General features: G+C 40.6%; 1 long non-coding RNA gene across 1 annotated transcript; it reads left to right on the top strand.

The window, feature by feature from the left end:
• Nucleotides 1-33,634: 33,634 nt before the first annotated feature.
• LOC309666971 lies at nt 33,635-70,278 on the top strand. The gene is made up of 3 exons (XR_014267435.1): nt 33,635-34,153; nt 40,491-40,556; nt 61,758-70,278. It is a non-coding gene; the product is annotated as an uncharacterized lncRNA (long non-coding RNA).
• The last annotated feature ends 1,811 nt before the right edge of the window (nt 70,279-72,089 follow it).

Below are 72,089 nucleotides of genomic sequence, written 5' to 3'. Positions count from 1 at the left end.
ATACAACATCCTAAGTATGTTAACCTATACCATCTCTTTCCTCTTGCTACTCTCCATGTGTTATGTGTTAGGTTGATTCAATAATCTGCATGATTTGAGTATCTTAATTTGGCCTGTGTGCCTTTCTGTTCCATAACAGAAGAGCTTGCCTGGTTCTTGGATGTTCGTACTGCATCAAGGTCATTTCCCACAACAACCCCTTTCAAGTCTTTGTTTAAATGCCACCTTCTCAATGAGGCCTACCCTGAACACTCTACTGAAAATTGCAATCCCCATTGCCAGCCCCCTAACTCCACTCTATCGGTTTTTTTCCTTAACAGATATCATTTTCAAACACATATAATCTACTTATTTATTCTGTTCGTTGCTTACTGTCTGTCTCTGCCACTAGAATAGAAATCCTCTTGCTCTTTGTCTGTTAGTGATACTCCACATTCATTAACACAGTGCCTGGAACATAGTGAAAATATTAGTTGCTGGGTTGAGTTGTCACAGACCAGGCACAAGTAGAAGAAGTGGCATCAGTGCTGGGGCACACAGGTTGGTGCTCACAGTTTACGAAGATGTGAAAGTCCACATCAGCTCCAGCACTGAGCAGCAGCAACGGTGGAAGGTTTATAGGGCACAGCTCCTGGAGAAAGCTACACAACTAGGGCTGATCACAGTGGGGAAGACGGGAAGGAAAGGACACTCTAATAATAGTTTTTAGATATATGGAAAGGTGTCGAATGGAGGATTAGCTCTTGTCTCCCATTTCTACTGGACTGTTAGAAGAAAAAGTCAATTTTAATTGGTTTTATCAGATTAAATTTTGAGAACACCCTTTTCTAAATTTAGGTGCAAATTCCACTGCTTATAGGGGCTAAGCAGATAATTAAGTGAAGCAAGAGGAGGGTAATAGATTAGGGCGGGGTGTGGATTTTGCTGAACTGGAGAGCCCAGAGCCCATTAAAGACAGCAACCCCTCCTTGGCTTCAGCCAAGTGTTGAGATACAGGAATGTAGACTCAATGTCACCACATTCAAGAATGTTAGAAATCCAGCTTTTCCCAAATTTCTCAATTTTCAGAACTCTGAACTGAACAAAAGTTATTATCTTGGCCTGCCAGTTTATTATTTCTGGATTACACTCAAGGCCCTCTGTCACTTTTTGCCAGTCACCCTTTCCAACCTGTATTACCTCTCCTTCTCAGCACAGACCTTCCACCCCATCTAGCCATCTGTACCCTATGCTCTCAACACCCTTACACAGTTTTACCGCTTCTCAGAAGATTGCCCTTTTATAGAATGGAAGCTACACTTGCCCATCTTTCTAATCTATCTCTGTAATCTTCTATTCTTTAAGGACACACAGATCAAGACCCATCACACTCTATTTCTCAGATCACTCTAGTCTATAGCAATGTGTCCTGTAATTTTTCTTGGAATAGATATGACATTAGACATTATGACATTAGACACCTTTCCTGTGTACATGCATTGTCCCCCTAACCAGACTGTAATCTCCTCAAGGGTTAGTGTTTGGGACTAGAGCATACACAGTCCTTGGTGTTAGGAAGACTGGCCTTTGTCACCTACCATTAATGTGGCATTGAGCTAGTGACTGAACTTTTCTCAACCTCAGTTTCTTCACCTATAAAATGCAAATAATATTTCTTCATAGAGAGCTTGCAAAGTTGAACGGAGATGAATAGAAAATGGATATTCACAATGGACAGAAAAAGTGTCTGGCACGTAGTAAGGATTCGACCAGCATTAATTGTTTTCATTTCTATAAAAATTCTTTTACTGTTTTGTATGCCCTACAGTGCCTGGCATAGGTCTTTGCTCAACAGAATATTCATAATAAATATTTGTTGATTTGTTTCATATAGAGAACATTATTCTGACTCTAACAAAGGCATTTATGTCCAATTTCATACTTGGAAAACAGATATTTGAAGAACACACATTTCTCTGTGGACTCAATATGAGTTTTGCCCATGAACAGGACAGCAAGATAAAACTTTCAGGATTTTCTTCAGTTAGTTAGAGTTTATCTAAAGCAGTGGTTCTCAAATGGGGAGGTGGAGATAAGTTTGTTCCCTAGGAGACCCTTGGCAATGTCTGGAGACAATTTGGATGTCACAGCTTGGGGTGGAGGTGTTCCAGGCATTTGGCGGTATGTGCCAAAGATTCTGCTAAATATCCTACCATGGGAAGGACAGCCCTTCACCACCCCCGCACCAGAAAAAGAATTGTCTGGCCCCAAATGTCATTAGCGCCAAGGTTAAAAAACCTCAATCTCAAGATGAAGCAATCACCATTCTTAAGATCTCTCCCTTTCTTGAACTTTCTGCTATTCCAAATTCATGAGACAGGGGACAGAGCAAGTAGCCAGAAGAGATCAACAACAGTAGGTCAAGTAAGTGGTGGGTGGTCAATGGAGAATCAAAGAGCCAACGCTGAAAGAATTCTTCTCAGCTCAGGGGCTTCCAGGACCACTGAACTGGTGGCACCCTTTCTATTTCCAACATATCAAGGCATTGCTGCCAATGTGTGTCTAATTATTCTCTTCTTGAATAATGTATCCTATTTCCCCACACAATTAACATGGAAACCAACATGAAAGACCTCTATGAAGGGTACCAGATAAAATAAGTCTTGAATCCAAGCTGATCATTATGCTAATGTAAGACTGACTTAACTGGACCAGAACACTTTGTAAATGTAAATTCATTCTCATAGTTTCCCAAAGTCACAACTGCTTTTATAAGAAGGTCAAATGTCTATCTTCTACTCACACATCGAGGCTGTGAGTAAATGTGGTTATAACACTGGTTTCCTCTCTCGGAAATTTCCTACATTGGTGGCTTGGTTCTTTTCTTTCGTTAAATATAATCTAGCTGAATGTTTGTGAAATGTTTTTTCTACGTTCTTTTACTTTGCTTTTTCATTGTCGCCTCTCCCTCCTGCACCCCACTTTCTTTTCTTTTTACCTATGTTACTTCCTTCCATATTTCTTTCTTCCTTTCTTTCCAGCCATAGGAACAAGAAGAAGAGTTCTCAGTTATGGTTTCTTTTCTAAGTCCTCTTTCTATGCGAGCGCTAGAAAGTCACCTACTTTTAAAAATTAACTTCGTGCTGCCATCTTGTGGTGAATTGAGATATTCAGCCAGTCAAATGCAGAGTACTGAATTATTGAAATACCTGAAAATGCACAACCCTAGTTAACTAAGAATCAATGTCATCTCACCTTATGATTTAAGATCCAGGGCCCAAAGCTAAGACCCCCTCAAGCTCTACAATCCTCCCTCTTCCCAAAACCTGTGATTTCTCCCAGGAAAGGAGGCAAACTTATTGTTACCAAATTGAGTCTTGAAAACGCTTGAGATAGAAAAAACCTTTTACATAGGCCTGTAGCACATTTTAGCACTTTAGAAGGAACTTCTCAGGTTTTGAGCATTCAGAATTCTTTTGTCTCAAGTCATCCATGTAGATTCAAGATCTACAATATTAACATAGGGGAATTGCCCGAAGTCATAACATTGATGTTAACCTAGATAAGTAACCAAAAGTCAAATACTTTGGGACAGGCAGAAAACAACACAAAAAAGTCAGTGAGAGATTTTTAAATGTCAAAATAGAATTTGTTCAATGAAACAATACAAATGTTTGTTGCCTTGTTGTAGCAATAGACAAAGTTGCTACCCAAAATACAAAGTTGATATTTAATGAAAGCTCTAAAGAGTCTGGGTCCCTCAGGTCATGCTAGGACCTCAAACTGAGCAGATCCAAAATGAAATTCACTCATCTCTTTCCCCAGCCTTCCCACAGCCATCACACACATGGTGAAATTCACTCATCTCTTTCCCCAGCCTTCCCACAGCCTTCCCACACCCATCACACACACACACACACACACACACACACAGTCTCCATACTACAGCCATACTGTATCTCTTTAAAATTCTTATCTGATCATATAACTATCCTTAATGTCCTTCGTTCGTCCCCCTTGTCCTCAGATTAAAGTCTGAAATCCCCAATGCAGATCCGATTCCCTGCCCACTTCCCTAGTCCCCTGTGTTCCATCTGTATTTGCCTTCTTCTGATTCAAGCACTGTGCGTTCTCTCACTAGGTGGGTTTCCCTGTCTACATGCACCTGTACTTCTCCTTTTGTAACAAACCTCCTGCTGATAATTCATTTTTTCATCTCTATTTTTCCTGTTACAAGAGGGTAGGGGCGCTGGTGCATTTTCCTTGCTACATAGTGAATGCTCAGAAATATTGATTTAACCTGCCTCTGAACATGCTTCTCAGCAACAGTGAGATAAGATAAGATTTTAGAGTGAAGAAGACTCTAGGGCCCCTGCCATGGTTTCCAGATAAGAAACAGGCCCGGCAAGCCGGGGTGACCCTCTGGCTTGTCTAAAGGCAGCCCTGGAATCAGAATCCTGTTAATCCGACAAACAATTCCAAGGATTCTCTGGGAGGAGAGATGAAAGGATGGATGCTTCCTTTGGCATAAACATTGGATGCGATAAGGGTTTGGGGGATGAGTGTGAGTCTGGTCCCTGATGCTTCCCTTAGTGAAAACATCTGCTTTCTCCCTGTGCTTTGGGAGTTTACCCTGAGTTCTGTGGTTCTCTTTGTTCAGAAGCTTTAAATGCTCAACTCTATGACTTTGTGGTTTGGGGAAGGCCATTCAGAGGGATCTTGGTGTGCTCTGAAGAAAGGAAAAGGGAAAGAAAACTAACCTTTATGTTGCCAGCTTTTACGCCCACTCTATAAATCATCTTTTACTCTCCCCAGTTCAAAATGAGGAAGTTTAGGTTCAGAGAGGTTAAGCAAGGGGGCCTGTGGGGAAATGAGCTCTGATCACTGAGGTCCTCAGCAATGCCAGTCTCGGTCTCCAGGGAGGGGGTGCGCCCGCCCTCAGAGTTGGAAGGAGGGGCTCTTAGGAGATACCGGGGAGGCGGAAGACATTCCTGTTGTTGATGGGGAATTCAGCCTTGGGAACTAGCTAAATGCAGAAGTTTCCACCCCGCAGCTGTGATATTGTGATTTATTATATAATAAGAAATACATATTTGGGCTTCGTCCTGGTTCCTGACACAGAGCTCCCGAAACCCCCGTAAATCCCTAAGTGCTAGGGGTACTGGGAGCATCTTTTGTTCTAATGAGGCAACTCTGGTGGGGCTCCTGGACGGGGCCTGGTCACCAGAAAGACCAAATCATGATTAGATGCTTGGAACTTTCAGCCTCACTCCCCCAACCACCACCACTCTAGAGAGAGGAGAGGGGCTGGAAATGGACTTAAGGACCCATCACGCCTACGTGCTGAAGCCTCCATAAAATCCCAACAGTAGGGGGTTCAGAGAACTTCCAGGTTGGTGAACCCATCCCTGTACCAGGCTGGTGATGCATCCTAACTCCACAGGGACAGAAGCTCCTGCATCCAGGACCCTTCCAGAACTCACCTTAGGTATCTCTTTATCGGGCTGTTCATCTGTATCCTTTAATAAACTAGTAAACATAAGTTACGTGTTTCTCTGAGTGTTCTGAGCTGCTGATTATTAGCAAATAATCGAATCCAAGGGGGAGAAGATCATGTATGTAGCCATGTCTGACAGAGGTTGTAGGTAAGCTGGGGACCTTCTTTCTACTTGCATTTGGCATCTGATGTAGGAGAGGGGCAGGCTCCTGGGACCGCGCCCTTACCCTGTGGGATCTGATGCTGACTCCAGGTAGATAGTGGCAGAATTGAGTTACGTTGTAGGACACCCAGCCGGTGTCACAGAAAATCACTCAGTGTGGGAAAACCCCACAAACATTTGACGAAGAAAAGCATCAGAAGTGCTGTGAGCATGGTAGTCATGTGAGAGTAAAGGAGAGCCAAAGGAGGGAAGACTTGATGGTTTTCTAAGTCACTCTCCCAGACCAGAGCCCACACCATAAATTGAACCATAGTTATACCAACTGTGTTGGGATTCTAGAAACTCTGTGTTATGCCAATTTTAGTTATCTGTGATCTGTTTGTTGTCTTATATATTGGTGATATGCAAGAAATCTTTTAAAATCAAAAGGGCCTGGGACTTATCTTCAGAGATGACTAGGCAGGGAGGGAGCAGGGGAGGGGGTAGCAGGCCTGGCCCTCAGGGGACAGGAAGGGTCCGGAAAGCAGGCTGAGTCACCGCAGCCTGCAGTAAAGGAAGGAAGAACAAATCGAAAGACCCCAGAGGTGTGTGCTTGACAAGAGGCCATAAGCTGACTAAGAAGTAGAGAACCAGACAAAGTCCTCTGACAGGTTCAGGGCTGGAGAGGGAGGAACTGGGCCTCACACCTGGGTGGGAACAACCAATCAACCTGTTGAAACCTGTTTCCCATAAAGGGGGGACTGGTGCTTCCGGGCTGGCTCTATGAATGGTGTGTACTGACTGTAAAGGGTGACGGTCAGGCTCATAGAGAGCGTGCTTGTTTCAAGGCCCCCAGGGACAGTGACATCTGAGAAAGTTATAGCCACCTGTCACTGGTTCTAGGTGGATTAGTGATTACCAACCTGGGCAACTAGTTCGAAGGTGAGTCACAGTCAACAAAAGCACTAGACTTTATTTCAGAGATTAGTCTTGCACTCTTTGTGTGTTTATTGCACCATACACTGTACCTTTAAGGGAAATGACTTTGGAGGCCCTCCGGTCCCAACCTGCAGGAAAGAGTGAGGATTGGGTCCCACAGCACTCTGCCTCCGTCTGTAGATAAACTCCCCTGCATCCACCATCCATGCCCACACCGCTTCTGCCCTTCCTTACACTTGCCTGGCCGAACCCCATCCTGGTTAAGTCCAACCCTCTATCACTCTGTGCCTGAAACCCTACCACTGCGCATGGCTGGAAAACCCACCCCACCATGGCAGCTGGTCTTATTTTAAACTCATGGCAGCAAATATCTAAGATTCTCCTAGGCCCATAGTAGCCAAAGCAGTTCTGCCATACTTCCCCAGGCAGCTCACTCCTGTGACCTTGTAGATGACTGTCATGCAACTCCTCCTCTCCAACTTCCCATCACATCCCCCCGCTTCCTGACTCTCAGCTAAACATTTGCTTCCCATTTCATGATGAAAGTTGAAGCAACCAGAAGAAAAATTCTACACCCTGCCACCTCCACGTTCACCCACCCACCCCACCTGCCTCTGTAAAAATAATTTGCCTTCCCTCCTGTAACTCTGGATAAACAGCCCATGATCTAATCTAAGACCAACTTGTACACTGTGTCCCATCCGTTTTCATCTACTCAAAGAAACCATTATCCCCTTGATCTCATGCATCATTCGTTGCCCTCCTCTACTGGACCAGTCTCATCATGCTGTAATAGCTCCCATGTTACACACCACATCTTTTGAAATCCACTTTCCTCTATAGCTATTTTCCCATTTGTCCTCTTTCTTTTATAGCAAAATGCCTTAAAGAGTTTTTAATCCTTTGTGATCTCCACTTCCTCTCTTCCCGTGCTCTCTGGAACCCACTCCAACTGGGCTTCTGCCTGACATTCCACTGCAACGGTTCTGGTCAAAGCCAGCAACCTGCATGTGGTCAAGTTCAATGGTCACTCCACACTCTTTTTGTCTGGTCTATTAGCAGTATCTGTTGTTCCTCTCTGCCTTCTTGAAACACTAACTTCATTTGGCTCGTAGGGCATGACTTCCTCATGGTTTTCCTCTGAATTCATTGGCCTCTTCTAAATGTCCACTGAACTTCATCCTCACCTGACCTCTGGATGTTGGAGTGCCCCAGGGTACAGTCCTCTGACCTTTTTGATGCTCAAACTACATTCCCCTCCTAAGTGAACTTAGTTTTCAATGTCACTACAGGCCAGCAACTCCCATAACGACATCTCTAACCAGACCTCTCCCCTGAACTCTAGGATCCTGAATCTATCTGCTGAACATCTCTGATAACTCATAGATCACAGTGGTTCAGCATTTGGCCTCCAGAATCTATTTGTGATGGAAGCATAGCTCTTCTACTTAGCAGATGCATGTGCAGAAAAGTATTGACATATCAAGTGTGACTGCTGGTCTTAAAAAGGCCTCCTTGCAAGGTTGGTCTTTGGTTGGCATCCGGGAACTTGGTTTTCAAGAGCATTCACTCCATTTCCCAAATTGATAAGAGTAACTCCCTGTGTCTGAACTGGGCAAACAATACGATTCATGCTGAATACCTGCTTTCCTTCTGGGAGTCTGGAATTTTGATACATGCTGGGCAGAGGTTGCCTACGTGGCCAACCTCCAATAAAAACCCCAGGCATTGAGACACTAATAAGCTTCCCTGGGAATCACTTTTCACATGTGTTGTCACCACTCATTTCTGGGGAAATTAAGTGCATCCTGGGTGACTGTACCGGGAGAGGACTCTTGGAAGCTTGTGCCTGGTTTCCCCTCAACTTTGTCCCATGTGCCTTTTCCCTTCGCTCGTTTTGCTTTGTATCTTTTCACTGTAATAAATCACAACCATGAAGATGACTGCATGCTGAGTCCTGTAAGTCGTCCTAGCAAATCACTCAACCTGGGGGGTCTCAGGGATGCACGACACACATATATCTCTGAACAAGTCACTTCAGCTTTCTGTGCTTTGGTTTCCTCATCTGTAAAGTGGGAATAATAATGGCATCCAACTCATAGGGCTGTTGTGAGGATTAAATGGGTTAATAAATGTGAAAAACTTAGAACAGTGCCTGGCTCATGGTAAATACCCAATAAATATTATGTTATCTCAAACATAAGTGACTAAGAATGTACAGTTAGATAATAAAGGAGCCAGGGTAAGAACCTGAATATCCCTGATTTTTTGGTTTTACTGTGAACATTATACTCTTGTCACGTCTCAAACATTTAAGTTACTTGGGACTCTATATTTAAATACCTATCTGGGGCTTCCCTGGTGGTGCAGTGGTTGAGAGTCTGCCTGCCAATGCAGGGGACACGGGTTCAAGCCCTGGTCTGGGAAGATCCCACATGCCGCGGAGCAACTGGGCCCGTGAGCCACAATTACTGAGCCTGCGCGTCTGGAGCCTGTGCTCCGCAACAAGAGAGGCCGCGATAGTGAGAGGCCCGCGCACCGCGATGAAGAGTGGCCCCCACTCGCTGCAACTAGAGAAAGCCCTCACACAGAAACGAAGACCCAACACAGCCATAAATAAATAAATAAATAAATAAATAAATAAAATTTAAAAAAAAAAAAAAATACCTATCTGGAATAATTCAATTCTGTAAGCCATGTATTAGTTTACCTGTAGAGAAAAAGTGATTAGAAGTTCATCAGTCAGTTTGTTTCCTTGAATAGTCACATAAATACATATGACAAATTCAATCTGTTAGAATATAATTGCAAGACATTTGACTAAGATTTATTGAACATTTTTATCCTGGAGGGCCTTGTGCTATGGACAAAGCTCAGAGATAGCTGTTTAAAAGGTTACACGTTCACAACGGAGCCTTCAGTTTCTCTCACTAAGCATTGTGAAGCTTCTCTGCAGAGCTCTATAAAGGTACAATGTTGCTAAGAAACATCATTTAGTATTTCAGACAATGACCATCACTGACCTTGCCACTTAGCAATGGGAGCAACAGAGGGGCTGCCCATCAGACACCACACAGCTTCCTCCAGACTGCAGGAAATTCTAGACGGAGCTCATTTCACACACCCACATACCCCCCACACACACACAAGTCAGGGCAGTGGGGCTCATTAATCCTGATTAAGTGTGCACTTGGCACTCCTCGCATTATCTCTCCCAAGTCTTTCTCCAGGGCTCTCTCACCTTCTCGGCCAGGACCAGGCATGTCACAATCTACATGGCCCCTCGGCTTACTTCTCTGAGACTGTTCACTCTGTGACTTCTCTCTCCTTGACACGCTTCTGTGATTGGGAAACCTACTAGTACAGCCCAACCAGACTCAAAAAGGGAATTCACCATGGAAGCCCTGTGAATATGGTCATTTGTTCATGCCTCTAAAATAAGGATCCCAGCCTATGACACTCCTTTTACTCTCGCTTCCCTCTTTCTCCTCCTCATGTAAGACAGGTGGCTTGGTGCAGGGAACCTGGGCTCTGAAATCAGCGTGCCGGAGCCCTTCAGTTCTGATTGCGGCCAGTAGGGGACGCCTGCGAGGTGAGGAGAGGAGGGTAGGCACCACCCAACCAGCGGACCACCTGTTTACAGAACAGGACAGTTATCTTGAGAAGCAAGACGCCACTGAGGTTTGAGTTTAGAATACAGTGTTGTTTTTTGTTTGTTTTTTTTGTTTGTTTTTTAAATGCATAAAATTTATTTTATTTTTTTAAATTTTTTTTTGAATTTTATTTTTTTCATACAGCAGGTTCTTATTAGTTATCTATTTTATATATATTACTGTGTATATGTCAATCCCAATCTCCCAATTCATACCACCACCACCAGCACAGCGCCCCCCCCCCCCCCGCTTTCCCCCCTTGGTGTCCATACGCTTGTTCTCTACATCTGTGTCTCTATTTCTGCCTTGCAAACCGGTTCATCTGTACCATTTTTCTAGATTACACACATATGCGTTAATATACGATATTTATTTTTCTCTTTCTGAATTACTTCACTCTGTATTACAGTCTCTAGGTCCATCCATGTCCCTACAAATGACCCAATTTTGTTCCTTTTTATGGCTGAGTAATATTCCAGTGTATATATGTACCACATCTTCTTTATCCATTTGTCTGTCGATGGACATTTACGTTGCTTCCATGACCTGGCTACTGAATTATGTTTTTCTCTGGGAATATGCCCACTACTGGGAAGGCTGGGTCATATGGTAATTCTATTTTTAGTTTTTTAACAAACCTCCATATTGTTCTCCATAGTGGTTGTAACAATTTACATTCCCACCAACAGTGCAAGAGGGTTTGCTTTTCTCCACACCCTCTCTAGCATTTGTTGTTTGTAGATTTTCTGATGATGCCCATTCTAACCAGTGTGGGGTGACACTTCATTGTAGTTTTGACTTGCATTTCTCTAATTAGTGATGTCAAGCAGCTTTTCATGTGCCTCTTGGCCATCTGTATGTCTTCTTTGGAGAAATGTCTATTTAGATCTTCTGCCCATTTTTTGATTGGGTTGTTTGTTTTTTTAATATTGAGCTACATAAGGCATTTATATATTTTGGAGATTAATCCTTTGTCTGTTGATTCATTTGTAAATATTTTCTCCCATTTGGAGGGTTGTCTTTTCATCTTGTTTATAGTTTCCTTTGCTGTGCAAAAAAGCTTTTAAGTTTCATTAGGTCCCATTTGTTTATTTTTGTTTTTATTTCCATTACTCTAGGAGGTAGGTCAAAAAAGATCTTGCTGTGATTTATGTCAAAGAGTGTTCTTCCTATGTTTTCCTCTAAGAGTTTTATAGTGTCCAGTCTTCCATTTAGGTCTCTAATCCATTTTGAGTTTATTTTTGTGTATGGTGTTAAGGAGTGTTCTAATTTCATTCTTTTACATGTAACTGTCCAGTTTTCCCAGCACCACTTATTGAAGAGACTGTCTTTTCTCCATTGTATATCCTTGCCTCCTTTGTCATAGATTAGTTGATTAGTTGACCATAGGTGCTTGGGTTTATCTCTGAGCTCTCTATCCTGTTCCATTGATCTATATTTCTGTTTTTGTGCCAGTACCATATTGGCTTCATTACTGTAGCTTTCTAGTATAATCTGAAGTCAGGGAGTCTGATTCCTCCAGTTCCGTTTTTTTCTCTCAAGACTGCTTTGGCTATTCAGGGTCTTTTGTGTCTCCATACAAATTTTAAGATTTTTTATTCTAGTTCTGTAAAAAATGCCATTGGTAATTTGATAGGGATTTCATTGAATCTGTAGATTGCTTTGGGTATTATAGTCATTTCACAATGTTGATTCTTCCAATCCAAGAAGATGGTATATCTCTCCATCTGTTTGTGTCATCTTTGATTTCTTTCATCAGTGTCATAGTTTTCTGAGTACAGGTCTTTGACCTCCTTAGGTAGGTTTATTCCTAGGTATTTTACTCTTTTTGTTGCAATGGTGAATGGGATTGTTTCCTTAATTTCTCTTTCTGATCTTTCATTCTTAGTGTATAGGAATGCAAGAGATTTCTGTGCATTAATTTTGTATCCTGCAACTTTACCAAATTCATTGATTAGCTCTAGTAGTTTTCTGGTGGCATCTTTAGGATTCTCTATGTATAGTATCATGTCATCTGCAAACAGTGACAGTTTTACTTCTTCTTTTCCAATTTGTATTCCTTTTATTTCCTTTTCTTCTCTGATTGCCGTGGCTAGGACTTCCAAATCTATGTTGAATAAGAGTGGTGATAGTGGACATCCTTGTCTTGTTCCTGATCTTAGAGGAAATGGTTTCAGTTTTTCACCACTGAGAATGATGTTTCCTGTGGGTTTGTCGTATATGGCCTTTATTATGTTGAGGTAGATTCCCTTTATGCCCACTTTCTGGAGAGTTATTATCATAAATAGGTGTTGAATTTTGTCAAAAGCTTTTTCTGCATCTATTGAGATGATCATACGGTTTTTCTTCTTCAGTTTGTTAATATAGTGTACCACATTGATTGATTTGCATATATTGAAGAATCCTTGAATCCCTGGGATAAATCCCACTTGATCATGGTGTTATGATCCTTTTAATGTGTTGTTGGATTCTGTTTGCTAGTATTTTGTTGAGGATTTTTGCATTTATATTCATCTGTGATATTGGTCTGTAATTTTCTTTTTTTGTAGTATCTTTTTCTGGTTTTGGCATCAGGGTGATGGTGGCCTCATAGAATGAGTTTGGGAGTGTTCCTTCCTCTACAATTTTTTGGAAGAGTTTGAGAAGGATGGGTGTTAGCTCTTCTCTAAATGTTTGATAGAATTCACCTGTAATCCATCTGGTCCTGGACTTTTGTTTGTTGGAAGATTTTTAATCACAGTTTCAATTTCATTACTTGTGATTAGTCTGTTCATATTTTCTGTTTCTTCCTGGTTCAGTCTTGGAAGTTTATACCTTTCTAAGAATTTGTCCATTTCTTCCAGGTTGTCCATTTTATTGGCATAGAGTTGCTTGTAGTAATCTCTTCTGTTGTGTTGTATTTCTGTGGTGTCTGTTGTAACTTCTCCTTTTTCATTTCTAATTTTATTGATTTGAGTCCTCTCCCTGTCCTTCTTGATGAGTCTGGCTAGAGGTTTATCAATTTTGTTTATCTTCTCAACGAAACAGCTTTTATTTTTTTTATTATTATTTTTTTTAAGATTAGACATCATTTATTTATTTATTTATTTTTGACCACAACAAAAGCAACAATGATTGCAATTACCAAACATGAAACACACTCATACTATGTCATAATATTGACATTCAGTCCAGTAATCCTCCACTGTAACAGCTCCTTTACTTTGCAGTGAAAATTGATTTGTATATTCTTTGCCTCTGAGTCCTTGTGGGATTTTTTTTTTTTAATTCAGACAGAAAGTCACAAAAATTATACTCATCCTCATCAGTTCACTCAGTCCCATGTAATTAATTTTTTTTTCATCTTGATCTTTTGTTAGCACTTTTATGAGTTCATCAGTTTTTCATTAGAGTTCTGAAAATGCTTATTCATTCAGTTCAGCAGTACAGTCAGTTACCAGAAACCTGTACTTGTCAGAGTCTTTACCATGAATTTCTTGAAGATGAAACCCTTTTATAGGAACATATTTGCAAAAGCATCAGAGTACACCCAGAACTGTCTGTAAAAGACAAAAGACTTAAAAATGACCACAGTTAAAGATTTGATGAAAGTTCATAATAATGCAGTTGACAAGAAAATTAGTTATTTCTGAGATATACATTTTAAAGTAATAACTAGGATTATTACTTATAACATTATACCAGAATATATAAGATTTTTAGGAATTTCATGTAATGTCTGAAACATTTATATTAACATATTTCCATACATATTTCCATACAAATACAAATATAAGATGTTTAGAAATTTCATGTAATGTCTGAAACATTTATATTAACATATTTCCATACAAATAACCCAATGAAAGTTTAGTATTAGTTGTTTTGTTTGTTTGTTTTTTTATACTGCAGGTTCTTATTAGGCATCAATTTTATACACATCAGTGTATACATGTCAATCCCAATCGCCCAATTCAGCACACCACCATCCCCACCCCACCGCAGTTTTCCCCCCTTGGTGTCCATATGTCCGTTTTCTACATCAGTGTCTCAACTTCTGCCCTGCAAACCGGCTCATCTGTACCATTTTTCTAGGTTCCACATACATGCATTAATATACGATATTTGTTTTTCTCTTTCTGACTTACTTCACTCTGTATGACAGTCTCTAGATCCATCCACGTCTCAACAAATGACTCAATTTCGTTCCTTTTTATGGCTGAGTAATATTCCATTGTATATATGTACCACAACTTCTTTATCCATTCATCTGTTGATGGGCATTTAGGTTGCTTCCATGACCTGGCTATTGTAAATAGTGCTGCAATGAACATTCGGGTGCATGTGTCTTTTTGAATTATGGTTTTCTCTGGGTATATGTCCAGTAGTGGGATTGCTGGATCATATGGTAATTCTATTTTTAGTTTTCTAAGGAACCTCCATATTGTTCTCCATAATGGCTGTATCAATTTACATTCCCACCAACAGTGCAAGAGGGTTCCCTTTTCTCCACACCCTCTCCAGCATTTGTTGTTTGTAGATTTTCTGATGATGCCCATTCTAACAGGAGTGAGGTGATACCTCATTGTAGTTTTGATTTGCATTTCCCTAATAATTAGTGATGTTGAGCATCTTTTCATGTGCTTCGTGGCCGTCTGTATGTCTTCTTTGGAGAAATGTCTATTTAGGTCTTCTGCCCATTTTTGGATTGGGTTGTTTGTTTCTTTAATATTGAGGTGAATGACCTGTTTATATATTTTGGAGATTAATCCTTTGTCTGTTGATTCGTTTGCAAATATTTTCTCCCATTCTGAGGGTTGTCTTTTCATCTTGTTTATGGTTTCCTTTGCTATGCAAAAGCTTTGAAGTTTCATTAGGTCCCATTTGTTTATTTTTGTTTTTATTTCCATTACTCTAGGAGGTGGATCAAAAAAGATCTTGCTGTGATTTATGTCAAAGAGTGTTCTTCTTATGTTTTCCTCTAAGAGTTTTATAGTGTCCAGTCTTATATTTAGGTCTCTAATCCATTTTGAGTTTATTTTTGTGTATGGTGTTAGGGAGTATTCTAATTTCATTCTTTTACATGTAACTGTCCAGTTTTCCCAGCACCACTTATTGAAGAGACTGTCTTTTCTCCATTGTATATCTTTGCCTCCTTTGTCATAGATTAGTTGACAATAGGTGCGTGGGTTAATCTCTGGGCTTTCTATCTTGTTCCATTGATCTATGTTTCTGTTTTTGTGCCAGTACCATATTGTCTTGATTACTGTAGCTTTTTAGTATAGTCTGAAGTCAGGGAGTCTGATTCCTCCAGCTCCGTTTTTTTCCCTCAAGACTGCTTTGGCTATTCGGGGTCTTTTGTGTCTCCATACAAATTTTAAGATGATTAGTTCTAGCTCCGTAAAAAATGCCATTGGTAATTTGATAGGGATTGCATTGAATCTGTAGATTGCTTTGGGTAGTACAGTCATTTTCACAATATTGATTCCTCTAATCCAAGAACATGGTATATCTCTCCATCTGTTGGTATCATCTTTAATTTCTTTCATCAGTGTCTTATAGTTTTCTGCATACAAGTCTTTTGTCTCCCTAGGTAGGTTTATTCCTAGATATTTGATTCTTTTTGTTGCAATGGTAAATGGGAGTGTTTCCATAATTTCTCTTTCAGATTTTTCATCATTAGTGTATAGGAATGCAAGAGATTTCTGTGCATTAATTTTGTATCCTGACACTTTACCATATTCATTAATTAGCTCTAGCAGTTTTCTGGTGGCAGTTTTAGGATTCTCTATGTATAGTATCATGTCATCCGCAAACAGTGACAGTTTTACTTCTTCTTTTCCAATTTGTATTCCTTTTATTTCTTTTTCTTCTCTGATTGCCGTGGCTAGGACTTCCAGAACTATGTTGAATAATAGTGGTGAGAGTGGACATCCTTGTCTCGTTCCTGATCTTAGAGGAAATGCTTTCAGTTTTTCACCATTGAGAATGATGTTTGCTGTGGGTTTGTCATATATGGCCTTTATTATGTTGAGGTAGGTTCCCTCTATGCCCACTTTCTGGAGAGTTTTTGTCATAAATGGGTGTTGAATTTTGTCAAAAGCTTTTTCTGCATCTATTGAGATGATCATATGGTTTTTATTCTTCAGTTTGTTAATATGGTGTATCACATTGATTGATTTGTGTATATTGAAGAATCCTTGCATCCCTGGAATAAATCCCACTTGATCGTGGTGTATGATACTTTTAATGTGTTGTTGGATTCTGTTTGCTAGTATTTTGTTGAGGATTTTTGCATCTATATTCATCAGTGATATTGGTCTGTAATTTTCTTTTTTTGTAGTGTATTTGTCTGGTTTTGGTATCAGGGTGATGGTGGCCTCATAGAATGAGTTTGGGAGTGTTCCTTCCTCTGCAATTTTTTGGAAGAGTTTGGGAAGGATGGGTGTTAGCTCTTCTCTAAATGTTTGATAGAATTCACCTGTGAAGCCATCTGGTCCTGGACTTTTGTTTGTTGGAAGATTTTTAATCACAGTTTCAATTTCATTACTTGTGATTGGTCTGTTCATATGTTCTATTTCTTCCTGGTTCAGTCTTGGAAGGTTATGCCTTTTTAAGAATTTGTCCATTTTTTCCAGGTTGTCCATTTTATTGGCATAAAGTTGCTTGTAGTAGTCTCTTAGGATGCTTTGTATTTCTGCAGTGTCTGTTGTAACTTCTCCTTCTTCATTTTAGATTTTATTGATTTGAGTCCTCTCCCTCTTTTTCTTGATGAGTCTGGCTAAAGGCTTATCAATTTTGTTTATCTTCTCAAAGAACCAATTTTTAGTTTTATTGATCTTTGCTATTGTTTTCTTTGTTTCTATTTCATTTATTTCTGCTCTGATCTTTATGATTTCTTTCATTCTGCTAACTTTGGGTTTTGTTTGTTCTTTCTCTAGTTTCTTTAGGTGTAAGGTTAGATTGTTTACTTGAGATTTTTCTTGTTTCTTTAGGTAGGCTTGTATAGCTATAAACTTCCCTCTTAGAACTGCTTTTGCTGCATCCCATAGGTTTTGGGTCGTCGTGTTTTCATTGTCATTTGTCTCTAGGTATTTTTTGATTTCCTCTTTGATTTCTTCAGTCATCTCTTGGTTATTTAGTAATGTATTGTTTAGCCTCCATGTGTTTGCCTTTTTTACGTTTTTTTTCCCTGTAATTCATTTCTAATCTCATAGCCTTGTGGTCAGAAAAGATGCTTGATATGATTTCAATTTTCTTTAATTTACTGAGGCTTGATTTGTGACCCAAGATGTGATCTATCCTGAAGAATGTTCCGTGCGCACTTGAGAAGAACGTGTAATCTGCTGTTTTTGGATGGCATGTCCTATATATATCAATTAAATCTATCTGGTCAATTGTGTCATTTAAAGCTTCTGTGTCCTTATTTATTTTCATTTTGGATGATCTGTCCATTGGTGTAAGTGAGGTGTTAAAGTCCCCCACTGTTATTGTGTTACTGTCAATTTCCTCTTTTATAGCTGTTAGCAGTTGCCTTATGTATTGAGGTGCTCCTATGGTGGGTGCATATATATTTATAATTGTTATATCTTCTTCTTGGATTGATCCCTTGATCATTATGTACTGTCCTTCCTTGTCTCTTGTAACATTCTTTATTTTAAAGTCTATTTTATCTGATATGAGTATAGCTACTCCAGCTTTCTTTTGATTTCCATTTGCATGGAATATCTTTTTCCATCCCCTCACTTTCAGTCTGTATGTGTCCCTAGGTCTAAAGTGGGTCTCTTGTAGACAGCATATATATGGGTCTTGTTTTTGTACCCATTCAGCCAGTCTATGTCTTTTGGTTGGGGCATTTAATCCATTCACGTTTAAGGTAATTATCGATATGTATGTTCCTATGACCATTTTCTTAATTGTTTTGGGTTTGTTTCTGTAGGTCCTTTTCTTCTCTTGTGTTTCCCACTTAGAGAAGTTCCTTTAGCATTTGTTGTAGAGCTGGTTTGGTGGTGCTGAATTCTCTTAGCTTTTGCTTGTCTGTAAAGCTTTTGATTTCTCCATCAAATCTAAATGAGATCCTTGCCGGGTAGAGTAATCTTGGTTGTAGGTTCTTCACTTTAAGTATATCATGCCACTCCCTTCTGGCTTGCAGAGTTTCTGCTGAGAAATCAGCTGTTAACCTTATGGGAGTTCCCTTATATGTTACTTGTCCTTTTTCCCTTGCTGCTTTCAATAATTTTTCTTTGTCTTTAATTTTTACCACTTTGATTCTATGTGTCTCGGTGTGTTTGTCCTTGGGTTTATCCTGTATGGGACTCTCTGCGCTTCCTGGACTTCAGTGGCTATTTCCTTTCCCATGTTAGGGAAGTTTTCGACTATAATCTCTTCAAATATTTTCTCTGGTCCTTTCTCTCTCTCTTCTCCTTCTGGGACCCCTATAATGCGAATGTTTTTACGTTTAATGTTGTCCCAGAGGTCTCTCAGGCTGTCTTCATTTCTTTTCATTCTTTTTTCTTTAGTCTGTTCCGCAGCAGTGAATTCCACCATTCTGTCTTCCAGGTCACTTATCCGTTCTTCTGCCTCAGTTATTCTGCTATTGATTCCTTCTAGTGTAGTTTTCATTTCAGTTATTGTATTGGTCATCTGTGTTTGTTTGTTCTTTAATTCTTCTAGGTCTTTGTTAATCATTTCTTACATCTTCTCAATTTTTGCCTCCATTCTTATTCCGAGGTCCTGGATCATCTTCACTATCATTATTCTGAATTCTTTTTCTGGAAGGTTGCCTATCTTCACTTCATTTAGTTGTTTTTCTGGTGTTTTTTCTTGTTCCTTCATCTGGTACATAGCCCTCTGCCTTTTCATCTTGTCTATCTTTCTGTAACTGTGGTTTTTGGTCCACAGGCTGCAGGATTATAGTTTTTCTTGCTTCTGCTGTCTGCCCTCTGGTGGTTGAGGCTATCTAAGAGGCTTGATGGGAGGCTCTGGTGGTAGGTAGAGCTGACTGTTGCTGTGGCGGTCAGAGCTCAGTAAAACTTTAATCCACTTGACTGTTGATGGGTGGGGCTGGGTTCCCTCCCTGTTGGTTGTTTTGCCTGAGGCAACCCAACACTGGAGCCTACCTGGGCTCTTTGGTGGGGTTAATGGCAGACTCTGGGAGGGCTCACGCCAAGGAGCACTTCCCAGAACCTCTGCTGCCAGTGTCCTTGTCCCCACGGTGAAACAGAGCCACCCCCCGCCTCTGCAGGAGACCCCCCAACACCAGCAGGTAGGTCTGGTTCTGTCTCCCCCAGGGTCACTGCTCCTTCCCCTGGGTCCCGATGCGCACACTACTTTGTGTGTGCCCTCCAAGAGTGGGGTCTCTGTTTCCGCCAGTCCTGTCGAAGTCCTGCAATCAATTCCCACTAGGCTTCAAAGTCTGATTCTCTAGGAATTCATCCTCCTGTTGCCGGACCCCCAGGTTGAGAAGCCTGACGTGGGGCTCAGAACCTTCACTCCAGTGGGTGGACTTCTGTGGTATAAGTGTTCGCCAGTCTGTGAGTCACCCACCCAGCAATTATGGGATTTGATTTTACTCTGATTGCACCCCTCCTACCGTCTCACTGTGGCTTCTCCTCTGTCCTTGGACGTGGGGTATCCTCCTTGGTGAAATCCAGGGTCTTCCTGTCAATGATTGTCCAGCAGCCAGTTGTGATTCTGGTGCTCTTGCAAGAGTGAGTGAGAGCACGTCCTTCTATTCCGCCATCTTGGTTAATCCTAGAATACAGTGTTTTGAGTAATGAATCAAAGGCAACTTCACCTGGTCCTAGCAGATCCTGTTTCTTGTCCTCCCCCATCTCTTCTCAGCATAAGAAGATGATCCTTTAATGATCCTTTAAAAACATAAGTCCCAACGCGTCACATCTATGTTCAAAGACTTGCAGTGGCTCCCATATTATTCTGAGTAAAAGCCAAAGGCTTTGGGTGGCCTATAGCCCCTGCATGACCTCTCCCTACTTTACTCTCTGACCTCATCTCCTCTTGTTCACTCTGCTGCAGCCCGTGCTGTTCCTCAAACACACCAAGCACATTCCTGCCTCTGTTTTCGTTCTGGCTGCTCACTCCTCCAGAGTCTCCTTCCTCAAAACAAACGTAGAGGATCCCTCACCTCTTAAGATCTGTGCTCAGCCCCTGACACTTCTGATTCACTTCCTCCTGCTTTATTTTTCTACACAGCACTTATCACCATCAGACATACTATATACTTGATTATTTTCTTATGGTCACTCTTCTCCACTAGAAAGTCAGACCTAGACGGGGAGGTACTTGAGCTGCTTTATTCATTGTTTAGTCCCCAGTACCTGGAACTCTGCAGGGTCCATGATGGTGCTCAGGAAATTTTTACTATCTGAATGAATAAATGAACGAGTGTTCAAACACTTACACAATTTAATTCCTGTGCCCAAGTGTCTTCTTAGTTGCAAGTTGATTTCCAAGCATTGAGTATCCAAAACAAGAGAAGAAACAAGTCAATGAAAAGACTGGAGGAAAATAGACATTCCTTGAGAATGACTTTGCACACAGAATTTTAAATAGCTTTCAAAACGGAGCTGGTAACTGAGAGTGTTAAAGGATCCAGAAATGACTGCAATGGGTAAGTTGCCAATCTAGGGAGATCCGGCTTTACGTAGGTAGCAGGTGCTGATGCTAGAAATTCTGCATGCTCATTTTTTTCAGTTAGGGTAGTCTGTCCTGGAAAAATCCACCTTACATTTTAGTTCAGGTCAAGGATCCATATAAGTAGCACAGATTTCAAATATGTTCTCCCATTGTTCCCATATCTGTCAGATAAAGTACACCAATTTTTGTTTCACAAATTATGTGGTCATAATTGCAACGTGAACATGACTTTGAGGATAGGTTTTGTTGGGACTTGATGTTGTTCATTTTATGGGTTTTGACAAGTGTATAATGACATGTATCCATCATTATGGTATCAAATAGAGTAACTTTACTGCCCTAAAAGTCCTCTGTGCTCTGCCTGTTCATCCCTCTGCCCATTCCTCCCTCCCCCGCCCGCTTTGGGGGACTTTTTTTTTTTTTTTTACTCTTTCCTTAGTTTTGTTATTTACAGAATGTCATACAGTTGGAATCATACAGCATGTAGCCCTTTCAGATTGGCTTCTTTCACTTAGTAATATACATTTAAGGTTCCTCCATATCTTTTCATTGCTTGATAGCTCATTTCTTTTTAGCACTGAAGAATAGTCCATTGCTTGATATACCACAGTTTATTTATTCATTCACCTATTGAAGGACATCTTGGTTGCTTCCAAATTTTGGCAATCATGAACAAAGCGACTATAGACGCCAGGTGCAGGTTTTTGAGTGGACATAAACTTACAACTCATTTGGGTAAATACTAAGATGTGCCATTGCTGGGTTGTATGGAATGTCCTTCTTTTTAAAGAAAAAAAAAAAATGTTGCCCTCCATCTTCCCAGGGCTGGGCATTTAACATCGAATTTAGATACATCTTCAAACTAACATATACATAATTACATTAGGGAGGAGTGAGAAATATCTTTCTCATTTATCTTTCTCATTTTAAATATTTCTTCAGTTTAGACTTCTAGTAAAAATTATAGTTAATATAATAATAATTCTTATAAATATCCTTATTGACACGCTTCCTTTTCTATAATAGTTCAATTGCTAAATCTCAAACTATCACTACCAGCTGAGCCTTCAGTACATCTTCTAGACTTGTATTTTAATGTTCACAGTGATTACCAAGGCAGTAACAATGCAAAGGTGACTTCTAGTCATCAGGAAAAGATTCCATTACACTGAATATACCATCAATTATATTTGCTGTATCCTGATTCTTTGAAAATTGGTATACCATATGTGTTTGACATGATAAATTTTTATTAATCGGTATATTTAGTAACCAAAATACTGATTTTTCTATCATATTGGAAAATCATGTTTAATGTCTCTAATGCATAATAAAGTAGAATATGATGACATTATAATGTCATAGATAGTGGTGAGTCCCACTTTCTGTCAATAAAGGAGGATCAAGAATTTCCTAGAGATTGGCCCGGAACCAAAATGGTGGAGTAGAAGGATGTGCTCTCACTCCCTCTTGTGAGAACACCAGAATCACAACTAACTACTGGACAATCATCGACAGGAAGACACTGGAACTCACCAAAAAAGATACCCCACATCCAAAGACAAAGGAGAAGCCACAATGAGATGGTAGGAGGGGCGCAATCAGAGTAAAATCAAATCCCATAACTGCTGGGTGGGTGACTCACAGACTGGCGAACACTTATACCACAGAAGTCCACCCACTGGAGTGAAGGTTCTGACTCCCACGTCAGGCTTCCCAACCTGGGGGTCCGGCAACGGGAGGAGGAAATCCTAGAGAATCAGACATTGAAGGCTAGTGGGATTTGATTGCAGGACTTCGACAAGACTGTGGGAAACAGAGACTCCACTCTTGGAGGGCACACACAAAGTAGTGTGTGCATCAGGACCCAGGGGAAGGAACAGTGACCTTGGGGGAGACTGAACCAGACCTACCTGCTAGTGTTGGACGGTCTCCTGCAGAGGCGGGGGGTGGCTGTGGCTCACTGTGGGGACAAGGACACTGGCAGCAGAAGTTCTGGGAAGTACTCCTTGGTGTGAGCCCTGCCAGCATCTGCCATTAGCCCCACCAAAGAGCCCAGGTAGGCTCCAGTGTTGGGTTGCCTCAGGACAAACAACCAACAGGGAGGGAACCCAGCCCCACCCATCAGCAGTCAAGCGGATTAAACTTTTACTGAGCTCTGCCCACCAGAGAAACAGCTAGCTCTACCCACCACCAGTCCCTCCCATCAGGAAACTTGCACAAGCCTCTCAGATAGCCTCATCCATCAGAGGGCAGACAGCAGAAGCAAGAAGAACTACGATCCTGCAGCCTGTGGAATAAAAATCACAGTTACAGAAAGATAGACAAGATGAAAAGGCAGAGGGCTATGTACCAGATGAAGAAACAAGATAAAACCCCAGAAAAACAACTAAATGAAGTGGAGATACGCAACCTTCCAGAAAAAGAATTCAGAATAATGATAGTGAAGATGATCCAGGACCTCAGAAAAAGAATGGAGGCAAAGATCAAGAAGATGCAACAAATGTTTAACAAAGACCTAGAAGAATTAAAGAACAAACAAACAGAGATGAACAATACAGTAGCTAAAATGAAAACTACACTAGAAGGAATCAATAGCAGAATAACTGAGGCAGAAGAACGGATAAGTGACCTGGAAGACACACTGGTGGAATTCACTGCTGCGGAACACATTAAAGAAAAAAGAATGAAAAGAAATGAAGACAGCCTAAGAGACCTCTGGGACAACATTAAACGTAAAAACATTCGCATTATAGGGGTCCCAGAAGGAGAAGAGAGAGAGAAAGGACCTGAAAAAATATTTGAAGAGATTATAGTCAAAAACTTCCCTAACATGGGAAAGGAAATAGCCACCCAAGTCCAGGAAGCACAGAGAGTCCCTTACAGGATAAACCCAAGGAGAAACATGCTGAGACACATAGTAATCAAAGTGGCAAAAATTAAAGACAAAGAAAAATTATTGAAAGCAGCAAGGGAAAAACAACAAATAACATACAAGGGAACTCCCATAAGCTTAACAGCTGATTTCTCAGCAGAAACTCTACAAGCCAGAAGGGAGTGGCATGATATACTTAAAGTGATGAAAGGGTAGAACCTACAACCAAGATTACTCTACCCATCAAGGATTTCATTCAGACTCGATGGAGAAATCCAAAGGTTTACAGACAAGCGAAAGCTAAGAGAATTCAGCCCCACCAAACCAGCCCTACAACAAATGCTAAAGGAACTTCTCTAAGTGGGAAAGACAAGAGAAGAAAAGGACCTACAAAAACAAACCCAAAACAATTAAGAAAATGGTAATAGGAACATACATATCGATAATTACCTTAAACGTGAATGGATTAAATGCTCCAACCAAAAGACACAGGCTTGCTGAATGGATACAAAAACAAGACCCATATATATGCTGTCTACAAGAGACCCACTTCAGACCTAGGGACACATACAGACTGAAAGTGAGGGGATGGAAAAGGATATTCCATGCAAATGGAAATCAAAAGAAAGCTGGAGTAGCAATACTCATATCAGATAAAATAGACTTTAAAATAAAGAATGTTACAAGAGACAAGGAAGGACAGTACATAATGATCAAGGGATCAATCCAAGAAGAAGATATAACAATTATAAATATATATGCACCCACCATAGGAGCACCTCAATACATAAGGCAACTGGAACAGCTATAAAAGAGGAAATTGACAGTAACACAATAGTAGTGGGAAACTTTAACACCTCATTTACACCAATGGACAGATCATCCAAAATGAAAATAAATAAGGACACAGAAGCTTTAAATGACACAATAGACCAGATAGCTTTAATTGATATTTATAAGACATTCCATCCAAAAACAGCAGATTACACTTTCTTCTCAAGTGCACACGGAACATTCTCCAGGAGACATCACATCTTGGGTCACAAATCAAGCCTCAGTAAATTTAAGAAAATTGATATCATATCCAGCATCTTTTCTGACCACAGTGCTATGAGATTAGAAATGAATTACACGGAAAAAAACGTAAAAAACACAAACACACAGAGGCTAAACAATACATTACTAAATAACCAAGAGATCACTGAAGAAATCAAAGAGGAAATCAAAAAATACCTAGAGACAAATGACAATGAAAACACGACGATCCAAAACCTATGGGATGCAGCAAAAGCAATTCTAAGAGGGAAGTTTATAGCTATATAAGCCTACCTCAAGAAACAAGAAAAATCTCAAGTAAACAATCTAACCCTACACCTAAAAGAACTAGAGAAAGAAGAACAAACAAAACCCAAAGTTAGGAGAAGGAAAGAAATCATAAAGATCAGAGCAGAAATAAATGAAATAGAAACCAAGAAAACAGTAGCAAAGATCAAGAAAACTAAAAGCTGGTTCTTTGAGAAGATAAACAAAATTGATAAACCATTAGCCAGACTCATCAAGAAAAAGAAGGAGAGGACTCAAATCAATAAAATGAGAAATGAAAATGGAGAAGTTACAACAGACACTGCAGAAATACAAAGCATCCTAAGAGACTACCACAAGCAACTCTATGCCTATAAAATGAACAACCTGGAAGAAATGGACAAATTCTTAAAAAGGCATAACCTTCCAAGACTGAACCAGGAAGAAATAGAACATATGAACAGACCAATCACAAGCAATGAAATAGAAACTGTGATCAAAAATCTTCCAACAAACAAAAGTCCAGGACCAGATGGCTTCACAGGTAAATTCTACCAAACATTTAGAGAAGAGCTAACACCCATCGTTCTCAAACTCTTCCAAAAAACTGCGGAGGAAGAAACACGCCCAATCTCATTCTATGAGGCCACCATCACCCTGATACCAAAACCAGAAAAAGATACTACAAAAAAAGAAAATTACAGACCAATATCACTGATGAATATAGATGCAGAAATCCTCAACAAAATACTAGCAAACAGAATCCAACAACACATTAAAAGGATCATACACCATGATCAAGTGGGATTTATTCCAGGGATGCAAGGATTCTTCAATATATGCAAATCAATTAATGTGATAAACCATATTAACAAATTGAAGAAGAAAAACCATATGATCATCTCAATAGATGCAGAAAGAGCTTTTGACAAAATTCAACACCCATTTATGATAAAAACTCTCCAGAAAGTGGACATAGAGGGAACCTACCTCAACATAATAAAGGCCATATATGACAAACCCACAGCAAACATCATTCTCAATGGTGAAAATCTGAAAACATTTCCTCTAAGATCAGGAACGAGACAAGGATGTCCACTCTCACCACTATTATTCAACATAGTTCTGGAAGTCCTAGCCACGGCAATCAGAGAAGAAAAAGAAATAAAAGGAATACAAATTGGAAAAGAAGAAGTAAAACTGTCACTGTTTGCAGATGACATGATACTATACATAGAGAATCCTAAAACTGCCACCAGAAAACTACTAGAGCTAATCAATGAATATGGTAAAGTGTCAGGATACAAAATTAATGCACAGAAATCTCTTGCATTCCTATACACTAATGATGAAAAATCTGAAAGAGAAATTAAAGAAACACTCCCATGTACCATTGCAATAAAAAGAATAAAATACCTAGGAATAAACCTACCTAGGGAGACAAAAGACCTGTATGCAGAAAACTATAAGACACTGATGAAAGAAATTAAAGATGATACCAACAGATGGAGAGATATACCATGTTCTTGGATTAGAGGAATCAATATTGTGAAAATGACTGTACTACCCAAAGCAATCTACAGATTCAATGCAATCCCTATCAAATTACCAATGGCATTTTTTACAGAACTAGAACAAAAAATCTTAAAATTTGTATGGAGACACAAAAGACCCCAAATAGCCAAAGCAATCTTGAGGGAAAAAAACGGAGCTGGAGGAATCAGACTCCCTGACTTCAGACTATACTACAAAGCTACAGGAATCAAGACAATATGGTACTGGCACAAAAACAGAAACACAGATCAATGGAATAGGATAGAAAGCCCAGAGATAAGCCCACGCACCTATGGTCAACTAATCTATGACAAAGGAAGCAAGGATATACAATGGAGAAAAAACAGTCTCTTCAATAAGTGGTGCTGGGTAAACTGGACAGCGACATGTAAAAGAATGAAATTTGAACACTCCCTAACACCATACACAAAAATAAACTCAAAATTGATTAGAGACCTGAATGGAAGACCGGACACTATAAAACTCTTAGAGGAAAACATAGGAAGAACACTCCTTGACATAAATCACAGCAAGATCTGTTTTGATCCACCTCCTAGAGTAATGGAAATAAAAACAAAAATAAACAAATGGGACCTAATGAAACTTCAAAGCTTTTGCACAGCCAAGGAAACCATAAAGAAGATGAAAAGACAACCCTCAGAAATGGAGAAAATATTTGCAAACAAATCAACGGACAAAGGATTATTCTCCAAAATATATAAACAGGTCATTCACCTCAATATTAAAGAAACAAACAACCCAATCCAAAAATGGGCAGAAGACCTAAATAGACATTTCTCCAAAGAAGACATACAGATGGCCACGAAGCACATGAAAAGATGCTCAACATCACTAATTATTAGGGAAATGCAAATCAAAACTACAATGAGGTATCACCTCAGACCAGTTAGAATGGGCATCATCAGAAAATCTACAAACAACAAATGCTGGAGAGGGTGTGGAGAAAAGGGAACCCTCTTGCACTGTTGGTGGGAATGTAAAATGTTACAGCCACCGTGGAGAACAGTATGGAGGTTCCTTAGAAAACTAAAAATAGAATTACCATATGATCCAGCAATCCCACTACTGGACATATACCCAGAGAAAACCATAATTCAAAAAGACACATGCACCCCAATGTTCATTGCAGCACTATTTACAATAGCCAGATCATGGAAGCAACCTAAATGCCCATCGACAGACGAATGGATAAAGAAGATGTGGTACATATATACGATGAAATATTACTAGCCATAAAAAGGAACGAAATTGGGTCATTTGTAGAGACATGGATGGATCTAGAGACTGTCATGCAGAGTGAAGTAAGTCAGAAAGAGAAAAACAAATATCGTATATTAACGCATATATGTGGAACCTAGAAAAATGGTACAGATGAACCGGTTTGCAGGGCAGAAACTGAGGCACAGATGTAAAGAACAAACGTATGGACACCAAGGGGGGAAAGCGGTGGGGTGTGGGGTGGGGGGGGGATGAATTGGGAGATTGGGATTGACATGTATACACTGATGTGTATAAAACTGATGACTAATAAGAACCTGCTGTATAAAAAAATAAATAAAATAAAATTTAAAAATTAAAAAAAAAATTTCCTAGATTTAAAGCAGAGTGCATCTGGAGTTGTTGCTTCAGTTACAGACTCTGCTGTAGTGGTTTCTCCAGTTATAGACTCTCCTTTGTTTTGTGTCCTCTGCCTGGCGCCAGCCTGTCTCCAGGTGGCGCCAGAGTACAGAAGGTATCTACCAACGTGAGCAGCAAGTTGAATCAAAATGGTCCGTGATAACACATATATAGCAAAATACTAACTGTAGAATCTAGGTGATAGGTATGTGGGTGTTCACTGTACAATTTTTAACTTTTCTGTATGTTTGAAATTTTTATAATAAAATATTGGGGAGAAAAAGATTGGGTTTTCCCGACAAAAGTGCTGTGTGTAAAGTGCAGTAAGCTACATAGAGATGTAAATTGTGGTTTATTCATCTCTACATTATTTTTATCATCTTTAAAATTTTCATTTTATATATTCAGTACTTTGGCTCTTTCATGAAATTTTAAGAGTAAGGGATTGTGAATTGTGATGTTTTCCTGACAATAACTTCTTTCAGTACTGGCTGTTCACAGACATAAGTCTTACAGTCCAAGCTCAAATGCAGACTCCTTGAGGGCAGGTTCCATTCGTCTTTATATATTTCCCCAGCTCCTAGCTAAATATACTTAATATACTTAATATATAAGTGCCCAGGAAACTTAATATACTTAATATATAAGTGCCCAGGAAACCCCTGATTAATTTTATTTATTTATTTACTTTATTTAATTTATTTATTTGCTGCGTTGGGTCTTGGTTGCTGCACGCGGGCTTTCTCTAGTTGCAGTGAGCGGGGGTTACTCTTCGTTGCGGTGCGTGGGCTTCTCATTGCGGTGGCTTCTCTTGTTGCAGAGCACAGGCTCTAGGCGCATGGGCTTCAGTAGCTGTAGCACGCGGGCTCAGTAGTTGTGGCTTGCCGGCTCTAGAGCACAGGCTCAGTAGTTGTGGCACATGAGCTTAGTTGCTCCGCAGCATGTGGGATCTTCCCGGACCAGGGATCAAACCCGTGTGCCCTGCATTGACAGGCGGATTCTTAACCACTACGCCACGAGGAAAGTCCCAGATTTATAGTCTTGTCTAGGCTGACTTTCTCCTCACGAGCCCATTGAACAACAAAGCTACATCCATGATAAACGGCTACTTTGAACATCTTCAGAAAGACGGGGAGTAAACAGATTTTGACTCCTGCTGCTGACAGAGAGTAAGGAAGAGGACAAGGGTTGGTAAAAAAAAAAAAAAGGTATTGATGGTGAAACACCCATATGAAAAGAAACGTTGTTCAAATATAATTTATGTTTTACATGGATGTTCAAGGTTGGGAGGTGAGAAAGGAGAAAAGTGGTCTCAGAAACAAAGCTTCTAGGTTCTGCCTAGACCTACAGTGGATCAAGGGATGAAAGGATTCAGACACATCACTGCCAGGGAAGGAGAATTTTTTTTTTTTTTTTTTTTTTTTTTTTTTTTAATTTATGGCTGTGTTGGGTCTTCGTTTCTGTGCGAGGGCTTTCTCTAGTTGTGGCAAGAGGGGGCCACTCTTCATCGCTGTGTGCGGGCCTCTCACTATCGTGGCCTCTCTTGTTGCGGAGCACAGGCTCCAGATGCGCAGGCTCAGTAATTGTGGCTCACGGGCCTAGTTGCTCCGCGGCATGTGGGATATTCCCAGACCAGGGCTTGAACCCATGTCCCCTGCATTGGCAGGCAGATTCTCGACCACTGCGCCACCAGGGAAGCCCGGGAAGGAGACTTTTAAGTAACCAAAAAAAGAAATAAAATAGTAATCTTTATTTTATTTGTACTATTTTCTTCTCACGATTCTATTTCAGCAACTCTAGCCAGCAGATTAGAGCAAGAAGAAATGAATGATTTATCCATTTAAGGGTAGCAGACTATGCTACTTTAGCATATTGATTATTTTGAGCTAAAGGCAATTGAGAAGAAGTAGGTACAGGGAAGCTCTCTGCCCTCCCCCATTTGCCTAAAAGCAGGACATAAATCTGTGTCCCCGATTGCCCCCAGCCCCTCTTTACCAGGAAGGACAAGTTAATCACCAGAGACAACCCTAGACCCTTATCAGCTCAGACACAATACCTCAGGACCTACGTAACAGACTTTAACAACACTTACCTTCCATTGGTTCCCCCATATGCTTACCTTCCCAAAATTTGCTGCTCTAGAAGCTCAAAGTCCTCTTCCTTTGTCTTGACCCTTCTTTACAAATTTATTGTTCTTTTGTTTAGATGCTATATAAGCCCCAAGTTCTAACCACCCCTTTGAATTACTCATCTCTGAGTTCCCCGTGTGGATGCACACCGCGTAGGTTCATAAACCCGGATTTGTGGATTCGTTTTTCCCTCGTTAATGTCTTTTGTTGTCTGATTTGCAAGGCCCCAACTGGAGAACCTCACATGGGTAGATTTTTTTTTCTCCCCTATATAACTGACTATAGAGAAATTAGCCTCACGATATTTAACCAATGTAAGATATACTCTTAGAGAGATTCAATGAAGACCATCACACTATAAAATGACATGCTAAAATACACCAAGAGATAATAGCTCTAACGATGTTTTCATTGTGTTATGGAGAGCAGAAAGGTTGGAGAAAAGAAAATAGGAACAAAAGCCCAGAGACAATAGAGAAATACAATCATAAATTACTGGTCTTTTGATGGCAGGTAAACAGAATGGAAAGGCCATGTTTGCCCTTCTTGCAGCAGGCTGACTTATTCGGGTGCTTCTCGGCCCTCTTTCTGGGTGCAGATGAGAGGCATATGATGACATTTATAAGGCACTAGAAACCATTCATTAGAGTTCAGACCTCACATTAGAAATTTCCCTCACTTCTATAATTCAGTCAGTGTCTAGATCTATCCCATTTGTTGTCACGGAAACATTCTTTAGAAGTCTCTACTTAATTTTTTTTTCCTGAACAGTATATTTTAATTCTTAAATTTATAATTTTCCATTCTCCCTAATCACAAGAAAGTTTTCAGATAAGAAAAACATGTTAAGAGGAATTTCTTGTTAAGTTATTCAGGGTGGTGTTTGAGCAACAACGTTTTGAGAGAAATCAAGTTAGAGCATTTGAAACAGTCTTCCTCGCAGCCCATCTCCCCAGAGAGCCGCAAGGTGTGTACGCTTAGCAGGACTGTTCAGCTGCCCCGGTCCCAGGAAGAAATCCCCATAGGACTCCCACCTCGGTCGCGGTTGAGAACCGCCCTCCAGCATCTTTATGCTTCCTTAGACCGAGACCAATGATGCCTACTAGCTCTGAGTTTCTCTACAGTCCCTGCATCACTTTTTGAAGCAAGTGGCTCCCAGCTCTGCAAGGGTCCTCTCTGTCACTGGGATCTCCAGGTACCCATGACACCTTGCAAGTTTGCTGAATCAAAGTCTTTCCAGCCAGACCTGTACATCACAGAGTGGTGGTAGTTTCATTCGAGTTAACGCTGCAAAAGATGACTAAGGGGTCCTATGGGAGAAGAATGGATTGGGTATTTTGTGGTGTGTCTTTATGGTGCAGGAAAGTCAGTCTGTGTTGTGTTAATACTTCTACTGGGATAGGAGGTAGTGTGCTTAGAGGCACGGATCCTGGAGATAGACCACTGGGGTTTAAATCCAGTTCAGCCATTTACTTACTGTATAATATTAGGAAAGCTACAAACCTCTCCCTATGTCTAGTGTCCTATCTATAAACTGAGGTATGTACATACCATACATACTATATATACGTATAAAATTTTAAAAGTCAGTGTGTGGGATAGGGAGGGTGGGAGGGAGACGCAAGAGGAAGGAGATATGGGGATATATGTATCCTGATGTATGTCTGATTCACTTTGTTATAAAGCAGAAACTAACACACCATTGTAAAGCAATTAAAGTCCAATAAAGATGTTAAAAAATTTTTAAAAATCATTGTGATGTGTGGCAGCTATAGTGAGACTACCCTAGGATTGGGTGGGACTCACTTTACTCAAATCAGATTCAGCCAGGGTAGTCAGATCTCGCAAATCACACGGCAATTATGCCTCCAAGAGAGGACTTAACAACCTCAGGAGGCAGTAATTAAAGTTCCTGATTGCACAACATTATTCAGAGGTTCCCCACCTCCTTTAAGGAATCAACATGCCTCTGTAGACCCAGCCCTAAAGGTAGCCTGAAAGAGATTTGGCTAGATTTAAAAGAAATCAAGGAGTATGCAAAGAAACTCAGTAACAACTAAAAATGCAACCACGATTCTCCTCTCTCTTCTGTACTTCACTCGGGTCCCCCGGAGGCAAAGCCACGTAAGGAGTCTAACCTAAGGCAGGCCTAGGGCCAGAGGAGGGGCCCCAAGACACCATTTGGTAGGAAGCTACAGGCCACAAGAAGAGCTTGCTTTTGACCAGTCGGTCTTAAGCATGGCTGCCCATTGGAAACACCTGGGAAGTTTTTTAAACTACCAACACGGTGCTGGTGAACCAGCTCTTAGGGGAGGGCGAGGAGGGCAGATCTGTGATTTGTAGTATTTGCCAATTGCTATGGTAGAAATACCACGCGGTGGCCGATTTTAAGCCACCAAGCTGATGTCCCTGAACAGAGCTGGGGACAGAGAAGCACAGGCAGGATGAGCCAGCCCCAGCGCCCCAGTGAGGTGACAGGGCCTCACTGGAGATTCTGTTTTCCAGTGGTCAGGGGTGAAGCCTGAGCAGGAGGGACGTTGAAAATCACCCCAGGTGATTCTGATGTGCGGCCATGTTTGAGCACCACCGACCCCCATCCAGGTAGCTATCTCTCAGGCACTCCTGCCCTCACAGTTCCATCGTCTGCTCTACGGCTGTCAGGTCAGTACATTCCTTTTAGAATGATGTTGCCATTTTTGGATAGTGTGTTTTGGGGAAGCTTCTCCTTCTGCTGTCCCATTCCAAGTTCCTCCCTGGCGTGTGTGTGTTGTGGGGGGAGATTGTCTCTAAAAGTAGTTCATTTATTCAAAAACATGTACTAAGTAATGTGTTCAAGGCACATGCTTGGCCCTCAGGAAACAAGGTTGAAAAACACGCTTAACTTCAAGAGGCTTAGAGTCTGGAGGGGGAAGGAAAGGAGTCAGACAGCGGCATCAGGGAGGAGCGCAGAGAAGGGGGATGGGTGCAGACACTGATAATGGGCTAATCCAGCAAGCTTTCCCAAACCCCTTGCTGCATCCAGTATAGTGACCAGAAAACTAGACACTCTTTTCCCCGGCCTTCCTGAAGCTATGAGTGGTAATGAGACAGTTCTACCCATGAGAGATATAAGCCAAAATCAACTGGGAGCTTCCAAAAAGGCTTTTGCTTTTTCTGTTAAAAAAAAAAATATATATATATATATATATATACACATATATATATATGTGTATACACATAATATATATATACATATATATATGTATACACATTATATATATATATATATATATATATATATATATATATATATATATATATATATGACTGGTACAGCCTGTCTTATTTCTATCTGGAGCCCAAGGCAGCTGCCAGAAGCTGCTACAATCATTTTGTAACCATGAAGTAAAATCCAAGAGAATCATAGATAGACTAGCTCTAGCCTCTAGTATTAAACAAATAACAGAAGCTTCCTTTATCTGTATATATGCTCGTAAGTCAGGTTTTCTCTGACTAGCAGCTGACTGCAATCTGAACTGCAAATTTGTACAGGTTCACACCCACACTGGAAGATGGGGGTGCTTCCTAGAATCCGTGACAATGGAGCTCAGTCTTAGAGGATGGGACAAGTTATTAATGGGGGAAGAATGAAGAGAAACGGGTTCTAAGCAGAACAGTATGAGCTGATACCTACAGGCACACAAGAGCATGGCACATTTCATCAAACCACAAGTAGCAGAGGATGACAGGACAGCAAGGGTACATCTGAGGACTTGGAGGAGGTGAAGCTGGAGAGGCAAGAAAATGCCAGATCATGCGGCATCTCTCATGGTAACTGCTGGAATTAAAAATTTATCCTAAAGACAAAGGTTGACTTTTGAAGAATGTTAGGCTGAGAAGGTACATGATCAAATTTGTGTTTTTATAAGATAATACTGCCCTTTAATGCAGGATATTACTTCTAGGAATTTTTTATTCAACTCCTTAATTTATAATGGGGAAAAATCAGAAAAAGTCTAAACGTCACCAGTAGGACATGGTAGAATAAATTATACCACCCTATGACAGTATCTTTGCAACCATATTTTTAGGGAATGTATTATTTACTAGTGACATTATAACTAAAGGAAAATGCACAATATGTAACTATGTACCATGAAAATCTCAATTTTTCAGGAAAAAACATGGAGAAAAAGACTAGAAAAAGAAATTATAAAATAGTAATTACAGTTCTCGCTAGGTAGTAAAAATATCACCGATTTTTATTTTCTTCTTTTATAATATTTATTTTCCAAATTTTCTAAATAAACATTTTTATAATCAGGGGGAACATACATTACCTAGAACATAAAAATGTCAGCTGGAGGAACCAGACTAGAAGCAGACAAATCAGTTTGTTGGTGTTTACAGTTCATTCCGTTTCTGAGTCTCTGTACATGGCAAGTCAGAGGCGGAAAACAGTATCCTTAGAAATTCTCTGGACCTTGATTCCCTCCCAATCGCCTCCTATGGTCCCCTTCAAGATTTCTTGAATCTCTGGAATCTCTTCCTGTCATCTGCACTCTCAATACACCTCAGTGATTTTGGACTTTGCTAACTTCTGGAGTTCCAGCTTTTCCACAGCACTGGGTGAGCCTCCATTCTCTTTGGGGATAAGAATTCTTATAATTTTTTAATATCCCCAGGAAGAACAATGTGATCACACGCCTGTGTTGATGCCTTAGAGTTTTTGCTCTGACCACAGCTTTTGCCAAATGCAACCCAGGGCAGCCACGGTTCATACCATGAGACTCTTAACCTACCAATGGATGGTAGTAATTGGACTATGGTGGACTAGCTTGGGCACCTACTCAAGGGCAGTTTGTCAGTGGGCTGGCATTTTGAAATTAAGCCAGGCCCATCAGGCTCTTCGCTTGGGGACGTGAATTGGGAAGGACAGAGAGTAGCAGGCAGTTGGCAGCAGGAGCTAAAGTTGATGGGACACATAGAGGAAGCCAGGAGGGAAGGCTGCGGTCATGATGAGTCATGGCCAACCAGTCATGAGATAGCAGAAACTATGAGCAGGCAGAGTCAATGATGTAGGGAAAAGGTATGCAGAGTAGAGGGGAAAGATGAGTTGTAGTGAGAGGTGAACAGAGCAAACCCTCAGAAAATAGCGTGGAAGAGAGTCAGAGGGAAGGTTCAGACACTCCAGCTGTTGAGGCTCTTAAACGTTGCTGCCTTACCAGATGCTGGCTGATCTGGTGTTTCTTATTTTTTTACTTTGGTTCATCTCCCTAGGTTCCATGTGTTTCCTTATAATAATAAACCCACCCTACTGCCCCATCTTCCTTTATACTTAGACTTATGTTATGGAAGTCTCCATTTCTTAAAATCAGAAGGGTTAAATTTGAATTGCGATTGATCCATTTACTTATTTATTGAATTGTGTATCCACTTGTTAAATCTTTCATATATTCTACACAATATATTAAACTTGTGCCAGTATTCTATGCGCTAGGGACAAGAAGATATGTGATTCGATACTTGTCCTTAATGATTATTCTGTATGGCCCTCATGGTGGTGATAGATCATAAATTTGAGAGATATAGAGGATAGATGGATATGATTGAATATGGGGTATGGATGAAGGAAAGTATAAGGAAAAGGCAGAAGAGATATTTTAAATTATGTTTCAGGTCTCTGCCTGGGTCATTGAGAGAATGACAGTGTTGTTCTCCAAAATAAGGAGTTCTAGAATAATGAACATTGAGTTTAAGGACATCCAGGTCTGGGTATCTAATATGCAGCAGTGGAAAGAGATCACAACTTAAGCATAGAGTTGGATCTATGGCTTTTACAATGAAAAGAAGGCTGAGAACAGAACTCTGGGCAATACTTAAGGGGAGGCAGAGAATGAGTTTTCCAGGAAGGGGGCCACATATGAGTGATCCATTAGTAGGAGAACCAGGAGATGAATATGTCACGGATGCTAAAGAGTGGTAGATCATTTCAAGCAGGAGGACATAATCAACAGTGCAAATGCCACAGACATGTTGAGAAAGATATGGACTGAAAGATGCCCATTATATTTGTAATATAGAAGTTCCTGGTGACCTAGATGAGAGGTCTTAGTGAGAAAACCGCTAAGAGACTAATGAGCTGAGAATCAAACAGTAAGCATGAATTATGCATTCGGTAAGTTAGACTCTAACAGGGAAGAGAGAGGCAGAGGAACACCCCCAAGAAGAAGATGTGAGGGGATGTAGAGTCAGGAATTAATGGAGCCCATTATGGAGCCCACCCATTGGTCTTTACCCTTTTTAACATAAGGTGGGAAAGTTTAACTCTCTTGGGTTCCAGCTGAGTATCCACACAGATCTGTTCCTCTGTGTTCTGGGCTCCTCCCAATTCTCCCAAGTCCATTGAGAGCGCCCGCGTGAGGCTGGACGCAGCCTCTTGTGCCCAGGCTCCTCTTCCTTCAAGACTAGAAGAGAACCACCCCCTCTTTCAACTTATACCCTACCTCTTAGGTCTTCCCAGCTGTTCCACATCTGACTATAGGGGTGTATATGTCATTCTCTTCTAAAGGACTGGAGAAATGAAGTGGGGATTATATTGTGTAGGAGGAAACTGAAAGCTGTGCTCAAAAATGTGGTTTAGGAAGAAGGAAAGCAGGTGTGGCCAGGATTGGGTGTGGGCCTTCCAAGTCAGATCCCCTCTGGGGTTCCCCACATCTGTTGGCACCTATTCACATGTCTCCCAAAACAAACATTAACTCTCAAAGGATAGACTTACAAAGGGGAATAAAATACATTGTTAACTCTTTCATAAGTTTCCAGAATCCTCTCTGCTTGGATTCAATAAGACACAATGTTATAATCCCTTAGTTACACTAGAGAAATTTTGAGATGAGATACTTAGAAAGAACTCAGACTTGGGTGAAATTCTCCTTAGGTTCTATATGGGGGAAGGGAAGGGTATGCTTAATGCCAAGCTTGGCTCCCCTCCTAGGAGGGACAGGAATGGATGATAAATTGAGTCTAATTCCTGAGTAAGGAGAAGGGGTGGGACTCTGGGGCATAGGAGGGCATAGTTCACCTTCTGGAAGAGAAAGTTGAAAGGATTGGGGGCAGGTGCAGACACATTTGTAGATGTGGAACAGGACAAGACAGAGTTCTCATTCATGGTTCTGTTTTCATAGTAAATTATAAGCAAAATCTGCTGGCACTAAGAGTCGAGGAGGGGGGAAGGGAAGGGTATGCTTAATGCCAAGCTTGGCTCCCCTCCTAGGAGGGACAGGAATGGATGATAAATTGAGTCTAATTCCTGAGTAAGGAGAAGGGGTGGGACTCTGGGGCATAGGAGGGCATAGTTCACCTTCTGGAAGAGAAAGTTGAAAGGATTGGGGGCAGGTGCAGACACATTTGTAGATGTGGAACAGGACAAGACAGAGTTCTCATTCATGGTTCTGTTTTCATAGTAAATTATAAGCAAAATCTGCTGGCACTAAGAGTCGAGGAGATGGGAACTACTGCTACTACTAATAGCAAATACGTATATTGGGAACTGAAAGGGGCCCAGCTCCTTTATATTCACTTTCTTATTGAGCCCCCATCACAGCCTTCTGAAGTATGATTAACCCTTAAATATAAATTTGCTAATAGAGGGCTTGTTTGGTGTCTTAGCTATTTCCCAGCATTGCTGAAAACTTGGGAAATGCAATATTCCACTGAATACCAATGAAAGTTACATGAAAAGGTGTACAAATAGATGTGCTATTCTACATCTGAAGTAATCTATCGATAGGCAAATTTTGCTTCCCTGGTCATTTCCTAGCATTCCATAGAGACCCTGACTTCTAGGATTACAATTATATTAATGTCCAAGAAGCCTTCATAAAAATGAATTTTAAGTTGTAAGGATTTTTATAATTTAATCTTCTGGTTCCTGATCATGAGACCAGCTGGAGAGGAACTTGTCAAAGGCCTTCAGGAGTACTAAATTATTGAAATTTATCAGATATCAGGTGTTAGAGAAAGGGAAAAATGTAAAGTCACACCTTTTAGTGTCCTGTCTTTAGACTACCACATCAAAAGACTTGTAATTCTGTTCAACTGAACAGTAACATATGAGCATTAGGCTTAGCTTCAGGGCTTCCGTATCAAGATGATTCAAATGAACTCAATGGCCATAAGGAGTTTACAATCAGTCAGAGGAAGAAAAACACACACACAGATAATGGTTTCATAGGCTTTATGGCGGAAACAGCCTCGGGCTAGGCCTAAAAGAATGAGTAGGATTTCACAAGGTAAAGATAAGAAGGAAAGAACATCAGACCAAGTGACCAACAAGATACAGATGTCAAAGATTCAGGGCATTTGAGGAAAGACTTAGTAGTCCAGTTTGTATAGAGCAGTGGTTTTTGGAATGTGGTTCCTGGACCATCAACTTCAGCATCACTTGGGAACTTGTTAGAAATACAGATTCTTAGGTCTCAATATAGAGTCACCATATGACCCAGCAATTCCACATCTAGATCTATATTCCAAGATCATTGAAAACACAAAAATGTATACAGGAATGTTTAAAGCAGCATTATTCATAATAGGCAAAAAGTGGAAACAATCTAAATTTCTATCAGTTGACTAATGGATAAATAAAATGTGCTATATCCATACAGTGAAATGTTATTCAGCCATAAAAAGAACTGAAATACTGGTCCATGTTACAACATGGATGAACCTTGAAAACATTGTGTTAAGTGAAAGAAGCCAGTCACAAAGGACCACATATTATATGATTCCATTTATATGAAATGTCCAGAATAGGCAAATTTACAGAGACAGAAAGTAGGTTGGTGGTTTCCAGAGACTGGGGAAAAGGGGGGAATAATGAGTGGCTGATAATGGGTTTCTTTTAAGGTAATGAAAATGTTCTAGAATTAGATAGTATTAAAGGTTGCACAACCTTGTGAATATACTAAAAACCACTGAATTGTGTACTTTTAAAGGGTGACTATTATAATATGTGAATTATATCTCAAAGGAAAAAAAAATTATCAGGTCTCACTCCAGTCCTATTGAATCATAAACCCTGGGATGGGACTCAGCACCCTGTGTTCTCTCCGGCTCTCTGGGGGATTCTGATGCACACTCATGTTTGAGGACCACCTCGCTAGACCAGGGCAGCTCAGTCTGAGCTGGATATTATTCTCACCTGTGGAAATTAAAAAGGTATCCATTTCCTACACCCCAGGCTTAGAGATTCTGATTAATTGGCCAGGGAATCAGTGTTTCTGAAATCTACTCATGTGACTCTCCTGTGCATCACAGTTGAGAACCCCTGACCTGGCACCTAAGGCAGGCGTAGGTGGATTAATGAGTGGTGGTGCAGGTGATACTAGAGAGAGGGGCTGGGGCCTCCCTGTAGATGGCTTTGGAAAACAACCTTGAGGGAAGCCGATTTTTAGATCCGCATGGGGAGGTTATCCTGGCAAAAGTGGGGGAGGAAGATTGGTATGTGTAGGCACTGATGGTCATGAGGTCAGTTAGAAAACTTAGAAAGGCAAGAGGAATCAAGGGTCAAGTGCAGAATTGGGCTAGTATAATTAAAGGAAGGAGTAAGTGAGCAAAACAAGATGACAGATAGACAGGATGTGAAATCTAATGAGATGGAGGGTGGGGAAGGAGGGGCAGGAGCTGAAGGCGTCCTCAGAGTTTTAAGTGTGGGTGACTGGATAAAGGTAATGCGTTAAAATACGTAAGGAAATCAGATGCTTCTGCTGGTGATCTTGATGTGGAGGAATGAAAAGTAGAGGACTGGGGGAAAGGTTAGAGAGCAAAGTTGAAGATAAAGATAAGGAGCAGATAGTCCATGATGCTCCTACTTCAGAAATAAAACAAGAGCTGCCACTATTTTAGGAGCAAATCGTTTTCAGCAACATCTTTCTAAACTTAGCATTGCAGGTATATTTAATCAGTTATTGGAGCTTTTATTAGTCTCCCATTGCTGCCGTAACAAATTACCTCCAACTTAGTAGCTTAAAAGCAATGCAACTGTATTATCCTACAGTTTTGTAGGTTAGATGTCTGACATGGGTCTCACTGGGCTAAAATTAAGGTGTTGGCAGGGCTACACTCCTATCTGTAAGGTCTGAGAGAGAATCCATTTCCTTGTGTTTTCTAGCTTCTAGAGGCCGCCTGTATACCTGGGCTCATGGACCCCCTCCCTCCATTTTCAAGGCCAGCAATGGTGAGTCCAGTTTTTTCATATTGTGTCACTCTGACTTCCTCTTCTGCCTCCCTTTTCCACTTTTAAGGACCTTGTGATTACGTTGGACCCACCCAGATAATCCACAATAATCTCCCCCATTATAAGGTCACTCAATTAGCAACCAAAATTCCAACTACAACCTTCATTCTCATTTGCCATGTAATATAATATATAGTCACAGGTTCTGGCAATGAGGACATGGTCATCTTTGGGAACCATTATTCCATTTACCACAGAGCCATTTCATATTTTTAGACTCATCATGTTACAAATTCAACTTCTGATTTCCAAGTCTGTTCTAGAATTTTATAATGTACATAAAACCTTGTTCCTTTTTTTTTTTTAACAGAATAGAGTCACACTTTTATTTATTTATTTTTATATTTATTTTTGGCTGTGTTGGGTCTTCGTTTCTGTGTGAGGGCTTTCTCTAGTTGTGGCGAGCGGGGGCCACTCTTCATCGCGGTGCGCGGGCCTCTCACTATCGCGGCCTCTTGTTGCGGAGCATAGGCTCCAGACGCGCAGGCTCAGTAGTTGTGGCTCACGGGCCTAGTTGCTCCGTGGCATGTGGGATCTTCCCAGACCGGGGCTCGAACCCGTGTCCCCTGCATTAGCAGGCAGATTCTCAACCACTGTGCCACCAGGGAAGCCCAAAACCTTGTTCCTTTTTACAGAGACTTTACTCTATGGTATTGGAACTAACTACCACAAGCCAGATAACAGTGGGGCATCCATATCTTATAGTTCAACCTAGAGGGATAATGTTAACTTGAGTGTGAATATTAAAAAAAATTACAAAGGATTCCTTTCTATTATTATAGAAGCCAAGAAGTTTCTTAATCACTTCCACCATTTTACTTCTGTTTTGTCCTTTTTTATGAGACTTGTATTCATTTGCTAGGGCTTCAGTAACAAAGTACCACAGACTAGGTGGCTTAAACAACAGAAATCTATTTTCTCACAGTTCTGGAGGCCAGAAGTCTGAGATCAAGGTGTGGACAATAGTTGGTTTCTTCTGAGGCCATAGGGAAAGCTGTGTCCAAGTCTCTCCCCTTGGCTGGTAGATGTCTGTCTTATCTCTGTGGCTTCCCATCATCTTCCCTCTGTACATGTCTGTGTCTAAATTCCCTCTTATAAGGACACCAATCATTGGATTAGGGCCTCCCCAATCAATTCGTTTTAGCTTAATTGCCTCATTAAAGACCCCGTCTCTTCAAATACAGTTACATTCTGAGGGACTGGGGGTTAGGACTTCAACATATGAATTTTTCAGGGAGACAATTCAGCCCATAACATAATAGGATAAACCTATTACAAAATGAATCTCGTGAGCCAGCTCTGCTGGTTGGGGGCTGTGTCAGAGCATCTTTTGGGAAGGATTCTGAAGACATATCTGGGCTCAGTTGGAAAGAACACTAGGATCAACTAGCAATGACTGTGGTGGACGCCAGCTGGTGGAGTGGCAAGTAGCATGCCGTGGATTTGCAAACCCTCTCATTGACTCAATTACCACACAAGGGATGAGAGATTCTTTTGCTAAGTGCAGAGTAGACTATGATCCAGGAAGAATAATGTTGGATGCTGATGTACTGAGCCATTGGTTACATTATAAGCAAGAATTCATTGCCCCGCCTCCGCTAGAAGTTTTGAATATTATTATTTGTATATGGTCCCAGACTGACCAGTGCCTAAGTGCTTAAATAATAATTAGAGAAACTGCCTGAGGAATCCAAGTCATTAACAAGCCATTAAATATGTATAACTGATTTACTTTGCTGTACACCTGAAACTAACTATAAATCAACTATACTCCAATAAAATTTTTTAAAAACCAAGCCATTAATATGAATTATCCATTTGTAAAGGATACCTTTAATAAAAAAAAGGAATCAGAGAAGGTAGCCATTATATTATTTTGACAACTACATACAGATGAGTTCATTGAACAATAATACACTTGGACATCATCCACAAAAAAGAATTGTTTAGAAACTCTGGGGACCTGATATTGTTTTCATTGAAAGTGACAAAACATCATTATTCAAGGATTAATATTGTTTTTATAAGATTAACCCTGTGAAAAAAATTGATGGGTCTGTAGTCCCAACAATGGTTCAACATGTTTCTGTATTATCAAAACTCTGCCATTAAAAACCACAGCTTTGAACTGGCCATTCACAAGGCAGCCCTGTTACTATCATTTCTGAGGGTGAGTCTGTAGTTGAATTTAAGAAAATCTGGATTAGAGCCTTGGCCCAATTATCCCAGTCACGCATCCCTATTCTCATGCAGCCAGTGAGGCTGAAAATGTGGTGGACAAACAGGTAAAGCTGATCCAAATGAGAGGGCTGAGGGGGAGTGGCTGAGACCTGGCATTATTCAGTAACAGGTGTCAATTCTGTTGGGAGGACTGACGTTTCCAGACTTGCATGAACGGGCGCCCAGAGATTTTACAAGATAAACCAGAATGTGTGCTGGATGTACTCTGCACCTTGTTTATTTTTACCTCAAAAGTTAGTCTTTCCTGAGAAGTATGGAGTGGGACCAAGCTGGCTTCCTGCCACTCAGCTTAAGCTTGTGGGGACAGTGTCATGTGAGGCTGGCACTCAAGAAAACCAGTGTGACATGCCCAGGTCAACCAAGGTGACCTGACAACAGTAGAACCAGGACGTACTAGGGTTACCAAGGGACAGCACGAGTAGTCACTCCTCTCCGTTCTCAGACAAATGAGGAGAAATCACCTGGTATTTCTCATTATAATTTTAAGCTCACAAGTATTATATGAGTATGAATCATTATAAAGAGTCTGAATATATCAATCATTTTTAAAATATCAATACAAAATTATAAAAAATATTTAAGCTCACAAGTGTTATATAAGTATGAATCCTTATAAAAGGTGTGACTGTATCAATCATTTTAAAAATATCAATGCAAAATTATAAAAAATATATAAATATAGAAAATATTCTCTTAATGGGAACCCTCCTGCACTGTTTGTGGGAATGTAAATTGGTGCAGCCACTATGGAAAACAGTATGGAGTTTACTTAAAAAACTAAAGATAGAGCTGCTATATGATCCAGCAATCCCACTCCTGGGCATGTATCAGGAGAAAACTATAATTTGAAGAGATACCTGCACCCAATGTTCATAGCAGCACTGTTTACAATAGCCAAGACATGGAAGCAACCTAAATGTCCATCAATAGATGAATGGATAAAAAAGATGTGGTATATATATATATACAATGGAATATGACTTAGCCATAAAAAAAGAATGAAATAATGCCATTTCCAACAACATGGATGGACCTAGAGATCATACTAAGTGAATTAAGTCAGAAAGAGAAAGACAAATACCGTATGATATCACTTATATGTGGAATCTAAAATATGACACAAATGAACTTATTTATGAGACTCACAGACATAGAAAACAAACTTATGGTTACCAAAGCAGGAAGGGGGGGAGGGGTAAACTAGGAGTTTGGGATTAGCAGATACTAATTACTATACACAAAACAGATAACTAACAAGGTCCTACTGTATAGCACAGGAAACTAAATTCGATATCCTCTAATAAACCATAATGGAAAAGAGTATGAAAAAGAAAAAAAAATGTTCTCTCAATGAACTTTCCTAATTCCATTCTCCTTTATAGATTTAACCATTGTTTTCAATAGTGTGAATATTCTTCCAAATCTATATTTCTGTACAATTATAGCCAATCTATGTACATAGATATATATGGACAGGAAGATGTAGATATATCTATATTTATATCTATATCTATCTATGTAACATTTTATCTATTATTCAGCAACTTACCTATTTTTCACTTCGCATTTTGACTTGGGGATTTGCCATAGATGTACCTCTTCTTTTAAACTGCTACGTAGTATAATAATATAAGATTTTACTTAATCATTTTGCCATTGCCTGCCATATAGACAGTTCCCAATTCTCTGAAACAGAAAGTACTGCTGTGAATAAACTTGCCTTCCTATGTCTTATTATGGCAAGTGAGAGTTTTCTCCGTGGTAGAATCAAGAAAGAGCAAATGTTGGGAAAAGTATATTCGCTTTTGATTTTAATGAATACTGACAAATTGGCCCCTAAAATACCTTTTCTATTACATTCCCACTAGCAGTATATGAGAGAGCCTTTTGCCCACACACTTTCCCAACATTTCATATTGCCAGTCTGTTTAATATTTTTTATTTATAGCCCAAAATCTTATATCACTGTTGTTTCATTTGTATTTCTCTCCCCTAGTGTTTATATACATACTAATATAAAACAGAAACATACCGTGTGTGTGTGTGTGTGTGTGTGTGTGTGTGTGAGTGTGTGAGAGAGAGAGAGAGAGACAGAGAGAGACAGAGACAGAGAGACAGAGACAGAGAGAGAAATACAGAGAGAGACAGAGAGAGAGCACAGAACACGTGAGGTTTGGAGACCAGGTCTGGAAGTGGTACCTCACCTTTTTCATCTACATCTCCTTGGCCAGAATTCTGTTGCAAAGCCCCATTAACTATAAGGGGCTGGGAAAGATAGTCTTTCAGTGTGTTTAGAAACACAAATATTGATGAGCAACAATTTTCTATGCCACAAGGTCACAGTCAAGACACATAAAAAACTTTCCTCAACCTTTCCCAGACTGCTTAGCAGAACTAAAACCACAGAAAAAAGAGATGTATAGAGGTTCAGTTTAGTTGACCACCAGCACCCTGCAATTTTAGATGTCAGAGAAAAAAAAAGAAATACAGGGATGTTGAGGATAAAAAGCTAGTTCATAGTAGAGTTGCAACAGTAACCCAAGTCTCTTGATTCCTAGTTCAGTGTTCTTTCCAAAACTACGTCTACACAAAAATTACAGTATTGGACACATGGTATAGAGATTTGATTTAACATGGTGTAAGTCTGGAAGGCAAAATGAGAGTCAAGTGGTTAAAGTGAAAGAGAAATGGTTTGTGCGCCATCAATAATATATAGTTGGTACGAGAGGGAATGGGCTACCTAGTAAAATAATGAATTTACCATTAATGGAGTATTAAGTGAAAGCTCCTTGGCTAGTTCTTGGGATGCTGCTGAAGTAAAGATTTATATCAGGTAAACTCAGTGGTTCTTTTCAACAGTAAAAACTATAATTAAAATATTGTCTATTTTCATTTTTCTTTTGAGGTCTGAATGTAAATATTTTATGGTTATCTTTATAGAAAAATGTTCAACCTAACATATAAAAAAAAAGAAACACTTTCAAAAACCAAAAAAAAGTCCTGAAATGTTTAAATGTAGTAAAAGAACATTAAGTAAGGAGCAAGAAGTATCTCAACTTTTTAAAGCTTGTTTTGTCAGTAAAATGGGGGAAGCAATATTGTCTTCTTCACACGGTTGATATGAGAGAGAGGGAAAAGCATTTATACAAGTGTTTTATAAATTAAAAAACATTATACAAATATTACTTATCTATTACATTATTGTAACTTCTGAATTATTACAATTTTATACAGTTTTTACTGAAATGGCATGAAACAATTTTTTTTGATAGACAACTATTATCTGTTTATTGCCTGTCTATTTATTGTTATGGAAACAAATAGCAGCAAAGCTAGGGCCATATGTGATAGCTTGCCCCTTGAGAGTGAGTAGAAGAAAGTTTTTATTAGAAAACATGATTGAATTTTATGCTTGGAAATAATAAAACAGAAAAGAGCTAGTTATCTTACAACTACTCACATGATTTATTAAAACCTACAAAACCAAATTTCAGGAATGTGACCCCTTGAAAGCTAGTGGGTGAAGGAGCATAGCGGTGTACTGAACACCCACATTGTGTCAGTTACTGGACTAGGTGTTAGGGGCATAAAGATATGAGAGGCAGTCCTTGAACAGGAGGAAGACACACAATCTTACTCTAATATGCTGGCCCAGCTTGTGTGTGGGTGTAACAATCCCATTCCTGCTCCCTCATATGCCTTCCCTGTATCCCAGGATCTGGAAGCCTGAAAACTACATCTGTAGTTTCTCTTGTCAGCAAGGTTCCATTTCGGTTCTGAGAGGCACCACATGAGATCTGGGAGGCATGAGAGAAAGAGAGGCCATTATTGCTCCAGCAGCAGTGGTCAGGCATGTCTTAGACAGAGGACAGATGTGAAGTTTTGCAGCTTCTCCAAAAGTCTTCGTGCAAATCACCCACTTTGGTGTTGCAAGTACCTGAGATAATCAGTGGGGATTGCCCACAATTCCTGGAATTCCTGATTTCCTGAAAGCTAGCAGTGGCTAGGCTCTTCCCACCCATCACATTGTTTTCTTGGAAGTGAATTTCCTGTATTGTATCCCCTCCTACCTGAAATACCTTGAGTGGTTTTCGTTTTCTTGACTGATCTATGTTGTAAATCATAACCTATAGAAGTATATACACGTGCTAAGGGGTTATAGCTTTTGGTTGGCAAAAATGGCTTAAGGTAAGGATACACATGAATGCCTGGATAATGGAAAAATTGCTTGACTTGAAGGTGTCAGGAGCTCAGCGGAGCTGGGAGAGAGAGCTGGGCTACCAGGTATGGGAGTAGCCAGACAAAGGAATAAGCCACAAAGAATGAAGAGAGGCATGAAAGGGTTAAACCTTTCATCACTTACTGTGATAGTGTTAAGAAAAGGCTAAAACTGGAGCAAGGGCTGACTCCGTCTGTCCGCATTTTTTCCCACGGAATAGTGTGCTGGTTAAGGATGAGGGGGTTAAGCACAGACGTGGGGGGCCTCTCTCTGTTGAAGGAACTCAGAGAAAAAGGCTCTAGCAGTTTAATGGGCTCTGGGGTCAGGGGAAGGTCAAGAGAATAGAGAGAGGGCTAGGAGCAGAAAAGTAATAGGTACTGAGAGTTGGGAAAAAAAGCATCTTCAGGGTTTACCCTTTCTTCCCCCATAAGGACGTTTCAGCAGAGGCATCTGAAGAGGACCAAGGTCTCAGATAGAGAGCCCAGTACCTGGGCTAAGAATGCAAATATATAAAGAGCATGACAGCCAGAGGGGCCTTTGTCCTTGACTGCAACTTCTTTCAAAATCTGCTGTGCACCAAGTCTGGTGTAGGGAGGGCAGCTTTCCCGGTGAGACCTGCTGGGAGAAGCCTTTTGTAACTACATTTGTAGTTGGTCAGGCCTGAAAAATTACACATAGTTTTTAATCAGGAACTGGACTCCTCTGAAGGGCCTCAGAAGGCGCAAGATTGGAAGTTTAGCAAAAAGGTGTACAGGTAGACTGATGTGAACGGACACAAACCACAAGGTTTTTTGCATCTCATGTAAATGCCCAATAGAGAGCATCCACTGCGGAGTGGCACTTAACCACCAAGAGGAGAAGAGGACTTGTTCTGTGGATGTCAGGCAGCCTGTCTCCTAGGCCACCTTTGTTTTTGCAGAATGGGCCCATGAATGGCACCTCTGCATTGGCCCAGCACTTGTGCTTCTTCACACAAAGCTTGACCTAGCTGCTGCTACTGGTGAATGCCTAACCTTCTGGCAGCAGTAATGGACACTGAACCCTCAATATAGAGCCATTCCTCAAGGAAGCCATAAAGCCACTTGGTGGCAAGTTGATAACATTAGTCCCTCTACCACAGAGGAGACAAGGAGTTGTCCTTGTTCAGAGAGGGAATCTGCCATAGGCCCGTAAGCATCCCTGCCTATTCTTTCTGAGTCTGCTAAGAACACAAAGCCCTCATAGCTCTTACCCAGGCCATGTCTCAGGGTTGTGTTTGCAGCAATCTGTCATGAGGGATGAGGTGAGGTCCCCCCGCAGGACAAAGAGAAGGCTCGTTTATTGCTTGCTATAGAACAACAGACTCCCCAAGCTGAGTATTCCTCATTTGTGATGCAAATCTACCTGGGCCTTCTGTCACACTTCTGTGAGACTTGGACACAGGAGGAATTGCTGTACATCATGCTGCTTACTAAGGGTAAAAAGTCTTTGTCTCTGATCTAAGAGTCTTGTGTCTTCTGCCAACATCCATAAAATAGTAGCAGATTAACTTATTAACTTAAAAGTAAGGTAAAACAAATCCCATACCTCACACTTCCTAGCAGAATTGATACCAAGTCCAGATAAGCATTTGCCTTCTCTGCTTTCAGTATGTCCACAGTACCATGAACCAAGAGTTTATAGAATACTTGAATTATCAACTTGGTATCCTATAGAACATTGCCTTAGATTGAGGAACATTTTTAACAGTGAGGGAGGTACAAAAATATGGTACACGAACACAGTACCCACTGTTCTTATCATGTGCCCCATCATTCAGAGGCATTTGTATTTAAAAAATGGCAGTCTGTTAAAGATTCAGGTAAGAAGTCAGCTGAGGGTCAAAACCCTGTGGTTTAGGGATAATTTCTGCTAGTATGTGATAGACACATTCAACCAAAGATTGATACAGAGTGCATCCCCAATAGCTATAATACATTGGTCCTGAAACCCAGTAGTACAAATAAAATTGGGCCTTCTTGCCACCTCTCCCAATATCCCACTTATAGAATCTATGCTTCTCTTCCTTGAAGACTTTGACTCTGCTAGGTTAAAAATCTTAGTTCTTTGGGAGAAACCATCAGCCAAAGGATACAATAAAGGTTCCATTGAACTTGGAATTGTAACTACCACCAGATCACCATCTAGCAGTAGACCAGCAGCCAAAGATACAATAAAGGTTCCATTGAACTTGGAATTGTAACTACCACCAGATCACCATCTAGCAGTGGACCAGCAGCCATATAAAGGAATTATACTACCGCGGAAGTAACTGATAATGATTAACATGAAGTTCTAGGATTTTTTCTACACAATGGCTCACGGAAGAGTATGTTTAGAATCCAAGCGATATACTGGGGCTCTTGGTGACTCCATGCCCAGTGAGAATGATAAATGGGCAATTGCAGGTATTATACCCCAAATAAAAGCAAGGTAACATCACTTGACAATAAGAACCTGCGTCAACCGTCGGTCAAATCATTGAGGCCAGTTCAGTGACGGTTGTGTAAAAGGGAATTCTAGAAGGGATGGTGAAGCAAGAAGATCATGAAAATCAGTTATGCCCATTGGATTAGCTACAGCTATAAGAACTATAATTTGTTTCACTAATCCTCTTGCTTTCAATCTTTTCAGACATATAACTGGCTACTACCTTGAAACAGACTCTATGACCAACTGAACTTACACTTTCTCTCCTGAGGAATAAGTGAGAAAATCTTGTTCTCACAAAAATGGAGTCTCCACATTTTAGTTCTGGGTGCTAGACACATAGCACAACTGAATCTGAGTGGTGCAACATGTAAAACACTGAGGTGCCACGTCAGCCTCCCCTGTCTCTGAGGTCTTTGGGCATAGTTTCCACATCTCCACGTATGCACTGAACTTCAAGCAGCCACTACCCAATAGCAATTGTCTCATGCCAGTGCCACATACTCTTTACCTCCTCCCCTGGCTTTCCTATTGATGCTAAGGAATCAAGCACCAAGAGAACTTCTCGGGGTTCATGCAATCACCACCCAGAAATCCAGAATTCATGTCCCATGGGACCAATATGTAGCCAATGGAAAAGGGAGCTGAGCGAATAAATGTTTCTCAATCCATCTCCCACTCCTCCCAACCCAACAATCCACACTGACAATGCCACTCACTCAAGGGGAAATCCCAGATCACCTCCCCCCAAACTCGTCACCACCCAACACAGCCTCAGTAGTTTGTCTCTGTCTCTGACCCCCAAGTAATTACGGTAATTACATCAGAACACAAAGGTACTTAACAGACTCCAATATTCCCCACACACCAAAGCCCCCCAGGCAAAGCAGGCTCAAGCAAAAGAACTTAGTGTTCAAGTCCTTTCCAGTCGCAGGGCGTGTCCAATAGGCTCTCCCCCAGAAAGGCAATGTGAATCTTCCATGAGTCTCCCGCAGGATGGGTAACAAAGTTTATTCGGATTCTTCCTGCTCTGGCTTTGCTTGATCTTCTTTCGGGTTTTCTCATGGTAGACTGGGTGCTGATGGTTAGATAGGGACCCTCAGCCAGTGCCCCAGGCTCCCTGAGCCACCAGACAGGTAAAGCCTGTACCTTGGTGAGAGGTGCTTCACAGCACTGGGGCGAGTGACCCAATCCCATCCAGCGGGTCCCGCCCATCAAATGATGCCACAGGTCCCACTCCCTAGGAGCCATTCCTTGTTTCATCTGGAATGAGTGCCAGGCACTTCTCCTCCTCGTGATTTATCTCACGTGGACCGTGTGAATGCAGTTCTGGACTCCACATTTCTCATCAGCTTTCCTCCCTACGTGAGCCCTAGAGGAGCCCCCTCACCCCACCATTTTTTCCTCCAGAATGAAAAACACTAAAAAATGCAGTTAAGTGAAAATAATGCTTTGGAGGGACGAGAGATGTGATCATAACTTAATTATCATTTTTATTTTTAACAAAGTACTAAAGGCATCAGAAGGCCTTGCCAAGGTTGTCAGTGACCAGCTCACAGCCCAGGGATCAATAGAAATATGAACTATAAGACTTGCTCCTTGGAAGTCTAGTTGGCAACTGCATCTATAACAGGGATTCCCAGGCTAGGGAAATTTCAAAGACAAAACAAAATTTTAGAGAATGACAGAGTTTTATTTTGTCATGTATAGGCATCAGAAGCAAACAAAAGACCCTGCCATTTATTCTCACCGTTGTATCTTAAATGAAAGGAAATTTTAACATCTAAAGATGGGAAGAACATGATTCAAATAAAGGAGAGCCTTTGACTAAATTAACATCAAGAAAAAAAAAATTACTGCCTTGTTGTTCTCCTCATTTCACTCCAGATAAATGTCAATTGGTCAGAATAGACCTGCAGGAGTCCACATTCAGAGTTTGGGAACCATTCCTCTGTAGCATAACTCAACCACGAATTTGCACAGAGCTTCCTGTGCAGCGGTAGGAACCCCTACAGTGGGTATCAGGATATTACTAGCTTCTCCGTGACCTGTGCTGGAGACCTGCCCCAGCCCTCTGACCATGAGCAATGAGAGGCTGTCTTTCAATTAGGATGGAGACTGCAGCCATTTGGAATCTGAACGCAGCTGTGCCGTGTAAAGTATGCCGGCAGCTTGGGATACAGATCGTTTTCTGTTGCTAGGCCAAGTAAAATGGATTCTTTTTTATTCTCCCTTAAGCAATCCCTATTTTAAATCTATTATTGAAAATCTATAGGACAATGTTGCAAGAAGAAAAATGTAATGAAGTATTACCTTATGGCAATGTGTTTTTAACAGCACAGACTACCAAATGACTAAGAGACTTCAATAGCACAGGCAACTCTTAGAATTGGAAGAGCCCCTAAAAGTCATCAAGCACACCTCACTGCAGTTCAGGAAGCCCTGCCCCACATTGTAGCCCTCACTCCACGCCACACGGCTTACCTGGCCCCCAGGGCTGCTCTCTGCTTGTGCCCGGCTCTCCCAAATCTTTGGTTCTAGCCATTGCCCCTTGCCAGAATTTGAAGTCTCACGTGAGAAAAGTATTATCATTTTTGTTTCCACTCAGATTGGAGAAAAAACAGACCTCACTCTTATACCCTCCAACCAAATCCTATTCCCCAAAATCTTTTCCCTCCAACTTGAGTTGCAAAATGAAATCTCACATCTGTACCTGGATGACAATAGATACAGGATAAGGAGAGGGGCTGGAGAGGGACGAAATTGCCTGTTGCATATGGGATCTTATATATTTTCTTTCCATAGAAAATCTCCAGAAGCTACTTCCGTGGGAAAATTAATTTCAAAAGTACAAGAAAAAAGGAAAAAAGCAGTGAAGAGCCATGTCCGGTTTTGGCTGGGTGTTTGGAAGGCTCAGGCCAGCCTGGCTGGGATTATGTGAGATGATGTATCAATAGGATGGAAAGGGGCTGTTCAGGTGAAGCAGGGCAGAGCTGGGCTGCAAGGCCGTGGTCACTGCAATGCATCTATCAGCTGAACAACTGACTGACCTTGCCCTCAGGCAGAGTTATCTGGAAACCTTTTACTTTTTAAAATTTCTGCAATCATTAGCAAGTAGTATTCTTATTCTAGAGGACAATTCTGAGACCATTTTTCTATTCTTTCTGTATTATCACCAAGTGGTGATTTTCTCAGCTGAACGGTTCATTTCCGTTGAATTTATTGGCTCCATTTTGTACCTGGTTGTTTTGCAATCTAGTCACTCACCAGTATACAATCCAGAAGTCTGAAAAAATGGGTTTTGAAAGTAGCTCTTCCTGTAAGTTTCATATTGAAGGAGGAAAAACTGAGCTGGAAAGTATTTCCTAGAACCCAACTCTGTACTTGGTCTGACATTTGTGAAATAATTAGAACGTGACCCTTGCCTGTGGTGCACTCGTTTTGAATTCCTAAGTGATGTAGACATACTGTGAAGCAAGATTGGGCAGGTTCCTACAGACCATTTACCATTAGGAACAGAAAGTTCCCAGGAGAAGATGGATGCTCTTGAGAAAGATAGCTACGAGCAGTGCTATTTTGAGAAAGTGGGGAAAAAAAGTCTCTCTACAACTGTCTAAAATGTCCCATTCCCTAAGCTCTCTAGGCTTTGGGCTGTGCTAATACCAGAGAACAGAGAAGCTAAACCAGCACATTCTATGAGAAAGGGCGAAAAAATCTGCTTGATTCTCTGTCAAGTGTAGCAAGGGCTGGAGAAAGGCTTTGTAAAGCCGTGACAGGAAGCCCCAGTCAGGTGACTTGACGAAGAACAATTCCCAGGATAGAAACTTCTCGTGTATTATGAGCCACTGATTTGAGTCACCTGGAGCAAAGCACATCCTCAGGCTTTCTTCACATTTCTGAGCTGTCCGACTCAGAGTGAACTAAACTGAAAGATAACTGAGTGAAGTTTTCAAGAGGAAAGAAGTTTCGGTATGAAGTTGTTCCTCTGAGGCCTCTGTGGCTGGGACCCTGTGGGAGGAGGGGGCCTCGGCCAGACAGCAGGCTGCGCCCAGCTTCCCAGCAGGCCCTGCCTCTAAGACACGTATCATTTCAAAACTCTCCGCTACCTCTCTTCCTCAGTGTACCTTTTCAGTGTGGCTGCTTCTTTTGTTTCGCTCGTTCTTTTCTTGCCCATAACGTTAGAACCATATATATATATATTTTTTAATCTTTTCACTTCTTTTTTTTTTTTTTAATTTTTTTTTTAACAGATTGGGTTTTTTAAAATTAATTAATTTATTTATGGCTGTGTTGGGTCTTCGTTTCTGTGCAAGGGCTTTCTCTAGTTGCAGCAAGCGGGGGCCACTCTTCATCGCGGTGCGCGGGCCTCTCACTGTCGCGGCCTCTCTCGTTGCGGAGCACAGGCTCCAGACGCGCAGGCTCAGTAGTTGTGGCTCACGGGCCTAGTTGATCCGCGGCATGTGGGATCTTCCCAGACCAGGGCTCGAACCCGTGTCCCCTGCATTGGCAGGCAGACTCTCAACCACTGCGCCACCAGGGAAGCCCGAACCATATATTTTTTTAAAAACACCCTATGGTAATGGTTTATGATGGACCCCCTTAAAAAGTCTGAGCTGGAGAAAGAACCAGAAGCATGAGCAACGGGGTAAAGAACTGTGCTGTCAAGGGCAGCACTAGAGCAAAGTCCAACTGAGCTGGAAAATCATTTTACAAACTTGCAAGAATGGAGTCCCTCAAGCTTTGCACGCCTACGTCTTTCAAAAGGCAATTTACAAAGAAACGAGATTTGAATTAAAAAAAATTTTTTTAAAGGACAAGGTGTGCCCTCAAAATCAATATCCCAACATATATTCTAGATTTAATTCTGACTCTAAAATAATTCAGTTACGTGGCAGTCCCCTCGAGAGAATAGATACCATTCCAGAGCTGCACACTGAACAAGGCACTTACACAAAAGGGCCAGTGAATATCCTTGCTGACGTGCTGGGGGATGCAGGGCACCATGGGCCTTTCAGTTCCTCTCAGAGCCAGCACTCACCTGTGAGCCCTGCGTGAGCCACAGCTCCCTGGGATGACCACTCTCTGCCAGCGTTTTTAGGAACTTCAAAACTAGCTATTAGGGGCTTCCCTGGTGGCGCAGTGGTGGAGAATCTGCCTGCCAATGCAGGGGACACGGGTTCGAGCCCTGGTCTGGGAAGATCCCACATGCCGCGGAGCAACTGGGCCCGTGAGCCACAACTACTGAGCCTGAGCGTCTGGAGCCTGTGCTCCGCAACAAGAGAGGCCGCGATAGTGAGAGGCCCGCGCACCGCGATGAAGAGTGGCCCCCGCTCCCCGCAACTAGAGAAAGCCCTCGCACAGAAACGGAGACCCAACACAGCCATAAATAAATAAATAAATAAACCCCCACAAAAAAAGTTAAAAAAAAAAAAAAGATCCCGCGTGCTGCAATTAAGACCCAGCGCAGCCAAATAAATAAATAAATATTTTTTAAAAAAAAACAAAAAAACTAGCTATTAGGTCCCCCGAGCTAGATCAAACCGGTTCAGAACACACCCAGGTGAGCTGACTCCAGCTTAGACAGTATTGTAACATGGAGGAGGAACAACATACAGGAAACAAATGTGCCACTGTTCATCCCTGACTCTGCCCAAGTGCGGTGAGCCCAGTTTCTGTCTGGGAAAGAGCTGGATGCTACTCTTGGCGTGGCTTCCATCTGTAAGTATGGTCTGAGACCCGTAAAAATGCAAAGGAGGGAACAGCTGCCTCTTCCTCTTTCTACTCCCCCATCCACAAACCACCCTTGGGTCCTGAGTGAACCGGAGTCAGAGAGCTTCTAGGGTTGCCCATTTGCGTGATAAGAGTGTAGAAGCCGTGAGCCGTCAGCACAGGGTATCCTGGGCCAGGAGAGGTGCTCAGATTCTGGGTACCAAAGAAGCTTCACTGACAATGGAGACTAGAGCCACGTGGGCACTGAGGCTGTGACAAGCAGCCTCATCCACTGCGGAACTGTCAGCAGTGGCTCTTGACCAGGGATGATTTTACCCCCAGGGGACACGTGGCAAAGTCTGGGGACATTTTTGGTTGTCACAGCTGGAAGGATGCTCCTGGAATCTAGCAGGTAGAGGCCAGGGATGCTGTTAAACATCCTACAACATACAGGACAGCCTCCCCTCAACAAAGAGTTATCTGGCACAAAATGTCAATGGTGCCAAGGCTGAGAAGCCCTGATCCAGAGAGAGTATGTCACCAATCCTACACTGAGGAAAAGCAGGGAGAGGAGATCCACAAAGTGATCCCTGGCTCTTAAGAAAGCACAGTGCTGGGGCTTCCCTGGCAGTCCAGTGGTTAAGACTCTGCCCTTCCACTGCAGGGAGCACAGGTTCGATCCCTGGTCGGGGAACTAAAATCCTGCATGCCACGTGGCATGGCCAAAAAATAAAAGAGAAAGCAGAGCATTGTCCTGGGTTTCCTCTAAGGAGGTTTGTCAGGAGTAACAGTGCTTCCCAACAGGAGGGAAGCAGTCATGGTGGGTCAGGTCTGTCCTGACTGAGGCCCTTGGATTGGCCTTCATATTTGCTATTTCAATCCTTGTAAATGATTTTACAGAAAAAAAAAAAATATATGAAAAGGAATTCTTACAGCTCCCCTAGGGAGCAGTTCTGAAAATCCCACTTTTTGTTTCAGAGTCAACAGAAAAAGATGACATCATAGGGCAGGGGGTTTTGTCTGTTTATTGACTGATACACCCCAAAACCTTAGAGCAATATTTGGCACATGGAAGGCACTCAAAATATATTTATTGAGTGAATAACACCCTCAGATCAGCCTAGGACCCTTCTCAGGCTCCCTCCTTATTGGAGAAATAATAACTGACATTTATTAGGTGTTTATTAAGTGCCAAGAACTGTTCTAAATGCTTATAATATCCCCATTAATTAATCCTCAACCACATTATGAAGTGGGCACTATTATTATCCCCATTTTACAGAGGAGGACAACGAGACAAAGAAAAGTTAAGTAACTTGTCCAAGGTCACCCAGCTAGTCAGTAGTAGAGCCAGGATTCAAACCCACGCTGTCCTGCCTCAGAGCCTGGTAGCTTACACGTGGGTGGGGCCTTTTTCCCCAGGGAAGACCATATGCCCAGGTCCAACGCTGCTACGTCTCACTCAGCACCAGTGAGAAATAAAACTAAAAACAGAAAATAAGAATAGTACCTCTTGGCCTAGAATTAAGCCCTGAAATTGTGATAAAGATGCAGGTCCAGAAAAGAGAAGAGTTGAAACATCCCCAAGTTCTGGAAGACCTAGAGGAGTCTTTGATGCTGCGAGGTGACAGACGAGTAGGTTAGGATCAGACAGCAGTGCTTTGCCTGGCTCCCTACCCAGCTTCCTGCACCTTCATCCTTAACTGTCAACAGAGTCTCCTCCTGCTCAGGGCCCACCCCCTGTGTCCAGCTATGCATCTGAACCTCATCAGACAGAACTGGAGGGGCCCTGCCTCAAGCCACTCAGCCACTTAGATGTCAGCCTTAATGTCAGGTTTCTCCTGACTCTGTGCTCCAAGTAACCCCAAGCTGCCTCCCAGTTCCTCTGAGCTCATAACCTTCTTAGCTTCTGCCTGTCCCTTCTCTCCCTCCCAGGATGAGAGCTTTGATCTTGAAGCCCCTTTTGCAGTTACATCCTGTTGGCTTCTGTCAGACCATCCACCTGACCACATCTCCACAGATTGTCTTCATTCAACTACTATATCCCCACGGTCTGCTCCCCTCCCAGAGCTCTGAGCTGCCTGGCTAGACCTCCCTGACGCCATCACCTGCCTGGACTGCCACTTGGCGTTAGTTCCATCCTTTTCACATACCATGCTCCACCTGCCGGGACTCCCCACTGCTTGCAGCTGTGTTTGTTCCCAGCCTCTGCCCTGAACCCCTGGGATGGGTATGCCTGGTCCCCAGACAGGTGGACCAGCCACCTCCTGAGAGCTGACACCTCAGCTGTGCTGCTGCCTAGAATGAAAGCTTGACCCCACGCTGAGATCAGCATAGCAGCAACTTTGTCCTCCACCCTGCATAGAGCTGTGTCACATCCTCTATGCAGGCTTTCCTAAACTCCCCAGGCCAAGTTGGCCATCTTCCTTGGTAAACTTGGAGTTCCCTGGATAGGTCTCTATGAAGACACCTGTCACTATAATAATATTTAATGTGTAATATATGTAACAGGGTAGAGAATAGTCTCTTCCTTTGTAGCAGGCATGAGATTTCTCTTAGGGCAGGAAGCATTTTTGTTGGGAAAATTTTCTTAAGATTGCTTGGCTTTAGTGAGTTCCTGCAAGAAATATCATCTGGTGCTTAGACCTCAGAGAAAAGGTCAAGATTGCGTCAGACAAGGAGAGCTATCTACTTGATCCTCAGAGCAAGGGGAGAGAATAAAGGAAGGAGAAACATATGGGCAGGGAAAGGAAGAGTGGAGCCACCAAGATACAAAAAACCTCACACTCTAGGATGAGATCCTGTCCCCTGGAAAAGCCAACCAGCCTTACAATAAATAAATTGTTGTTAGAAAGCAGAAATGAGTTGGGATTTGGCATCCAGGTTTATTTGAAAGGAATCAGAAGCAACATGTGTAGACACAGACCCAGAGACAGAAGAATTGTGGGATTGCAAACCCTTTGGAATTAATTGTATATATAGATAAATCCTTTTATATTTTTATATGTCGAGATAGATAGATAGATAGATAGATAGATAGATAGATAGATAGATAGATAGATAGATAGATAGATAGATAGATATAGTTATCTCTTGGGGAGGCTTAGAACTTCCCAGCCATGAATTGGAGGTCCAGCCATGCCCATCGAGATGTCAGAGATGTGTGGAGGGTAGGAGGGTGGGCAGCTGACATCTGAGTAGCGTGAGCTTCCGCTATTTAGCATAGGACTCCTTGACAACAAAGACCACATTTTATTCATCTTTGTTCAGCCTTTCTTTGACACAGTGCCTGCCTGGCACACAGATAGTGCTCAGCAAACATATGGTGAATTGGTAAATGACTGCAGCTATCCTGAGAACAACTCTACCTTGCTAGTTTTATGCAAGATATCCTTGGTTTATACAAGATATCCTTGTATAAACCAGTCTCCCTAAGAAATTGGAAACTATCATCTGAAAAATCTTCTTCACACCTTGTGAGAAATCATCTCAAGAGAGTTACCAAGCCGGGGAATTATGTTTTGCTGCCTTGCTTGTTTGGGCAGAGGGCACAGAGCCCTGGGCAGAGGGGCTGCCATCCTCCCGGGCCTCCAGGGAGTGCGGAGGCCAGCCTTCCTGAGTCAGCTCACGGGAAGGGCTCACGTAGAGGGCCCCAGGTGGAGGTGGGGACGCTGTCAAAACCTGGGTTGGGTAGAGAAGGGAGGAGCCATTTCAGCTTCTGTGTGCATGCTGATTTAGTTCTCACAATTATTTCCCTAGACTAGAGGCTGGGCATGAGAGCTATCTACTTCCTGAGAAATGGAGGGGGGCTCCAGATGAGGCATTAAAGGTACAAGAGTTGCAGGATGACCAACCCGACACAATAACTTACACTTAAAAAAAACAAAAAACCAAAACCAACCAAACAAAAATAGCTTACACTTGGCCCTGCTCTGATGCATCCCTGCTTTGATGCATCCTATTCCTTTACCTGGCTTTTGAGGGCCTCCTCAGCCTGACCCCACTTAGCTAGCCAACAGATTCCCAACGTCAAAGAGACGCCTTCAGAAGTTGACCTCACTCGCCAATCGGGAGGCCATGTAGGTTGGTCCCAAGTAATAAAATTTCCATGAACCATACGAGCAGGGACGCTGAAAGACAAGACCCTGATCTTATAACTGAATGAGCCACCCATTTGTTGCTGAGGTTGTTAGTCGCTTACCCTGTCTTCTAACCAAAGACGAGGTAGCCTCTATTTCAAAAGCCAGTTGATCTGATCTCTCACCAGCTGATTTCTGAGTGCCGTTTCCACGAATGAGTATTTACGTACTTTCTAGGCCATGTCACCATCATGTAAGAAGCTCAAGCAATACTTACACATGTTATGTCTTAGAACACGTTATTTTCCTGGAAACAAGGACAATAAGTGCTACTTACTCCCTCTAATGAGAATGTGCCAGCCTGTCTATCACCCAGGAGGAGGAATGACAGGAGGTCTTGAGATGCCCTGACGGGGGCTCTAGGACTCTTATCAACTGAGTTCAAAGAGAGAACAGTCGCTCATGGTGGGTTTTCCTTTAGCCAGAGGCTGATATCATGGCTATTTAGGCTGCAGTGGGGTAATATTCAAAAAATAATCACTGGAGTCATATAAGAATATTTGCACTGTCTCGCCTGAAGAGAACACCTATGTTCATAAAGCACCTGGGATCCTCACGGCTCTGTGGTGGGTCTCTCAAGATTGAACACTGCCTTGTCAACCAATCCCCCCACAGTCACCACTAAATATTAATAACTTTGCCTTTTGAGCCCTTTCTTACTCTTAGCAGGGACTGTCCTTAGGGCTTCCACGTGTTGACTAGTTTAATCCTCACAACCTTATGATGTATGCACACTTAGTACCCCCCTTTGACACACAAGGACACTGAGGCTCGCCCAGATTAAGTAATTTGCCCAGGGGTGTTGTTAATAAATTGTAGGACCTGGATTTGAGCTCAGGAAGCCTGACTCCAAGACCTATATACCTAAATGCTATGTTACTCCAACATCAAAAAACAAACAAACAAAAAAAACTGAGAGAAAGGGAAGAATGATATGTGAATGGCATAGAAAACCAACATGAATTAAACTATCTGAACTGGGGGTAGAAAACAGAACAAAAAAGAAATCAGAGGAACAAAACTATCCTTTTATCAACTCTGTAGTTCTCTCCATTTAAATCTGATGCTGACCTCACTCCCATGGGGAGATGGAGGCCACAGTTAAAATACAAGCGGAAACCAAACTAACTTGCTTTGGGGTTTCAGTGTGAGGATAGAATTTTCGATTTGATTTCATAATTTCGTAATTTGATTTCGTAATTTGATTATCCGGGCTTTTCCTTCAAATGTTGAGTTTAGACACTAACCCCCAACAAAATATGACTCCATTCAGTTGAGGTGACTGGCTGGGGCAAAGCTTGTAGCATTTTTCCATCACAGAATCGCCATCAAGAGGCATCCTGAGAAGCACCAGTCGTGCGCCAGGTTGGCATTCAGAGGTATTCCTTCCTTCTGCTGCGGGGGCCAGAGCCCTCGGGCTGCCCAAGTCACTGGGCTCAGTAGGCACCGAGGAAGAGCTCACAGAATAATAGCAACTAAATTAAAACTGCACAGATTTATAGTCAGACGCTGGCCAAAACACCATTAAGCAATTCTCCATACATCAATCACACATTAGTAAGAACTGCATCATACAGATTCTACTAGTATTTTCCCTAAACTTACAGCAAAATATCTGCCCACGAATGCCCAATGCTAATTGTTCTTCCATGTCGAAAGCCATTTCCTGTGTGCAATGTCCCTCATGTCATTTGACAGAGGTATTTTGCCAGAAGCACATTGGGCCTTCTTTCTGAGCATCATATTAGTCATTATCTTTGAAGCTGGTTTTAGAAGCTTCTCATAAATAGTGTAACTCATACTATTTTTGCTCTAAGAAGCTCATTTGTGTCAATATTCAGGTAGAGAAGAGGGCCTCAGACGGGAAGCTGAAACTAAGAATAATGTATTCAGGAATTGAGGGGGAACGGTCAGTCTCCCTTTTAGTTTAGACCAGTAGTTAATTACCATACTTCAGAGTCTCCTGAAGAACTAAAGAAATTAAAAATAATTCCTAAGCCACACCCAGGTTTTGATTTTAGGGTCTATTTCTATAAAATAGTTTGCCAAATAAATGTTTGTTACAAGATGGAAAAAAAGTATCCCCCCCCTTCCCCGCCCCAGGTCAGAGAGGCAGGTACCTGGGATACTTTTTTAAAGTTTTCTAGCTAATTTCCATGATCAGCATAGACTAGAGTTCTATTGTAAAAATAATATATTCCGGAAAGCCCTCTGTGCTGCAGTTATTTTCCATTAGTTCTAGACCTACTATCAAAATGTAATTTTTCCAAGGATTAATGTTTGTAAAAGATGAACAACTATCATGGAGCATGTATTAATGAGAGTTTAAGATTGCAAAATTGACTCTTTTACTTCCTACCTGTATTTTCTCTCAAAATGAAACAGAAGAGTACCACCTAGGAGAAACTTCGCACACTGACCAGAACCTCAGAGCCATCGCCTTCCCGGTTATCCCAACAGGTAAGGGACTGATAAATTTGACACGTGCCATAAATAAGAAAGCAAGATGAAAGTAGCTTAAACTTTCTCAGAGGCATCATAATATACTGCTCCCCCATTCACTGCTTTCCCTCAGAAGCCAGAAATTTTGTGGGGGACGGCAAGGTGGAATACATCACAGACAAGCAAATGTCAAGTGCTGAATTTCCTCTTCTTTGTCTGTTCTACTGTCTCCTCAGTGGTGATCCTGGTCTCACATCAGACTCAGGAGACACAGGCAGTGCTCAGTACCTTCAAAAAAACACTTGACCAAAACGTGATTTCCCTTACTCCATGGGGAGATACTAAATAAAGAAATGCATTTTATTCGTTTATTTGATTATTGACTTTTAGTGATAGTATGTGTTTCATTAATCCAGTTTCTGATATCTGTTAAGATATTTGGTTCAGATTACTTTAATTCAGAAAAAGAGGTTTCTAGAACAGTGTTTCTGCATCATCCCTCCAGTCGCCATCATGAAGTTAACCCTACAGTGGACATCTCTTAATTGGATCAAAAATCAAGGATTGAATTCCTAAGAGCTTGGGTAATAAGATGGCATCAGCCGTATGTACTCAGACTGGGAGCTTGAAAAGCAAAGGTATAATCCTGGCGTCTTTCCTCCTCATTCCACAAGAAAGGGCATGTTTTCAAACCAGAGGTAGGTTTGTTTTATAAACCAGGTTACGTAGGCCCATAGGCCCATCTGTGTTTATTTTCCATGTGTTATCCCCTAGTGTAGGTAAAGCCTTATTTGAATGTTCCAGCCTGTCTCAGCAATGCTTCCCAGACTTGAGGGAAGAGTCATAGGTCCACATTACCCTGATGGGTCAGAGAGGAAGGACTCCTTTAGAGGCAGGGTCTGTGGTAAGTTGAAGCTTGAGGGGGAGAGCAAATTTCCGGATACAGAACAAAAGTAGTATGGCCCAGCTCTACCTCCCCATCAGGAAATGCTTCTTTCAAGGAAACAAACCAATTAAGAGGTTTGACATTTTTTCTCCTTATTAAGTAAAGTTGCGCATCCTACAGAGATAATATCCCCATCTTACAGAAGAAATAACTGAGGCCAAGGTACACTGAGTTTCTTTGCCCAAAACAACAGAGCTGCAAGTAGTGCTGTAAGAAGTGAGAATCATACCACTTAGTGTTTCACATCACCGATTTCCAAATTTTGGGGAATATAGCACACTTCTTTAAATCTTTTTAGAATTGTTGTAAAATACATAATGAAAAATTGCCATCTTAACCATTTTTAAGTATACAGTTCAATAGTGTTCATATATTCACATTGTTGTGCAACAGATCTCCAAAATTTTTTACCTTGCAATACTAAAACTCTATACTCATTAAATAACTCCCCATTTTCCCATCCTCCCATCCCCTGGCAACCCCCATTCTATTTTCTGTTTCTATGAATTTGACTACATTAGATGCCTCATACAAGTGGAATTGTACAGTATTTGTCTTTATTTAAATGGCTTATTTCACTTAGCATGATGTCTTTAAGGTTCTTCCCTGTCATAGCATGTGACAGGATTTCCTTCCTTTTTAAGGCTGAATAATATTCTACTGGGTGTATATATTATGTTTTGTTTATCTAGTCATCTGTCGAGGGACACTAGAATTGCTTCCAGCTCTTGGCTATTGTGAATAATGTTGCAATTAATGTGGAAATGCAAATATCTCTCCAAAATCCTGCTTTTAATTCTTTTGGGTATATACCCATAAGTGGAATCGCTAAACCGTATTGTAATTCTATTTTGAACTTTCAGAAGAACTGTTTACCTTAGTGGCTGCACTATTTTAAATTCACACCAACAGTGCAAAAGAGTCCCAATTTCTCTACATCCTTGTCAACACTTGCCATGTTGCCATGCCATCTATTTTTTTGATAGTTGCCATTCTAATGACTGTGAGATGACATTTCTTTTTTTTTTTTTAACGTCTTTATTCAAGTATAATTGCTTTACATTGTTGTGTTAGTTGCTGCTGTATAACAAAGTGAATCACCTATACGTATACATATATCCCCATATCTCCTCCCTCTTGCGTCTCCTTCCCACCCTCCCTATCCCACCCCTCTAGGTGGTCACAAAACACCAAGCTGATCTCCCTGTGCTATGTGGCTGCTTCCCACTAGCTATCTATTTTACATTTGATAGTATATATATGTCCATGCCACTCTCTCACTTCGTCTCAGCTTACCCTTCCCCCTCCCCGAGTCCTCAAGTCCATTCTCTATGTCTGCGTCTTTATTCCTGTCCTGCCGCTAGGTTCTTCAGAACCTTTTTCTTTTTTTTTTTTTTTAGATTGCATATATATGTGTTAGCATACGGTATTTGTTTTCCTCTTTCTGACTTACTTCACTCTGTATGACAGTCTCTAGGTCCATCCACCTCACTACAAATAACTCAATTTCATTTCTTTTTATGGCTGAGTAATATTCCATTGTATATATGTGCCACATCTTTATCCATTGAGATGACATTTCATTGTGGTTTGACTTGCATTTCCTTAATGATAAGTGATGTTGAGCATCTTTTAACAAGCTTGTGGGTCATTTACCTATCATCTTAGGTGAAATGTCCATCAAGTCCTTTGTCAATTTTTTAACTGATTTATTTGAGTTTTTTGTTGATTTGTAGCTGTTTATATATTCTGGATATTAACCCCTTATCAGATATATGGTTTGCAAATATTTTCTACCATTCTGTGGGTTGCCTTTTCACTCTTTTGATTGTGACCTTTGATGCACAGAAGTTTTGAAGTTTGATGTAGTCCCATTTATCTATTTTTGTTTTTCTTGCCTTTGTTTTTGGGGTCATATCCAGAAATCATTGCCAAATCCAATGTCATGAGGCTTTTCCCCTATGTTTTCTTCTAGGAGCTGTGTAGTTTTAGGTCTTACATTTAGGTTTTTAATCTAGTTTGTATTAATTTTTGCATATGGTATAAGCTAAGGGGTCAATTTCATTCTTCTGCCTGTGAATATCCAGTTTTCTCAGTACCATTTGTTGGAGTGGTCTTGGCACCCTTGTTGAAAGTGCTCACTGCCTCAGCAAGCCTCCCTTCAAAACTTAGGATTAAAGCTCACACATGTTTTAGCAGATGAGATCTTTCTCTGATGTAAAGAGCGTTGTTATTCCTTTACCTCTTTGGTATGTCCAATGTCATTAATTATAGCAAAAAAAAAAAAAAACCACACACACACAGCAACTTAACACATTAATCAAACTTCGGTTGCAAGCCAATGACAGAATTGTGGTCCATCCATGCGCCTCAGCATACCAGTTGAGCACCACAATGCTATAGTGTAGTCTCTCAGGGAAGGTATTTCTTGGAACCCTAAGCATATTTTGTCCATCCCTACTAAGCTGAATAATTACATGAATTTAATCAGAAAGATTAAATTTTCTGACTACTGTGGAAAACGTAAACATATTATGTATTTATTTTTGTCTTTTTAAAATTAAAATATAGTTGACATACAATATTAGGTTAGTTTCAGATGTACCACGAAGTGATTTGACATTTGCATACATTATGAAATGATCACTATGATGTCTAGCAATCATCTGTCTACATACAAAGTTATTACAATATTATTGACCATATTCCCTATGCTGTATACTACATGCCTGTGGCTTCTTTATTTTATAAATGGAAGTTTGTAGATTTTAATCCCCTTCACCTATTTCAACCCCTCCTATTCCCCTCCCTACAACCATCCATTTATTCTCTGTATCTATGAGTATGGTTTTGTTTCATTTATTTTTTTGTGTTTTAGATTCCACATATAGTGAGATCATACAGTATTTGTCTTTCTCTGTCTGACTTATTTCACTTAGTATAATACTCTCTAGATCCATCCATGTTGTTATAATTGGTAAGATTTCTTTTTTATGGTTGAGTAGTATTCCACTGTGTATATATACCACACCTTCTGTATCCATTTGACATTTATATTGCTTCCATATCTTGGCTATTGTAAATAATGCTGCCGTGAACATTGGTGTGCATATGTCTTTGAATTAGTGTTATTTCCTTCAGGTAAATACCCAGAAGTGAAATTACTGGATCATATGGCACTTCTATTTTTAATTTTTTTGAGGAACCTCCTTACTCTTTTCCATAGTGGTTGTACCAATTTACAATCCCACCAACAGTGCACAAGGGTCCCCTTTTCTCCACATCCTCACCAACACTTGTTATTTGTTATCTTTTCAATGAAAACCACTCTGGCAGATGTGAGGTGGTATCTCATTGCGGTTTTGATTTCCTTGATTATTAGTAATGTTGAGCATCTTTTCATGTACCTCTTGGCCATCTGTATGTCTTCTCTGGAAAAATATCTATTCAGGTCTTTTACTCATTTTTTTAATTGGGTTGTTTGTTTTTTTTTAATATTGAATTGTATGAGCTGTCTATATATTTTGGATATTAAACTCTTAATGGACATATCATTTGCAGATATTTTCTCCCATTCAGTAGGCTGTCTTTTCATTTTGTTGACAGTTTTTTTCATTATGCAAAAGCTTTTTAGTTTGATGTAGTCCCATTTGCTTATTTTATATTTTGTTTCCCTTGCCTGAGGAGACAGATCAAAAACATATTGCTAGGACTGATGTCAAAGAGTGTACTGCCTATGTTTTCTTCTAAGAGTTTCTTCTAAGAGTTTCAGGTCTTACATTTAAGTCCTTAATCCATTTTGAGTTTATTTGTTTATACAGTGTGAGAAAGTAGTCCAGTTTGATCCTTTTGCATGTAGCTTTCCATTTTTCCCAGCACCACTTATTGAAGAGGCTGTCTTTTCCTTGTTGTATATCCTTGCCTCCTATGTCATAGGTTAATTGACCTTATGAGCATGGGCTTATTTCTGGGCTCTCTATTGTCTTCCATTAACTTCGTGTTGTATGTCTTTAGTTGTAGGAAATCTTTTCTGCTGGTCTTCATGTCGTTCTCATAGATAGAGAGATACTTGCTCTATAAGTAGTTGTAATTTTGGTGTATCCATGGGAGGAGGTAAGTTCAAGGTTTTCCTTCTCCACCATCTTGGCCACCTCCAAGGTATTACCATTTTATAGCAAAGTACATAAATAGGAGCAATGACTGCCATTTGATTCATGAACGAGTAAGAAGTATGTTGCCTAAAATCATTTATTTTATTTGTTTGCTGACGTCTCCACCCATCAGAATGTCAGTTTCACGAGGGTAGGAAATTTGCCTGTCTTGTTCACCTCTGCATCTCCAGTACCTGTTACAAAGTAAGTATGCAATAAATATGTGCTGGGAGAATGAATGGCAAAATGGGCAAATACAGAAAACTTGTAAAACATGGAAGATCATTAAAAATCATGTTTAACCTCATTATCTACAGGTAGCCACTCTTTATATATTTTCAGATTTGTTCTTTTAACCTCTCTCCTTTCTCTCTCTGTCTCTCTCTCACTCTTGCTCTATCTCTCTAGCTGTGTGTGCATGTGTATGATAAAATATATGTAATGTACATTCTATTTTATAGCCTGCTTCTATCTCCTGGCAATAGCTATTGAACATCTACCTATATCAATAATAATTATCGTAAAGTTTAAATATGCTTTTTTAAAAAATAAAAGAGTAAAAAGTAAATAACGAAAGTCATACCCCACTCAATCTGGTTCCCAGAAGTAACTACTGTTAAGATTGATATATATTATTCCATGGCTTTTCCTTTGTCTATATAAACACACACACACACACACACACACACACATACATATACACACACACATATATAAGATGTTATATAACATATCATATATATATATATATGTATGTGTTACTATATATGTGTATATATACATATACATGGGGAAATAAGATCACAGAAATTAAGCTTGCCTTTTTAAATTTCAGAATATATTGATATTTTCCCATCAGAACATGATGAAATTTTTAAGAGCTTTTTAGTCTTTAAAATGCCTACAGGGTAGGGAGAGAAGTAAGCCAACAAAAAGCAAGCTGATTCCTGCTTAAGAGAAGTTTAGGAATTAAAGACAAACTGTATCTCTGAAGGCAAGGACTCAGGGTGGGGTTGAACACAGGAGGATAGATTTAAAGTCTTTACAAGAAGCATATAGAAGCCCAGTTTTGCTTCTCTCCTACAGTTAGTTAAGTGACTTCTCCTCAGCTTTGACCCAGAGGTACTGAGGATAAATCATGGCTGAGGGCAAAATAAGGCACATGCTGAAAACAGGTAGATTATGTTAAAGGCTACATATTCAATGGTGAAAGTCCCAGCCAATTCCCCGACTGGCTTCTAGAATAATAGGAACCAGGCTCTACCTTCTAGGCAAGAGATAGGAAAATCCTGCTCCAGGAAAACTGATCAGCCCAAGAGAAAAGACTTAAGTATGATAGCAAGTTGGAGTCCTCCTAGGCAACAACCAGATTTACCTCCTTAACCTATGGTGAGGACCATAGTTGAACCCAATCAACATACATGGAGCTTCCAAACTAGAATTTTTTGTGTCTTACTCTGAAATATAAATGAATAACCAAGGATCATCAAACATCCAAGAAAAGCCTCAAAATTTAAAAATAGGGACCAAAATACAAACATAAACTACCAAAAAATGGAATTCAAGGGGAAAAGAGACATGGTTAGGACCGGAAGTAAACATCAAAAACTTATTATTAATGTCTTATGGAAAAATGAGAGATTTTTCTTCCACAAAATAAGACAGGATGATAACCTTTTAAAAAAGAGGAATAATTAGAGAATAAGAAAAAGCTCTTAGAAATTAAATATTTGATAGAAGAGAAACTTTTAGATTCAACAAAAAGATTGAAAGACTAGTATTGAGAAAATCACTGCAGAGGAAACATAAAAAGACAAAGAGATAGAAAATGGAAGAGAAAGTACGAAAAGAAAAGAGATCTGAAAATGGAGAGAAAGACACAGAGAATTAGAGGATGTAGCTAGGAGATCCAACATATGGCAAATAGGAGTTACAGAAAGAGAGAACAAAGAAGTGGGGCACTACAAGGGGATAAAATTGACACTAAGGGGCTTCCCTGGTGGCACAGTGGTTAAGAGTCCACCTGCCAATGCAGGGGACACGGGTTTGAGCCCTGGTCCGGGAAGACCCACATGCCGTGGAGCAACTAAGCCCGTGCGCCACAACTACTGAGCCTGCACTCTAGAGCCCATGAGCCACAACTACTGAGTCTGAATACCACAACTACTGAAGCCCACGTGCCTAGAGCCTGTGCTGTGTAACAAGAGAAGCCACCAAATGAGAAACCCACGCACTGCAATGAAGAGTAGCCCCCGCTCGCCGCAACTAGAGAAAAGCCCGCACACAGCAACAAAGACCCAATGCAGCCAAAAATAATAAATAAATAAATAAATAAAATTTATTTTTAAAAAATTGACATTAAGACACGTCATAAATTTCAGAACGTGGAAATAAAGAGAAAATACTAAAATCTTCTAGAGGTGAAAAAGCGAGTTACAAGCAAAGGATTGGAAATCAAAATGGCTTCTGACTTCTCAAGAACAATCTGGAATCTGGAAGGAATGCCTTCAGAATTCTGAGAAAAATAACATTCAAATTCTGAGAGAAATTATTTCCAACCTAAAATTATAAGCAAACGAAAAATGACGCAAGAATTAATTCTAATAAAAACAGAAGGTTGTAAAAGAAGGGAATAAAATCATTTACTCTGAGGCTCAGCTGAGGATTACCCTTACATAGTCATAATAATATAAAATGTGGATATTGATATAACCAAAATAGTGACATAAGACCATCGGGAAACTGGGAAGAGAAATTATCTGTATGTGTGCATACGTACCTGTGCATGTGTGTGTATCTGTGTGTGTAGGGGTGACTAGGATGGATATAAAAGAGTTATATCCATATCTTCCACAGTAAGAAGTCAATATAAAATTAGAAACTTAAGGAAAAAAGGCACATTACTTTGAAGGATGGTGATAAATATCAGAAGAAACAGCTAAAACAGTTTCCCATGGTTGCTTCATAAGCCTGGACACAAAGAATGAGGAGTGAATTGGCGGAGCCTACTGGTTTCATGATAAACTTTCTGTGTTCCATGACTTTTTAACTAGGCATATGTATCATTTTGACTTGTGTTTTAGAAGGACATAAAAAAACTTGGGAAAATATTTGCAATGTTTCTGGGAATGAGTTAATAGACATTAAGTTTAAAAAAAAATGATACCAATATTCTTGCATTTACAGTGCTGTCATGGAAGGGCTCTCACAATTTTTTAAATGGTGAAAGCTGCAGAATGTTTGCAAACTGCTTAACAAAATTTCAGTTTTGTCTATTATAGAAACACATATCTTATTTGGAAACATTTTAAGTATGTAGAGACATACAAAGAACATAATACATATATTTCTGTGTCCATCAACCATAATTTTTAAAAAAACCTAACATTCTGTCATTTTGGCTTCAGGTTTCTTTCTTTATATATATATATAAAAGAAATAGAATACTACAGACAAATTGAGGTCTCTTTCATTCTCCTCCAGTTTCATTCCTTTTCACCCTCCCTAAAGGCAGCTATATCATAAATTTGTTGAGTATATTTCTAGTTGATGTTTTATGCTTTTGTTACATATAAAAATATCCATAAACAATGTAGTATATGCTTGGTGGGTTTTTAATCTTTTGTAAATATTTCCATAATGCATGAATTAGTCTGCAACTGCATTTTTCACATAAAACTCTTTAAATTCACCTCTGTGATACCAGTAGATCTAGTTCATTAGTTTTAACTGCTGTATAGTATTCCATCATTTAACATTTATTTATTTAAAATGTGTTAATTCCCCAGTTGATGGTTATCTAGGTTGTTTCCATTTTTTTGCTATTATAAAAATTCTTTCAAAGGAGGTGTCTTTACCTGTCTCCTATTGTGCATATCTGAGTGTTTCTCTGGGGAATAAGCCCAGAAATTGACTCTCTGGTCATAGGATATGCATATCTTCAACTTTTCTTAATATTACAACATTGTTCTTCCAAATCATTGAGGCAATTCCCACTCTTACCAGCAGTTTATGAGCAGTGTAAGTAACCCTCTTGAGTAAGTTAAGTATTTTCAACTTAAGATTTCTGATTTTGCCAGTCTAGTGGGTGTGAAATAGCATATCATTGTTTAGTTATCATTTATCTAAAAATTAATGAAGTTAACTATCTTTCCTATGTTTCTGCCATTCAGATTCTCAATTACCTATTCATGTTCTTTGCCTATTTTTCTTATGTATTTTCTTTTTCTAATTCATTTATAGAAATCTTTTAATCATTACATACTAATTATTTTATACAAACGTACATGTGTGCGTGTGTGTGTATATATATATGTTTTTTAATGACTGTATGACAAAGAGGAAATTTTAATAACACCTAGAATTGCTAGCACCATAAAGACCTTAGAAGTGATACGGCAGTATATTTCAAAACTATAGGATGAAGGGAAGCACTTATCAAGCATTTATTTTATGGCAGGTACTGGAATACCTCATTTTATCATTTTAGCAAACCTGTGAGAGTGACATATTTTTCCCTTTTGTGTGTAAGTAAACTGAAAGTCGGTGAAGTCAAACCCATTGCTTGGGCCATGCCAGTAACCAGTGAAAAAGGTAGGACCCTTCAACAACAGGGATTTGAACTGTGTGGGTCCACTTATAGGGGGACTTGTTTCAATAGTAAATACTACAGTACTACACAATCTGATGTTGGTTGAATCCGGGATGCAGAACTACAGATACAGAGGAACGTGGTTACAAAGGGCTGAGTATAAATTATACACAGATTTTTGACTGAGGAGGATGGGTGCCCCTAACCACCATCTACCCTGCGATGTTCAAGAGTTACCTGCATTTGATAACAAAGTCTGTGCTTTTTTACAGCACCACACTAGCTCTCATTAAAATATAACCTACCAGTTCCACTCCCAAGAATCTATTCTCAAAGAAAGAAATCTAGTGGATAAATGCAAATGCACAAAAATATTTATTATAGCATGTATTGATAGTAACAAAGGTATTGTATAAAAACCTAAGTCCCCAACATAAGGGAGTAATTTACTAAGACACCCCTGATAACGCAGGCAACAGAAAAATTAACAACCATGACTTCTCAAGGAATTCCCTGCTACAGCTGTTGCTGGGTAACAAAAAAACAGTTCTTTAGTGAATGAAGACAATCCACAATGATGACAAATG

The sequence above is a fragment of the Balaenoptera physalus genome (genome assembly GCF_965194825.1).
Source record: "Balaenoptera physalus genome assembly, chromosome: 9".
NCBI lineage: Eukaryota > Metazoa > Chordata > Mammalia > Artiodactyla > Balaenopteridae > Balaenoptera > Balaenoptera physalus.
This window is presented reverse-complemented; position numbering and strand designations above follow the sequence as displayed.